Here is a 71,443-nt window from a genome sequence, read left to right as displayed (position 1 = left end):
AATGAAAAATGTCATGCATATCTCTTTCTACTACCTAAAATGAACTTGTTATTAGAAGTGAATGGTGAAAGACTGGAAAATTTCTCACGGTCAAGTAACTTGGGCCTTTCCTGAATGCTGAAATAACTAATGCTCTTAGAAAGTAGCTTACATGTAAGTGTAGACAGTTTTAAATTTATTTGTTTAAACAGGGAGTTGAGCACAGGAGCACTTTACCAGTGATCTACATCCTCAGTCCTTTTTTTTTTTATTTTTGAAACAGGGTATTACTAAGTTGCTTAGGGCCTCATTAAATTGTTGCAGCTGACCTTGACTTACAATCCTTGTGTCTCAGCCTCCTGGGTCCTTAGATTACCCATATGCACCACCACTCCTGGTGTCAATTTTTAGTTTAAAGAGGAGAAGAAGCCAGCACAGTGGTCCACACCTGTAATCCTGGTGGCTCAGAAGGCTGAGGCAGGAGGATTGTGAGTTCAAAACCAGCGTTAGAAACTTAGCAAGGCCCTAAGCAAGTTAGTTGTTTTAATAAAAATATTTTAAAAGTCATGATGTTGTGGCTCAGTTGTGAAGCATCCTGGGTTCAATCCCCAATACCAAAATAAAATAAAATAAAATAAATAAAAAATAAAAGGGACAGGGAGAAAGGACAAAGAACAAAAGCTTCTTCCTGAAAACATTTGCCAACTATTTATCTGACAGAGGGTTAATATACAGAAAATGTAAGGAACTGGGCTGAGGATGTGGCTCAAGCGGTAACGCGCTTGCCTGGCATGTGCGGGGTGCTGGGTTCGATCCTCAGCGCCACATAAAAATAAAAAAATAAAAGATGTTGTGTCCACCGAAAACTAAAAAATAAACATTAAAAAAATTCTCTCTCTTTAAAAAAAAAAGAAAGAAAATATAAGGAACTCAAAAATTTTAACAAGAAAGTCAATTTCAATTAAAAATGGGGAGATAATCTGAATAGATAACTTCTCAAAAGAAGAAATAGGGATGGTCGACAAATATATGAAAAAATGTTTAATATCATTAGGTTTCAGGAAAATGCAAATCAAAACTCCAATGAGGGCTTGGGATGTAACTTTGCAGTAGTGTGCTTGCCTAGCCTGTATGAGGCCCTCTGTTTAATCCCTAAAACCACAAAAACAAACAAACTACAATGACATATCATCTCACTTCAATGGCTATTATAAAAAAATGCCGGTGAGTATACGGAGGATAAGGGAACTCATACACTGCTGGCTGGAATGTAAATTACTACAGTCACTATGGAAGTTCTTAAAAAAATAAAATAGACTTACCTTATGACCTAGCTATCCCATTTCTGGATATAGATCCAAAGGAAATAAAATCAACATACCAAAGACATACCTGCATCCCCATGTTTATCACAGCACTGTTCACAATAGCTAAGATATACAATCAGCCTAGGTGCCCATTAACAGATAAAAGGATAAAGAAAATGTGATATAGATAGAGAATGGAATATCATTCAACCTTGAAGAATGAAATCTGGGCTGGGTGTACAGCCCAGTGTTAAAGTGTTTGCCTCACATGAGAAGAGGCCCTGGGTTTGATTCCCAGTGCCTGTCAAAAAATAGAGAATGAAATCCCATCATTTGTATCAAAATGGATGGAACTGGAGAATATTATGTTAAGTGAAATAAGCCAGACACAGAAAGACAAGTACCATGTGTTCCCTCTCATGTAGAAGCTTAAAAAAAAAGTTGAGGGATGGGGATGTAGCTTAGAGATACAGCACTTGCCTATTTGCCTGGCATGTTCAAGGCCCTGGGTTCATGCCACAGCACCACACACAAAAACAGACTTGAATATAAAATTACTGCTAACAGAGGTTGGGAAGTATATATGTGGTAGGATAGATAAGGAGAAGCTGGATATGATCAGTGTGCTCTTTATGCATATGTGGAAATATGACAATGAACCCAACATGTACAGTTAATTTGTGTTAATAAAAAGGAGGCAGGAGTGGGCTGGGGCTGGGGCTCAGTGGTAGCGCACTTGCCAGGCATGTATGGGGCATTGGGTTTGATTCAAAGGTCTACGAACAACTACAAAAAAAAAAAAAAAAAAAGAGCCAGGAGGACCAGGGTTGTGGCTCAGTGAGGAACTGGGTTTGATCCCCAGCACCACATAAAATTAGATAAATAAAAAACAAATAAAATAAAGGTATTGTGTCCATCTACAACTAAAAAAAAATTTTTTAAAAAAGAGAGTCAGTAGTGGTGTACATGCCTATAATCCCAGCCATGAGGGAGGCTTAGGAAGGAGGACTGCTAAGTCCAGGCCAGACTGGGCAACTTAGTGAGATCCTGTCTCAAACTAAAATTTAAAAAAAAAAAGGCTGTAGCTCAGTGGTAGAATATTTGCCTAGCATGTGCAAGGCACTGGGTTTAATCCCCAGTTAAAAAAAAAAAAGACAAATACATAAATAAATAAATGGAAAACCTCTACTCCCTATAGCCCAGCTTCAACAGTAAGAAAAACAAGATTTTAGGCCCAAGTCATTCATACCTTTGTTTAAAAGTTTCACAGTATAGGGCTGGGTTGTGGCTCAATGGTAGAGTGTTTGTCTGGCATGTGAGGGGCACTGGGTTCAATTCTCAGCACTGCATATAAATAAATGAATAAAATAAAGGTTCATCAACATCTAAAACATTTCTAAAAAGTTTCACAATATAAAATAAGGCATGAGGACTTAAGCCTTCATGCCTTATAAATGTCTCCTAAGTAGATAGTTTATATTTATAAGCTATTAGGAATCCTTTGAGAAAATGCAATGCTGTTATTAGTTTTGAAAGTTAAAAAAAAACTTGGGCTGGAGGTGTAGCTCAGTTGTAGTTCTAGGTTTGATCTGCAGCAGCACTACCAACAAAACCAAAGCAACCTTGAAAATATGTGGATCTTAAAGGGAATCACATCCTTTTTTAAAAAAACAGGGTCTCACTATGCTATGTTGTCCAAGCTGATGGTGATCTCCAGGGTTCAAGCGATCATTCCAGGTCCACATTGTCCTTTTAATGTCATAGCCTATGTTCCAGGGCCAGATTTTTAAAAAAATATTAAATTAAATTAATTAATTTATTTTTGGTACTGGAGATTGAACCCAGGGTCCTTTAACTACTGAGCCACATATCCAGCCTTTTTATATTTTATTTAGAGACAGGGTCTTGCTGAGTAGCTTTAAAGCCTCACTAAATTGCTAAGGCTGGCTTTGAACTCGAAATCATCCTGTCTCAGCCTCCCAAGCTGCTGGGATTACAGGTGTGCACCATTGTTCCTGGCTTAGGGCCAGATTTTTAAAAAAATCAATATATCATTTTGTCTGAGCCCAATGAGATGAAATTACAATTGAAATAAAAATTGAACAATATAACAAATTAAACAACTCGACCTTTACGCAACCAAAAAGTCAAAAAGGGAATCACAAGGAAAATCAGAAAATGAAAACAAAAGCATAAAACCCATACTTATGAAATGAAGGAAAAAGTAGTGCCAAGAAGGAAATTTATAGCTGTAAGCACATTCAAAAAAATTTTCCAATCAACCTAAGTCTATTAAGGAACTAAAAACAAAACCCAAAGCCATCAGAAGGAAAAACAATGATTAGAATAGAAATAAATAACATAGAGACCAAGAAAACGTTAGAGAAAAATCAATAAAACAAAAAATTATTTTTGTGGTTTTGGAAATCAAACTTAGAGTCTCTAGCATGCTAGGTAAGGGCTCTAGCACTGAGATATGCTCCCAACCTCAAAAGTTGGTCCTTTGAAAATAACAACAAAAGTTTAGGTAAATGATCTAAGTAAAAAAAGAGAAAGTAAAAAGGAGAAAAGAGAATTAACTAAACTGAGATAGTGAAAGTGTAGCCATTACTGTCAATTACACAGAAAATTAGAATGATTAGAAGAGACTATTGTGAGCTACTGTATGCCAGCAAGTCGGTTAATTAAGTCAATGTAATTTTTAGAAATAGAGAACTTAACAGAAGTGAATCACGACTAGAAACAGTTTGAACAAATTATACAATGGGTAAGGACAATGAATCAGCAATCTAAAAACTCCCCACAAGCCTAGTGCTGCGCACACCTGTAATTGCAGTTACTAGGAAGGATGAGGCAGCAGGCTCGCTGGAGCCCAGGAGTTTCAGAGCAGTTTGGGCAACAAAGTGAGGCGAGGCGGTGGTCTGAATAAACATACAAAAAGAAAAATTCTCAACAAACAAAATCCTTCCAGTTTATAGCTTTACTGATGAATAGTAGCAAACATTTAAAGAAAAATTAAAATCAATCCTCCTCACACTCTTAAAAAAAAAAAAAAAAAAAAAAAGGAAGGTGGAACATTTTGGATGAGATCGGGTGCATTCGGGTGGTAGAGCCATAAACGGAAGGTGGAACATTCCAAAAGCCATTCCATGAAGCGAGCAGTGACAGTGAAGCACTCCACAATAATTACAAACTCCTTCCTTAGCCAGTCACAGCGGCATGAGCCTGTGTCCTGGCTAATTTGGAGGGGCAGGGTGATTGATCGCTGGGGCCCAGGAGTTTAATGCCAGACTTGGTGAAATAGCGAAATCTCATTTCCAATAGAGAGGGGGGGGCGTCAAAGAAATATTTAAAAAGAAAGAAAAAAAAAGAGTAATTAAATAAACATCGAAGAGCAGGCGCAGTGGTGCACTCCTGTAATCCCAGCAGCATGGGAGGCTGAGGCAGGAGGATCACAAATTCAAAGCCTTAGCCTCAGCAATGGCGAGGCGCTAAGCAACTCAGTGAGACCCTGTCTCTAAATAAAATACAAAATAGGGCTGGGGATGTGGCTCACTGGTCTAGTGCCCATGAGTTCAATCCCTGGTATCTCCCTCCCCCCAAAAATAGAAAGAAAGAAAACCAGAGTGAATAACTGTCTTTATGAATACTGATGTAAAAATATGAAGAAAATATTAGCAAACTCCAGTGAGCATCTTTGTTCCGATTTTTTTTTTTTTTTTTTTTTTTTGTGCTGGGAATTGAACCCATGGCCTTGTGCATGCAAGGCAAGCAGTCTATTTTGCTCCGATTTTTAATTGCCAAGAATTTTCAGTTGGTTGGCAATACTAGGGATTGAACCAAGGGCCTCGTATATCTAGGTAAGCAGTTACGATAGAGCAACATTTCCAGCCGTTACCTCTTTTATCGCCACAATGGTTAGGGTCAGTAAACCAGCGCGACTGCCAACCCAAGAAGCCCAGCTACTGGGTAAAAATAGCTGACCCGATTTCGTTCCAGGGACACCATCTGTTATTGGGTTCCAGATTCTTCTCTACTAACCCGTGAGGCCCTAGGGCCTTCCAGAGTCCTGGCTGTGAGGCAGAGGCAGGGACCCAAGCCTTTGACCGGAGGGGAGCATAGTTTTATAAAGAGCCTACTAAGCAACCCACGGCTCCCTTCTCCTCAGAACCTCACTATCATAGTGGCCGACAAGCTACACGAGGCCGCGTTCGATGAGGGTGCCTTACCCAGAGCTCGAGGCGCAAGTGGCCCTGATGGAATGGATGCGCAGGCGGTTAGCCATATCCCGCAACACCTGCACTGTCTTCTCGTCGGGTCTGGCCTCCTGGGCCATCAAACTGCCAGTCTCAATATCAGATATAGCTGCGGTACTGTCCGTGCTCCGCCAAACAAATGTGGCCGTTGTGCTCTCACGTCTTCACATAACCTAGTGCCCGGCCTCGTGCGCGGGCCGCTCCCTCCGCGGTCTTATCCTTCCGCCCCCGTCGCTCCTTCCGCACACCCATGTGAATGAATATTAAATATTTGTCAGTACATATTCCATATTCTACAAAATAATTACATTTCTTTATATCTTTCCTTATGTTCTTAGTTCCAAAGGTGTTCCCCTTTGAGGACAGTATAGGATGGTCTTTTGGGGTGAATAAAAAGTTCTGGAACTAGATAGTGTTGGTGATTCTCCAGGTAGTGACTAGGCTAAGCCGCATTACATGCTTTAAAATAGTTACAATGTTAAAGCCAGCAGTGTGCGCATTTACCGGCAGTATTTAAAAATTAACGCTACAGAGCTGGGGCTGTGACTCGTCTAGCACGTGTGAGGCACTGGGTTTGATCCTCAGCACCACATAAAAACAAATAAAATAAAGGTATTGTGTCCACATACAACTAAAAAAATATTTTTTAAAAAACATTGACACTACAATTTCAAAGTTTGTGATTAGCCAATCCTCACCCACAGCAGCCCAGGCCTCAAGATGTTGACGCAGGCTCAATATCCTGATACAGCATCATTTCTGAGCCATTTTACTTTCTAGAACTTTCTCTGGCACAAGCCGCATTTGACTGCTGAGGTAGCTGTTAGCCCAGTGCTAGTCTGTAACTTGACTGAGTGGTCCCTCTTCAGTGAGCTCCTTTCACTCAGAATTTCACACTTTCTGTCTGACATACCACATCTCAGGCTAAGCTTCACACTAAACACCACTACGTGGATATCATACAGCTACTCCCTCCGACTTCCAGATGGTCTTCCCTAATTACCATGAATACGCAACTTTGGAATCCAGATACTGCAATTTAGGTAAAACATGCTAAATTCTTCCACAAAAGCTTCAAAGTGTCTAGACGCCCACATTCTTACTGTACTAAAGGGTATGTACATTGAAAAATTTAATAGATACTGCCTAAATTTGCAACAAAAAACTGACCCTATTTATCTGACTACATGCAATATATGACTACAGGTTTTCCCCATATCCTCATCAACAGTGGATGTTGTCACTGTTTTTGATTTTTGCAATTATAACTAATGACAAAGTAGTATTCTTCAATTTACAGATTATTGTTCAACTTTTTGTTGCACATTTTCAGAACAGAAATTGTCATTTATGATTTATCCTGTCTAGTTCGAACTCTCCCTGTTATCCTTTATTGTCTTTATATCTGATTTTTTAAAAATAACTTTATTTTGTTTATTTATTTTTATGTGGTGCTGAGGCTCGAACCCAGGGCCCTGCACATGCTAGGCAAGCACACTACGGCTGAGCCACAACCTCAGCCCCATATCTGATTGTTTTTTCATGGCTAATTTGTAATAATTCCTTACATAGTATGTTTCTGAGCCATTTTACTTTCTAGAACTTTCTCTGGCACAAGCCGCATTTGACTGCTGAGGTCTTTTATCTATTCCACATATTCCAAGTCTTTTTTTCCCTCAATAGATTCCTCTTTTTAATATTGAAGGACATATTTTACTGTATTTTATTTTATTTATTTACTGATTTGTACTACTAGGGATGGAACCCAGGGCCTCATGCATGCTAAGCAACGGCTCTACCACTCAGCTGCATCCCCAGCCCTTTTTATTTTCTTATTATTTTTTAAATTTGAGAAAGGGTGTCCTTAAATTGCCCACACTGGCCTCAAACTTGTAATCCTTTGATTTCAGCCTCCCTAGTAGACGGTATAACAGCTGTGTACTATCATGCACCTCAGATACCTTATTTTAAAGGCATACTCAAGTGTTTGAGCCTAAACCTAAATGTTCCTTCTTTTCAACTTTGGGTTTTTCTCCCTCTCTACACAGAAGGTTAGAAAATATTGTACATAATAAATATGTAAATCTTTTTCCCATGGTATTTTGGGTTGAGTCTTAGAAAGGTCATTTCCACCGAAACTATATAAAATACTTTATTGTGTCTTTTTAATGCTGTCAAAGTTTTTGAAATAAGTTTTTTATTCATAAGCCATTTATTTATTTATTTATACCAGGAATTCAACCCTGGGGAGCTTAACATCTGCAGCCCATTTATATTTTATTTTGAGGCAGGGTCTCGCTAAGTTGCTTAGAGCCTCACTAAGTTGCTGAGGCTGGCTTTGAAATTGCAGTCCTCCTGCCTCAGCCTCCTGAGCTTCTGAGGTTACAGAATTTTGCCACTGCACCTGGTTACTTTCATAGTTTTAAAATGTTTGGTTCTTTATTCTGTATGGATCTTATTATTGTGAAGAAGTAGTCCATTTACCCAAGACCTTATTTACTATTTTTTCAAAGATCACTTAGCTGCTCTTTTGCATTTTATCTTCCAAATAAAAATCAGCTATTTTGGAATCAGTTATTTTAAGATTCATAAGTCATTCTCCTTGAGTTTTTAATTATGGTTTTATGGACTGTATAGGTTACGTACAAGTTTTTTTTTTTTTTTTTTTGGTTGCCTCATTTACAATATTGAGTCATCTCCTCAAGAACATGGTATAGAGTTAAATCACATTTTATTGACATTCTATTTTATATTTACTCTGATATCTCTGATATCTTCTCTCCTCCTCCTCCTCCTCCTCCTCCTCTTCTTTTTGTACAGGGAATTGAACTCAGGGGCACTCGACCACTGAGCCACATCCCCAGCTCTATTTTGTATTTTATTTTGAGACCGGCTCTCACTGAGTTGCTTAGCACCTTGCTAAGTTGCTGAGACTGGCTTTGAATTTGTGATCCTCCTGCATCAGCCTCCCGAGACTCTGGTCTTATTTCTTTTTTTCTTTAGCTTTAATCAGTTATACATGACAGTAGAAAACTCTTCAGTTCATTGTACACAAACGGAGCAGAATTTTTCACTTCTCTGTTTGTAAATGAAGTAGAGTGACATCATTCATGCAATCATGCATGTACCTAGGGTAATGATGTCCATCTCATTCCACCATCTTTCCTACCCCCTTACCCCCTGCCCCCTGCACTTTGCCCCATCCAAAGTTCCTCCACTCATCTCATGTCCCTCCCCCCACATTATGGATCACCATCCACCTATCACAGAAAACATTTGGCCCCTGTTTTTTTGGATTGGCTTATTTTGCTTAATATTATGTTTTCCAATTCCACCCATCCACCTGCAAATGCCATCATTTTATTCTCTTTTAATGCTGAGTAATATTCCATTGTATATATATACCACAGTTTCTTTATCCATTTATCTATTGAAGGGCATCTAGGTTGCTTCAACAGTTTAGCTGTTGTGAATTGAGCTCCTATAAATATTAATGTGGCTGTGTCACTGTAGAATGCTGATTTTAAGTCCTTTGGCTATAAACCAAGGAGTGGATAGCTGATTCAAATGGTGGTTCCATTCCAAGTAGTCTAAGCAGTCTCCTTACTACTATCCAGAGTGGTTGCACCAATTTGCAATCCCACCATCAATGTATGAGTGTGCCTTTTCTCCCACATCCTTCCAACACTTACTGTTGCTTGTATTCAAAGTGAAACTAAACTACTGTCTCTCACCATGCACAAAACTCAACTCAAAGTGGATCAAGGACCTAAGAATTAGACCGGAGACCCTGCACCTAATAGAGGAAAAAGTAGGCCCAAATCTTTATCACGTCGGATTAGGCCCCAACTTCCTTAGCAAGACTCCTAAAGCATAAGAAATAAAATCAAGAATTAATAAATGGGATGGATTCAAACTAACAAGCTTATTCTCAGCAAAAGAAATAATCAATGAGGTGAAGAGAGAGCCTACATTTTGGTCTTATTTCTTTTTGTTACTTCTTTCCTTCCTTTTTTTTTTTTTTCCTGTTTGCTTGCTTTGTTGTTTTTGTTGATATGGTCTTGCCATGTTGTCCATGCTGGCCCCAAACTCCTGGGCTCAAGCAACCCTTCTGCCACAGAGTCTCAAGTAGTTGGGACTACAGGTGTGAGTCACCATGCCTGCTTCCCTCCTCTTCTTTTCATTAAACAAATTCCATTTCCATTTCACATGTTTGTTTGGATGTTTTGTATGTGGTTTCTGTTCTGTTGGTGTTTACCTTTAATTTTTTTCAATCAACATATTTTTTCTCTCAATTTCAACTTTTTTATTGTATCTATAAACTTACTCCCAGAACAAGTCATAAACAAATTTTTATTTTCCGTGATTGAAACTTGCTCTTTAAAAAATTATTTAGTTAACCGGGCTTTGTGGCACATGCCTATAATTCCGGAAACTCTAGAGGCTGAGGCAGGAGGATTGCAAATTCAAAGCAATCCTAAGCAACTTAACAAGGCAAGTGAGCAAGACCCTGTCCCTAAATAAAGTATAAAAAAGGGCTGGGAATGTGGCTTGGTGGTTAAGCATTCCTGGATTCAATTCCTGGTACCCTGCCCCAAGTTTAGTTCTTATATTTGTCAGTAGTGTACATGAATATAATTTAAAGCAGGTTAAGCAAAATTTTTCTGTAAAGAGCCTGTAATTAGGCCACATGGTCTCTGTAACTACTCAACTCTGCCCTTGTAGCAGCCATAGGCAATAAGGAAATGCAGGAGCATGGCTTGAATCTCATATAATCTTTACCTAGTTTGAGACATTTCAGGGCTGGGGTTGTGGTTCAGTGGAAGAGCGCTTGCCTAGCATGCATGAGGCACTGGGTTCGATCCTCAGCACCACATATAAATAAAACAAAGGTATTGTGTCCACCTACAACTAAAAAATAAATGTTAAAAAAATAAAGGAAGAACTGAAATTTAGAAAAAAATTTGATTTAACTCTTTAAAAACATTAAAAATCACTCTTAGTTTATAAGCCATACAAACATAGGCATAGTTTGGAGCCTAGTTTGCTGACCCCAAGTTCAGAGTTAGTTACTTCTACAAAATAGCAGTCCCAGGGGCTGAGATTGTTGCTCAGAGGTAGAGCGCTTGCCTAGCATGTGTGAGGCACTGGGTTCGATCCTCAGCACCACATAAAAATAAATAAAAGTATTGTGTTCATCTACAACTAAAAAAATGTATTTAAAAAATAGCAATTCATGTCTTCCAACCACTCCCCAGAATCAACCACTTTGCACACTTTTAGTACTTTCTTTTGTCATTTACCTTCTCTAAATAGTAGTGCTATTGCTTTCTCTTTTTATGTTTTAGGAATTATTGATTGACTTGACCTGCCTCTCCATCCCCAACCAACACATACTTCCTGTTCCTCCATCCTTTCAGCATAGTGCATAATAATTTCATTTAGGTCATCTCTTCATGTTACATTACCAAGTCCATGGAAGCTCTACTCATAATTATGTAATTACTGTGATTTCTTTTCCTTTCCCAACATTTTGTTTTTCTTGGAGTCAACATTTGTATCCCCATTCGTTTTTGCTTGTTTGTTCTTACTTATCAGTAGTTCAGCACTTCTCCCAACTCTCTGAATTTCCTATCCATTTGTTTAAAGATGTCTGGCATTTTCATAGTTCCTTTCCTAGGAGCTTTCTTGGGTCTTTTTTTTTTTTTTTTTTTTTTTTTGGTACTGGGGATTGAACCCAGCGGTGCTTAACTACTGAGCCACATCCTAGCCCTATTTTATATTTTATTAGAGACAGGGTCTCCCTGAGTTGCTTAGGGCCTCACTAAGTTGCTAAGCCTGGCTTTGAATGTGCAATCCTCCTGCCTCAGCCTCCCAAGTCACTGGGATTATAGGCATGTGCCATTGCACCCAGATTTTGGGGTATTTTTGACTTGCTCTCTGGGCCTTCTACCCAGTCATGAGCCTGGGGTCTCCTTCCATCATTCCAGAGATGGTGTTCAGTTCTTTGTTGGCTTGAGTCCCCTGTTTCCTAGTTACCACCTTTACTTCCCTGATTTTGGTGGTGCACTGTTTCTACAAAAAGGCCTCTAAAAGAAGAATAGAGAAGAAGTAAATTATTTGAGTTCTTTCATGTCCAAAAATGTCATTAGTCTAAACTCACAGTCAGAGCTGGGGGTGTAGCTCAGTGGTAGAGCTCAAGCTTACCATGTGCGAAGCCCTGAGTTTCATCCCCAGCACTGAATTTTTTTTTTTTTCTAAACTCACGGTTGACAGTTTGGGTATAGAATTATAGGTTGGACAATAACTTTCCCTTAAGAATATTGAAGGTATTCCTTCATTGTCTTCCAGTTTCCCATGCAATTGTAAATTACAAATTCTGATGCTTTGAATATGAACTAATTTTTTTTCTTTCCAAATGTTTTTGTCTCAGCATATTGAAGATTGTCAACCATCTTCTGGGTTTCATTGATGCTATTAAGAAGTCATCCTGTAGTTTAAAAGTCATGGTTTTAAAGGTAATCAGCTTTATTTCTTTGCCTTTAATATCTTGTGTCTAGGTACAAATCTGTTTCTGTTTTTCCTGCTTGGGATTTGTTGGGATTCTTAAATTTGTCTTCTATTAGTTCAGGAAAGTTTTTAGGAAGTATGTCTTCAAATGTTGTCACTGCTTTATTTTCTCTGACATAGTGATGAGATTTTTATTAGACCTTCTCACACTCTCTTCCATGTTTCTATTTTTCCATTTTTTTTGTACTGAGGATGGAATCCAGGGGCATTCAGCCACTGAGCCACATCCCCAACCCTTTTTATTTTTTATTTCATTTTGAGAGTGGGTCTTACTGAATTGTTGAGGCTGGCTTTAAATTCCCAATCCTTATGGGTGTGCACTACTGCACCCAGCTTTTTTCCAATTTTTATATTTCTTCATGCCTCTTAGCTGCATTCTGGATACTTTGTTTTGCTCTGTTCAATCCTTGGCACCACATAAAAATAAAAAAATAAAGGTATTGTGTCCAACTATGACTAAAACATAAATATCTAAAAAAATCAACATATATTTTAAGAAATAAGGATAAAGTGAACATATACTTAGCTACTACTCAGGCCAAGAAACCCAACCTCTGTGTGTTACCCCATTCACAGTTACCTTCTCCCATCCTAAGGAGAACCCCCATTCTGATGTTTATGTTATTCATACCCATTCCTTTCTTTTATAGTTTTGCCACCTACAATGTTACTTATTTTTGCTTGCTCTTCAAGTTTACACAAAAGAATAATATGTAGTATGAATTTTCTGCTTATTTTGTTCAACATTATGCTTGTGAGATTCATTCATGTTTCTCAAGACTGTAGTTCATTTCTTTTGTAATATAATAATATATTGGTGAATATGGGCAGGTGGGTGGTTTGTAGTAGTTGGTTACTGAGAACATTAGTGGACACAGGAGATATTGTCTACAAATTCAGTTTCTAGACCATTCAGTGCATCCTGGACTATGCCTTCTACTTTACACTACTACCACATGCTTTTCCAAAGGAGTTGTACCAGTTTACTTTCCCAGCAATAGTGATTGAGAGATCCTGATGCCCCATGTCCTTGCCAACATGTATTATTGTTAGTATGAATTTTTGCCAGTCTTCTGGGCATGCAGTGGTATACATTATGTTTTAATTGAGATATAACTTACATGCAATAAGATACACAGACTTAAGATGTCTAGTACAATATAGTCATTTCCTATTTGCCACCAGGAGGGCATTTTCAGATGACAAACTGTTGTGAAGGCGCTCACAGTTTCAAAGTAGAAACAGAACAGAAGCTCCACCTGATCCCTCTTCACCTCCCTCTGTCCTTACTATCTCCACTATCCTGTACCACAGGGTTCCAGCAGTGATGCTCTTGCCATCTTGATTTTACAGGTGAGAAAGTGGTTTCTTAACTTGCTCAAGATCTCAAAGTGATAGAGGCAGGATTTGAACAGAGCTCTATTTGAAAGGCAAAGTGATCACTCACCATGTGAGAAACTCATTCTTTGGTGTCATGATAGAATTTTCCACCCTGGACTGTAAGCTGTGTAAAAGCAAGAAACATGTCTGGCTTCTGTACCACATCATGGGCACTCAGAGAATAATGTGTAGAATGAATGACTGCAGGCACAACTGAACCTGTTACAATGCAAATCTCTCTGCCTAGCTCTCTGGGAGTAGCAATCCGGCAAGCAATATGAGTTAATAGGAATGAGTTTGTTCATACTTTCACAAGAACAGAGGGGCTTTTTTTGGTGCTGATGTTTTAATCCAGGGGTGTTTTACCACTGAGCTATATCCACAGTTCTTTTTATATTTTATTTGAGAGTGGATCTTATTAAGTTGTTAAGGGTCTGGCTAAATTGTTCAGGCTGGCCTCAAACTTGTGATCCTCTTGCCTTAGCCTCCTAAGTCACTGGAATTACATTCATGCACCACCATGACTGGCTACTAGAATAGTTTTTTACAAAAATGACTCACAATTTGTAATTCTTGGAAGAGAAAGTAGAAGAGGTACAAGAACAAGATATAGAGGGGAGATTCTACTGATCTGAGGATCATAGTAAGGTACACCTATAAAGGAAGGAGTCAAGTGCTGAACAGAGGGGAGCAGGGCCCATAAATTGAACTTGACCTCCCAGTCCATGTTGAGCACATCTTGAGTGCACAAATTTTGCACATTAGTATTCATACATATATATAAATATTTTTATGGAGTGAAGTCATAATGTGTCCAAGTCTCCATCTGTGGCTCACAGAGAACCTGATTTGTTATTTCCTGTTTCCCACTATAGGCAGAATACGTCAAGAGCCCAAGTGCAACACTTCCCTCCAGTATGCCTTCTTGCAGGTCTCTGTCATCCAGCGAGGATGATCCCAATGGGCATTCCAGCCTTTCAGAGGGAGAACTTTCCCGGAATTTACAGGAAAGTGTCAAGCACCGCATCCTCTACCTCTCAGAGCAGCTGAAAGTGGAGAAGGCTAGTCGGGATGAGAACACCGTGAGCTACCTCAGGCTAGTGTCCAAAGCTGACAGGCATCAAGCTCCACGTATCCGGCAGGCCTTTGAGAAGGTGAATCAGCGCACTTCTGCCACCATTGCCCAGATAGAGCGAAGGCTCCGTCAGTGTCATCAGCAGCTCCAGGAACTGGAGGAAGACTGTAGGTCCAAGGGCTCAGTACTTAAGGTGAAAAGCAGTCTGGACAACTGTGAGCAGCCCAGTGCAAAGGCCACGGTTTCCAAGTCCCCCAAGCTGGGTGGGGAAGATGGTCTATCCTCCAACTTGCCTGATGTCACCAGACCCTTCACTCTGGAGAGTCACTTCTCAGACTTGCAACAGGAGAATTTCTCAGAGACAAAGCACATGTCCCAGAAACGAAAGCTACAATTGCAGAAGGTGAAGGAAGAGCTGACAGAAGTTAATAAGTTCCACATTGACCTTCAAGTGTACTACCAGGACCTTGAGGGGAGGTATCTGATGGACCTTCAGATGTCACTGGAGTCCCTTCAGGAGGAAAAATGCAGGTGAGGTGAGCCCCTTCTTCCATCTTGGTTCTGGAGACCAGAAGCAAGCGAGGGACAATTGGGACCTGCCTGGTGGGGGCTGTCTGAGAAGGAGCCAGGGACAAGGGCTTGGAGAGTCAGGTGGGAAGAATTGATCTGCATTTCTCTTGGTGGCTAGGCCCTGCAGTGGAGCAGGCAGGGTCCTCTTTCTATTGCCCCATACCTATTTGTCCCTTCCTGGCTAAATAGGCTCCATCTCAGAGGTCCCTGCCAGGTCTCTATGGAGCACTGGATTGGGTGGTCTTGACTACAATGGCAGGAGGCAGCCAGGTGACATTAGTTAGTAAGGCATCATCCCCTAGGCCCTATCTGCTGGAAGGGTTGGTTAGGAGTGGTATTGTCTTGCTAGCCCCAATCTCTTCACCTGTGTGCCTACATGATTGAGCTGGGGCACAAAGTCAAGCACTGGACATTCCATCTGAGAATGAATGTCTTCTTCCACATGCTTTCTCCACAATGTGCAGTGGCTCAATTTTATTTTTCTCTAAGACAAAACTAAAGCCCACCAATTTAAAAAAAAGGGAGTGGTGACCTCAAAGGATCTAATCTACTCCTCTTGGGGCCCTTCTCTGGGTTCCCACTGGACCTCTGAGGCACCATGCTTCCTCCCCGTCACTGTCACTATAGTCTATTGCTAATTAACATTAATCCTTCTAACAGCCTGGAAAGGGAGGGAGAGATTCACTTAGGTGAGCCAAGATTCTCAGCAATTTCACAAAAATAAGAACTCTCAGTCCTTTTACTGCCTACACATATGTGGGAGAAGAAGCAAATGGGAATCATCATCTTTGGTTTTCCCAAGGAAATCTTACCAACATTTATATGGTCTAAGAATCCATGAAGGGAAATCAAAGTAAGAAGACCAGTCAGAATTACGGTTTTCTTTTGGAGATCATTTTTATAGGACATAGCAACCAAATCTAAAATCTTGGGAGTCTTAAAAATCCCTTCATTGAAATAACATCCCCAAGGTCAGATTTATATCAAGCAAGAATAGAGTTGGGTGGCACTTACAGACATCCTCATGTGTTTCTATATAACACGGGTCAGTGAGACTCATGCTTGGGTACACTCTTAACCTCTCATGCACTATATGTGACATACGTGTTCAGGTCCATTCAATGTCACCCAGCGACAATGCCTATGTGACCACCACCCAGGCCCCTGTGATAAGAAAATTTGTGGTGTGTCATGACCTGAGATTTCAACTCAAAAGTCCTGGGACATTTATCACAGTTAAATCTGTTTCCAAGAGAGGTATCATAATTTTTACTGTTGAGATTTTTTTTTCCTAATTTGATAGTGAGGAACTCTGTTGAGAATGGCCCTAAGCTGGGGCTGGGGATGTGGCTCAAGCGGTAGCGTGCTCGCCTGGCATGCGTGCGGCCTGGGTTCGATCCTCAGCACCACAAATAAACATGTTGTGTCTGCTGAAAGCTAAAAAATTCTCTCTCTCTCTCAAAAAAAAAAAAAAAAAAAAAAATAATGGCCCTAAGCCAAGATAGCTATTCTTGAAGAGAGTGGGGAAAGTTAAGTAGGGATGTGAGTGTCAGAGGATGACAAAAAGATGTGAAACAAAAATGTAGGAAGTGGAAAAAATGTATTACTCATGGGTCCCTGAGAGGTTAAGTCTGGGGGTAATAGGAGCTCAACCATCAGGTACAAGGGGGAACTTGTGGGCCTGAGCCTCTCAAGTCTATGGGTGTCAGCCCTTAGGCTTTCCCATAGGGGCTACTTTAACAAAAATATGCATAGAGAGAAGCATATTTACATGATTCTGGGCTCTATCATGGTCAGCAGCTGTGAGATTTGATTGAGTCAGTAAGATAAGAAATAAGTGAACTAATTTCAAACAACCACACATGGAACATAAATTTAATTTAAGGCAAAGGTGGCAGTGTGCAACTGGGTTTCACATTACTTACATCGGGCCTGATAGTGGATGCTGCCAAGGCAGCAACTATTTTAAACAAATTTATAGCAAAAGTGTACTTTAAAAAAAATTCACATGACATTAACCATATTGAAGTGTGCAATTCAGTGGCATTGAATATTTCTACAGTGTTGTACAACCACTATGTCAATCTAGTTGTAGAACATTTTCATCATCTCCAAAGGAGAATTTGCTGGGTACTTTGGTACACGCCTGTAATCCCAGTGGCTCAGGAGGCTGAGGCAGGAGGAACACAAACTCAAGGCCAGCCTCAGCAACTTAGTGAGGCCCTAAGCAACTCAGTGAGACCTGTCTCAAAATAATAAATAAAACGGGCTGGGGATGTGGCTCAGTGATTAAGAGCCCCTGGGTTCAATTCCTGGTACACACAAAAAAGGAGAATTTGTGCCCATTATGCAGTCAATCCCCATTCACCAGCTTCAGTTCCATGTACTTACAAATCTGTTTTCTGTCTCTGTTGATTTGCCTCTTCTGGACATTTAATATAAATGAGATTATGCACGATGTGGCCTATTGTGTTTGGAATGATTTTTTTTTCAAGGTTTGTTCATTTTGTGGTAGGCATCAGACCTTCATTTTTAATGGCTGAATAATATTCCAGTGTGTGGATAGACCACATTTTGTTTATCTGTCCATCAGTTCCTGGAGATTAGGGTTGTTTCTGCCTTCTGACTATAGTGAGAAACTCTGCTTATGAACACTTGTATGCATGCATTTGATGAAACAGCAGTTTTCAATTCTTTGGGATCTATATCCAGGAATGGAATTGCTGGGTTCCATGGTGACTCTAGGTGTAAAGTTTAGAGGAACTGCTAGACTGGTTTCCTCAGCAGTTGCACCATTTTACCTTCCCACCCGCCATGCATAGGCTTCCAATTTCTTTACATCCTTGCAGTGCTTGTTTATTGTCACTTTTTGTGTGTTTTGTTTTGTTTTATTTTGTAGTGCTGGGAGGGAACACAGGACCTTACATGCCAGGAAAATACTCTTCAGATGAGTTACGCCCCCAAATGAGTTTCCTTTTTTTTTAATGAAAGTGGGTGTGAAGTGGTATCTCATTGTAAGGACTTCCCTGCTTTTTAAATTTTTCCTTAGTCTTTTCATGGGCAAAAGGTTTTGTTTTGTTTTTTCTCTTTTTATGCATTTTTGTTGTGGTAAAAAATCATATAACAAAATTTAACATATAAACCATTGAAGACTTTCTCTTTGATTCTATAAAGTGCAGGGTCTCAATCACAGTGGCAGTAAGACTCAGGAAGTTCAGGGCTGGCCTAGTGGTCCTTGGGTCTCCTCCTTCAGGAGGCCTGAATTTGTGGGTCGTCTCAGGGGATATTCTTGGACCCTGTGACTGAAGGACCATGACTGCTTCTTCTGGAGCCGCTTGAGGTCCCTGAAACTCTACCCTCTGTGTGCTGAGGAAAAACCTAGCTTTGGACAAAGAATGGGGAAGGCATGTAGACTTTTTAAAAAATATTTTTTACTTGTAGTTGGACACAATACCTTTATTTATTTATTTATTTATTTAATGTGGTGCTGAAGATCGTACCCAGTGCCTCACACATGCTAGGTGAGCACTCTACTGCTGAGCTATAGCCACAGCCCCCAATAGGTAGACTTTTGAGTATGGAATGGTATCCACATGGGTGCTGTGGACTTGAGGATTCTTCATGGAAGGGTCTTGGCCAGGCTGCTGTTCTTTTCTTGTGGAAACAAGGAAACACTTCAGATCTCCAGGAACACTGCTCAGTGAGCAGTCTCCTGGGGAACCAGAGGCCCTGCTCCTCAGTATCTGTAAGGGTCAGGAAGGAAGATCTGAGGAATTCAGAAAATGTCCATTTACAGAAAAGGCAGAACCCAAGGAGGGAATGGGAAGTCTTCAAGTGAAGTTGTAACTGACCAGACCTCATCTGGGTGCCCCCTGTGGTAAATTACAGGAGATTCTCTAGAGCCTTTTAACAAGAGCCCCACTCTCTCTGTCCTGCAGGATGCCTGGCTGACTTCTGTTTCATGGTCAAAGGCAGTGGTCTCTGTTGCTGCTGAGGCAGCCAGGTGCCAGGCTGCTCCCCTAGACTGGACCTGGACAAAATCATCATCACTGCTGAGGACCACAACTAGGCCTTCCCTGCCCAGCTCCAGGGCATCTCTCACTTTGGGGTACTTAATTGTCCAATGTTGGCTTTCATGCAGGCAAGGCCTTCAACTTCCTACTTCACATTTGTAGCCCCAGTGGATGGTTCAATGCCTGGAGCCCAGTGCTCGCTGGAACATTCTCTCTCACTCTCTCTCTCTCCCTCCCTCCCTCCCTCCCTCTTTTTAAAGAAGTTTTATTGCTTTGCTAGCAAAGGAAAAACACAGGGGCCTCCTGTCCCAGAGGCTGTGACAGGAATGGAGCAGGAATGGAGACTGCTGGAACACCTTCATTGAAGGGATCCTAGGAGAAAATCTACCAGGAGGATGATGTTGTTTGGGGCCTGATTCCTATTTACCTAAATTTAACCTCAGACTTGGTGGGCAGGTGATGCCATGACATCAGCTCACTCAAGACTCTGCTAGATGACAACAAACTGGTCTTGTCGTCTTTATCTGACAGCTTTTGGCTCTTTTAACTTGCCTGACCTTTTGACAACTTCTCCAGCTCTTCATAGGGCAGTGTAATAGGTTGATCTGGTCCTGTCCCCTAAGGTCCCAGTATGCCCAGAAAGCACAGGCCAGCACAAGAGGAAGGGTGTGTTCCAAGACAGTCAATGTTACCCTAAATTCCACTTCACTGGGAATCCAAGCACAGGATCAAGAGCCCCAATCCCTTTTAGGAGCTGCCCAGGGCGAGACACTTTCCTTACAGTTCTCACTTACAATCCAAATCTCCACTGCCCATCTCCCTGCCCCCATAGTCCTCTTCATGTCCACAGGTGCCAGGGGGACACAAAATGCCTCTGTGGCCCGTGGGCTTAGCATCAAGCACGTCAGAGTCCTCCAGGTTCCTGGTTAGCCTGCTGCGTTATCTGTGCTGGACTTAGGGAAATGTGGTGCATAGGAAGGAGGGGTCAGAGTGCAGCGAGGCTCTGTCCCAGCCTGCCAGATTCACAGTGAGCACCGGAGCTGGCAGGTGTTAGGGAGAGCCCAGGGCATGGAGTTAGGCACCCTGGAGCAGAGATTCCCTGGCCACCACCAGCATGGTCACACATTGTGTCTTCCCTCTCTCAGTGTGTGTTTCCTTATCCGTGAAAGCCACAGATAACAACACCATGCACAGGGCTCCTGGGAAGATTTAAGGTTCTAGCATTTGGTTTACTTTGGGCAGTGTAATGAGTCAAATTTTGTCCCCCAAATTCATGTGTTGGAATCCTCACCCCCACTCCCTCCGAGTGTGACCTTATTTGGAGATTGGGTTGTTGCAGATACAACTGGTTAAATTAACAGGCAGTCCTACTGGAGTTGCCTCTCACCCAACAAGGCTGGTGTCCTTACCAGAAGGGGAGATTTGCACACAGACACATGCAGAGGGAGGACGTCATGTGAAGACAGGTCGGGGTGGTGCAGCAGAAGCAAAGGAACGCCTAGGATTTGCTGCAAACCAGAAGCTGGGAGGGGCCCATGCCAGATTCTCCCACACAGCCCCCAGAGGGAACCCATCCTGCCAGCACCTCAGCACCTTGATGTACACATCTTGGGAAGAGTTTATTTCTGGTGCTAAAACCACCCAATCTGGCTGGGTACAGTGGCGTACACCTGTGATCTCAGCAGCTTGGGAGGCTGAGCCAGGAGGATCGTGAATTCAAAGTCAGCCTCAGCAAAAGTGAGGTGCTAAGCAACTCAGTGAGACCCTGTCTTTAAATAAAATATAAAATAGGGCTGGGATGTGGCTCAGGGTTGAGTGCCCCTGAATTCAATCCCCAGTACCTGCCTCCCCGAAAAAAACACCTAGTCTGTGGTACTTTGTAGAACAGCCCTGGGACAGTCACACCATCACTTCATCCCTAGGCTCTTCAGAGGGTCTTTCCAGACTTCCATGTTCCATGGCCTCTCCATTTATTTATTTATTTATTTATGTAGTTTTTGCATTGAGGTAATTTTGGGGGGAGGTACCTGGGATTGTACTCAGGGGCATGTGACCACTAAGCCACATCCCCACCCCTGTTTTGTATTTAATTTAGAGACAGGTCTCACTGAGTTGCCTAGCACCTCACTTTGCTGAGGCTGGCTTTGAACTCTCAATCCTCCTGCCTCAGCCTCCTGAGCCGCTCGGATTATAGGCATGTGCCACCAAGCCTGGCTAATTGAGGTAATTTTATAGTGAAATTGCATTTAAGTTTAGGTGTACATTAATGAGTTTTGACAAATTAAGATCCCAATAAAGAATTTTTCATCACCCCAAAAGCCTCTCTCATGCCTCCTTCCAGTCAATGCCCATCTCTGATAGGCAACCAATATTTTGTTTTTTGTCACCCTAGGTTAGTTTTGCCAATTCTTGAACTTCATATAACTGGAATCAAATAGTAAGTAGTCTTTTGCTTCTTTCACTCAGTATGATTATTGCAAGATTCATCCAACTGTGTGTCCCAATGCAGGTGAATTTCCTGACACAGTTTACCTAATTGTGCCTTTAAAGTCCTGTTCATTCTTTCTACTTTACCAGAACTCTGTGGCCTATAGGCGGTATGTAAACTTCTATCTGATATTTAAACTCTTGGCCAATAATCAAATCACCTCTGCCATAAAAGTTGTCTGTAGTCTGAGCCAATAGTTATTGGAATGTCAAATCTAGGAATAATTTCCCAGAGAAGCATCCTGGCTACCTCTTGAACTTCTTCAGTGTGGGTTGGAAAGGCTTTCATCCAGAATAAGAGTACACCAAAATCAAAAGATATTTATATCCCCATGAACGTAGTAGCTCAGTAAAATTAACTTTCAGTTTCTCAAAAGGTATTAACTCCTGTAGTTTGGATTCCTGGTGGAAGCCTGAGCCCCTGGCATGGGTTGTTGTGGGCACAAGTTTTGCACTGTTCACAGAGCACCTGGGAAATGTTTGTGAGCCCAGGGACATAGACATGCTGACTCAGAACATTCTCAAATGCCATGTGGCCAATGTGTGCTCCCCTGTGGAACTATCTGATGAAGGCAGGCTAGAGTCTCACGGATGGCTATGCAGCCATCAGAAAATCCCCATCATCCTGTTCTGTCTGTTTTTTGTAAGCTGAAAATTTTGCTTCTCAGTCTGCTCTTCAGTTGCTCTGAGCAACCACAGTGTTCCCCTTTTGGTGGCCCTGACAATGCATAACTGAAACTTTTCTGAGAGCCCATACTGCATCTAGAAGATTAAGAATTTTCTGTCCATATTTCATGTCTTTTCCTCCTGAGTTAATTAGCCCCCTTTCCTCATATAACTTCTTGTGAACATGAAGGGTGGTGAAGGCATACTTTGAGTCTGTGTAGATATTGACACAGATTTCTGTTGCCTAAGCACACAGGAATTCTCAAGTCAGAGCGATAAGTCCTGCCTTTTGTGCTGATGTTCCTTGAGGCAGAGGTTTTGCCTCTATGATGGAGTCCAGAGTGATCACTGTATACCCAGCAAGAGGTATTCCATCTTCCCTGAAACTTTTTTTATTTGTGAAATACTCCAACTCAGGGTCCTTGAGGGGCTGGTCTCTCAGGTCAGGTATACTGGGGAACAGTTTATCTATGACCTCAGAGCTGTCTTGATGGGCAACAGAGTTACTGGGCTAAAAGTCTGGGCTTAAAGTCTTTAGGGTGGACATGTGGATTTTCACATAACATGCCCTGGTATCTGACCATCCTCACATTAGTCAGCCAATATTGTCCTTTGTACTTCCAACAGTGCCAGTACAGGGTTCCTGTCTGTTCCTGTCCCATAATCAACTTGTTAACCTCTGACACCAGAAGGGCCATGGTTGCAAGGGCCTATAGTAGGAGTCTAGCTGTTTAGAAAGATAGGCCACTGGACAGTGCCATGTCCCCAGCATTTGCATTAGGACTACTAAACAGCTATTCCAGATCATGCATGGACATACAGAGAGAAGGGCTTTGTGAAGTCAGGGAGCCCTAGTCCAGGTGCACTGGTGAGTGCTTGTTTAATGTCCTCAAAGGCCTTTTGCTGTGCTAGCCTGCACATCAGAGAATCCAGTTCTCTCCACTTTGTGGCTTCATAGAGGGGCTTGGCTATAACTGAAAAGTTAGGCATAGAACTCTCAGATCTGGCAGTGAGTAGAAGGGACCAGAATTGAGCAGACTTCCTCTTTCCTCTAGGGCCAAGTTGCTGTTATCTCTAAGTTAGATAAAAACTGAGGTACTTGACTTTTTCTTGTCATATGTGGGCTTTCTTTTTTTTTAATATTTATTTTTTAGTTTTCGGCAGACACAACATCTTTGTTTTTTGTATGTGGTGCTGAGGATCGAACCCGGGCCACATGCATGCCAGGCGAGCGCGCTACCACTTGAGCCACATCCCCAGCCCCCGTGTGTGAGCTTTCTTTTTTGAGACCTTGTAGCTAGTTTCACATAGGAGGACAAGAAGCAGCTGTGTCCCCTTCATCCAGTCTTTTCAGGTTGCTCCAGCCAACAACGGATCATCTACATATGGGGTCAACGTGCATGTACATCAGAGGCCAGCATCCAAGTCATTTTGCAGGAAAGGCTCTCAAATCAGAAGCCAGCACCATCCAGCAGATGGTTGGTGAGTTTTTGAAGCCCTGTGGCAGCCTGGTTCAGGTCAATTGGCCTTTAGTTGGGGTCATTCTTTCTTCCAGTGGCCCTCTAGATGGCAGTAGGCACATCAGCTTAGTCTCAGTCTTGTTCCCGGATAAGGGGGTCCTTCCATTCAGACCTTCCTTTGGCCCTGCATCTGGCCCGATTTTGATACTTGTTTTGGCTTTGTTCTGGTGGGACCGCCCTTTGAGTGACCTTTGGGTTTGCGGTGAGGGCAGCTGCAAGGAGTCCCATCTCCTTCTTCATCTTTTGGTGTGCCTCTCCTTGAGCCTCTTGGTCTCAGTTGATGAAAACTGTGGTGGCCACTTTAATCAGCTCACTGGCATTGTTTTCAGCAAAGTCCTCTGGTTTTTGGAGCTCTTGCAAATATGTCTCTGGGCTTGTTTACCTGCGGGTTATTTGGTGCCTCAGAATCAAAGGGAGGGAAGGGTTGGGACGCCTCGCCTAGTCATTCACAGAACTGGCTGGGGCTTTCCTCAGGCTGTTGGAGTACTTCTGATACCTTGCTCACGTTTAGGGCTCTCCTTCCCCCTTCTTTTAGGCTGCCTAGGGGGGGCCTCTTGATACCTCTTTATCTCTAGGAGGTCTCCCTCTTTGTGGGGGTCCCCCACGGGTCTGTGTTGGGGAACTGTGCCCGCGCACAGGCTTGGATGCTGCCTTGCGCATCCACAGTATGTTCTTCTAGCCACTTTAAAGCTGCTTGGGTCACTCGCCCATCAACCCAGGTGGGCTGGTCTGTCTGGATAATGGACTGCATCAGATCAATCGTGGCCCTCCACGTAGCTTCTCCATGTAGGACGGAGTATGACTTTTTTTCTAGTTTAAGAGATTAATGGTGGTAAAAGGCTAGCACACAAAAATGCATTGTTCCCCTCAGACATTTCCCTCCTGGTCAACAGAGGCAGGTCTTTAGTTTCTTGTAAGGGCATCTGCAGAGCTCTCATCTCGGTTATGCCTCTGTTCTTGGAACAATTTTCCCACCTTGGTCTCGGGGGATTAAGGAGTCATTGGCTCTGGGGAAGCCTCTGGCACTGAGGACAGTAAGGAGAAAGGAGTAGCCAGTGTCGAGGGGGCCACAGTCTGCTGCCTCTGGGGACAAGAGGCTGAGAGGACAGCTTGTTGCCTCGATGGTCTTGGCAATGTCAGGAACAGTGGCATGTAAGGTGATGGGTTCTCTTCTGGCTCAGGGGAAAAGCTGGTTTCCTCTCTGTCTTTTCTTTGTCAGGTTTTTCTGTTCAGTTCCCTTTTGTTGGGTCTTAGAGGCCACTATAGTTTGAGATAACATCAGCTTGGACTGTCCTTCTAGACAGGCTCTCAATCAAGGGGGCTGTTTCTGTGCTATCTCTTGCCAGCAGTCAATATAAGGGAATTGGACTGGGTGTCCAGGGGTTTTGACAAGTATTAAAAGGACCTCACCAATAACACTTTTGTCTAAAGATCTTTCTGGTGGCCGTTCCACATCAAAGGTTGGCCATTCTAATTTGCAGGGCGTACATAACTTTTGTGGATTGAGTTTCACTCCATAGTTGCCTTTAAAACCTTTCTTAAAGTTTTCTAACATACATTTCAAAGGACTCAGTTTACTGTGTGTGCCTCCCGTGTTGCACTGTGCATTGGTGTCACACAATTAGGACAAGACTCGCTTCATCCATCTGTGGCCATCCCCTCCTCGAGGACTTAGGCTCCTCTCAGCCTTGCAGGTGTGCACAAACCCCCAGCCTGGGGCTTTCACCTAGATGTTGATTGGTGGAAACCCGCCTCAGACTATATGAGGAACCACAGAAGCACGGATGGGGACTCCAAACTCGCTTCGGCCCTTGTCCATCTCATTCACACACCCAATTCCCAAAACTCCAAAGCCGAAGAACGAGTCCTGGTTTCCCTTCTTTTCTCTGACCCCAAACAATGACTACCCAGACAACTCCCCGGGTCCTTTTTGGCTCTGCTTCCTTTGGAAGTTACTGAGGACCCCCAGGGTTGATCAAGCGTCTCTTCCACCTGAAGAGGCCTCTATGGGGAGGCCAGGTGGGCAACCAGTAATGGATCTGGGTCCTACCTGTTCAGTTGGGGTGCTCAAGTTCCCTAGTTCTGGCGTTCCTGCTCCTGTTGGGTTCTGTTGTGCTCAGGGTGGCAGCTCAGGATGCCGGATGAGTCACCTCACTTACAGACAAAGAGTTGCCTGTGGTGGACCAAGGAGACGTGTTGTCTTCCCACATGCCTAGGAAGACAGACCCAGAGACAAGCGAGGCAGAAAAGCTGTCTTGACCTCCACTGTCCCACACGGGTTGCCAAATCATGTAGGACAGAAGAGGATGGACACCTGAGGAATTTTCAGGAAGCGGGTTTATTGGGTACAGGGTTCAGAGGGGTTATCACCTAAAAAATTCTCTGGACCTTGAGTATGGATATTCCTGGACTTTATACCCAGTGGGAGTTGGGGCTTGAAGGTTTACAGGACAAGTGCTTTTTGTCCCATTTTTTAATATTAGTCAGAGGTTTTACAAGTTTGACCACAAAAGCAGAAGTAACATCATCAAGTCTGGGGCCGAACTTAGCTTTGGCAAGGCAGAGCAACTTAGTCCTCACCAAAAATAGGAAGTCCTATCCCTCATTGAAGTTTTTTGCAGGAATTTTTGCTGATATTCTGTTAACAAGAACAATTATGTAAATAAACAAAATAAAGGTATTGTGTACAACTAAAAAATAAAATTTAAAAAAAGGCGACTGGGGTTGTGACTCAGCGGTAGAGTGCTCACCTAGCACATTCGAGGCCCTGGGTTCGATCCTCAGCACCACATAAAAATAAATAAACAAAATAAAGGTATTGTGTACAACTAAAAATAATTTTAAAAGAACATTTATGGTGAGGGTCTCTGGAGAAGCTTAATTAAGATTCTTTGGTGGAAGAGGGGCTCCATTACACTACATTATGGGAAAATCAGGGCAGGGTCAAGAAGGAAGGCTTATTCTGATTTAGGTCTGAGCCAGCCTCCTCTGTATCTTGTATTTACTGAATGGCTTGGACAAAGTGCTTGGAGTTTCCAATGCTCAGTTTACATATCTGTAAAATGAGGGTAATAATGATCCTTGGAACTGTTGTGAGAATTAGCTTAGTGTTTGTATTTAAGCCCCAAGTAGATGCTCATGAAACTAACTTAGCAACTCTTTTCTGCTTCATGTTTGCAAACTAAGTCCTTGAAATATTTAAAAGAAAAATCATTAACAGGTTTTGATGAAGTCATTATTGGAGCACACTGGGGTGAAGAGCTGAGGGATTCCATTAGGATCTTGATGCGACCTTGCCTTCCTCTTTTTTCCTTCAGGCAATGCCCCCTGGGTTCCTCATCCCTGCTGCCATCTCCTCTCCACCAGCATCACTCTGCCTCCATTGCCCCAATATCCTAGCTCTGAAAATGTCTAGTGAGTTCTCTAGGACCAATTCCACGTATCTGATGATCTTCTTCCTGCTCTTGTTTATAAATTGCTGGCAGTTATTCAGAGATAAGAAACTGATCATGTTAGAGAGCAGATTGGTGGTTGCCAGGGACTGGAAACATAAGGTAATGGGGAATGACTGCTTAATGGCTGCAAGGTTTTCTTTTGGGGGTGATGAAAATATCTTGGGATGCTGCAGCCCAGCTGGCTGGGCAAAATAACCGGGGGGTGACAAGCAACTTGTGTAGATTGATACAGCAGGAGTGGGAGCCGTTTATTGTAGGACAGGAGTGGTATATATACATTCCACACAGCTTTTCTTAATTAACATAAACTAGATACAGCAGTCAACCAATAAGGAATCTCCACACTTAATGGCTCGCTGGCGTTACTGCACAAACCACTCCCCCTGGCAAAATGCCAGGCACCATCTTGACTTGTTTACAGACCCTAACATTGGGACTAGGTGATAATGGTGTTTGCACTGAATTTTTCACTTTAAAACCATTAATTTTTTTATGAATTCAATCTTAACAAAAAAGTAAAATAAAGCCAGGAGTGGTGGCACACATCTGTAGTCCCAACTACTCAGAGGCTGTGGTAGTACGATGACTCGAGCACAGAAGCTTTTTTTCTTTTCTTTTTTTTTTTTTTTTGTACCAGGGATTGAACTCAGGGGCACTAGACCACTGAGCCACATCCTCAGCCCTATTTTGTATTTTATTTAGAGACAGGGTCTCACTGAGTTGCTTAGGGCCTTGCTTTTGCTGAGGCTGGCTTTAAACTCACGATCCTCCTGCCTCAGCCTCCTGAGCTGCTGGGATTTCAGGCATGTGCCATCACTTCTGGCTGAGCCTAAAAGTTTTGAGAACAGCTTGGGCAATATAGTGAGGGTCTCTGAACTAAAAAAATAAATAAAAAAGAAACTACTTTAGTACTGAATGGACAAGAATGTCATTTTGTTTTGCATTTCTAGGTGTATTCATAGATGATGGCACTTACGATTTTTCTCATAGTCCATTATATTGAAAATGCCCTGAAGTGCATATGCCAGGTCTCTGTGCTTCTCTTTCCCTTCTGGATATCAGGTCTCTGGGGGCATCCAAATCCTAGGTCTTCTGTCCCAGGAATGTTCTGGTATCATTCACTTTGAGGCATTCTTCAGGGATAAAAGACTATGGTTAGCAGAGGTTTCATGAAAGGTCTGAGAGTGCTCAGTCTAAGGAGTCCAGGCTTGGGCTGATTTTTCTCAAAGTATCTGTTTAAACCTCTCTTCTGGGCTTAGATTGTGTTGGTCAGAAGCCATAAGAACTTTCACTTCTCTTAGACTTTACTTCTTTTGGGTGGGAGCTTCCTGCATCTTTGGATCTCTCAGAGGCCTCACCCAGGTCTGAGCAACTCTCGGAACTGGTTCCTCACTTCCCTATTGTGTTGAAGTAAAGTTCAGACACTTCATCAGTTGATATGTAAATATTTCCATGTGTGCCTGAAATATGGAGCTTTCTGTTAGAAATACATAACCTAAATATCACACCTAATATTTTGAAACAATTCTATAATATTAATTACCCAGCCAGAATGACCTTGTTGCCTACTACTTGTCATACATCCATTTTATTTCTGAAGCCTATTTTTGCTAGGCATAGAATTCTAGGTTGGTAGTTATTTCTTTAAAATAATAAGCATTTTGAAAAAAATCTGCTTCTGACTTCCATGGTTTCTTCTTTTGTTAAAAAAGGCTGCTGTCATTCTAATTGTTCCTCCTTTGAAAATAATTAGTCTTATTTTCTTCTGACTTCTTTTAGGATCCTTTCTTGCTCTTTGTGTGTGTGTGTAGTGGTGTGTTTTGTTTTGTTTTGGTATCAGGGATTGAACCCAGTTATGCTTAACCACTGAGCAACATTTCCAGCTCTTTTTATATTTTATTTAGAGATAGGGTCTCACTGAGTTGCGTAGGGACTAACTAAGTTGCTGAGGCTGGCTTTGAACTCAAGATCCTCCTGCCTCAGCCTCCCTAGCCCCTGGGATGTTTAGTGGCTTTGCTATGATGATATTGGGTATGATTTTGTTCAGGGTTTACATTGCTCCTTCAGTTTGTAACTTGATGTCTTTTATCAGTTTTGGAACTTCTTGGTTATTATCTTTTCAAATATAATTTCTGCCCTATTCTCTTCTTCCTCCCCTGTTATATGTTAGATCTTTTCACCATATTCCTGCACCTCCTAGAGTTCTGCCTATGTTTTTACATCTTTTATCACTGTTCTTCATTCTGAATATTTTCTTCTGAACTATTGGCCACTAAAACTCTACTTACCTGGATCTATTCTGTTCTTAAATGTACCCACTGACTGCTAATTCAAATCAATGTATTTTTCAACCATCCATTTGTTTATTTTTAGATTTCCCAGTTTTCTGCCAAATTAGTGTGTGTGAGTGTATGTGTGTGTGTGTGTGTGTGTGTGTGTGTGTGTGTCCACATGTACACATGCATGTTGGAGGATTGAGGAATCAAATGTAGGGTCTTTGGTTTGATATTGAAATTATCAGTGTCTATCCTGGAGAAAGAGAGAAAGCAGGGAGGGAGGGAGGGAGAAAGAAAGGGAAAAGAAACACGAAAACCATCCCTGGACCCTACATGTACCTCCAGCCACTACCTTCTACTCCCTACCCGATCCTTGGTCCCTGTGTTGTGGCTGAGGTCTTGGAAGACTGCCATGTTAGAAGGACACTGCACAATTTTCAGTAATGTTCTTATTTGACAGGCAGATCTTTCTGCACAAAAATTCCTTCTTTTTACAAAAGCACTACTCTTCCTTAGCTTCTCTGATACCACAATCCCCTGGCTTTATTCTCAGTTTCTGTTGGTTTCTTCTCCCCTATCTGACCTTTACAGGGGGACTTGCCTCAGTCTGCCAGGTTTTTCTTCTGATTCTGCCTCAAAATAACTCAACAGGTTTGGGGGTTTTGGTCTATGGGATTCCTGATCTCATAAGGGAAGTCTGTATGCATTGTTTGGTGATGAGATCCTCTGAAACTGTCATTAGGGAAGAGGGAAAACTCAGGATTTTGAATAGCTGAACTTATCTGCTGCCAGGCCATATGGAACCTCTTTATGGGGTAAGTGGGGGCAGCATGATCTGGTTGAGAGATACTGTCTAAAGGGACAAGTACCCCATCTAACACCTTGGATTCTCATATTCAATAGCCTTGACCTCCACTCCACTTTAGTCAACTGCTCTGTAATTACAGCACAGAGTTTGCCAGCCTTCCATGGTGTTCCTTATCTCTGTCATCTTCAAGCCCACCCTCTTTTTTTCCAGCCAGGGTCCTTGTCTACGCTTCTGCTGTCTCTCCTGTCTTATCCGCCCTTCAGTCTTCAACCCATTTCAATCTTTGACCCTGCCACTTGATAAACACAACAACAACCATTTAGTAAGCATTTCTGTTTGCCAGGTAGCCTACTAGTGCTTAACGTGTACTATCTCATTTATTTTACCTAACCCAAAGCTAGGAAGTCAATGGTATTCTTTATTATTGTTATTTTCAACCCCTATGAAGTGCAAATAGGTTCAACAGCTTGTTCAAGCAATTTCCAGAGAGGAGTCTTAAACAGGGTGACATGACCCCAGAACCAGTCCTCTGAACCACTTTCTCTCAATTTACCAGTTTCCTCTTGGCCTCATGTTCTCTTCTGGACCCTGTGGCTCTTTCCTTCAGTCTCTTTTTATTTTTATATATTTTGGTACCAGGGATTGAGTCCAGTGGGTTTAGCCACTAAACCACATCTCCAGCCTCTTTTATTATTATTGATGAGACAGGGTCTCACTAAGTTGCTCAGGTCCTTGCTAAGTTGGTGATGCTGGCTTTGCACTTGCAATACCTTCAGTCTCTCTAGTTCATGGGTAAAATAGGGTTCAGCAGTTTTCCATTGGCCTTCACTGTCTGTCCTCAGAATATTTCTGTCTCCTTAGGTCACAGCAGTGGTTCCCAGCCCAGCTCTGTGCTTTCCATCCCTGTTGGTCTCCTCCAGGACTTTGGGTGTCTAGTCTCTCTTTCATGTGTCTGCCGTCCCAAATGCTTTATTAAATTATCTCCTTCAGCAAATAAACATGGTCCCCTCTTACTAGGTGAGACTTCTGAAGCATTGATCCCATCCCATCCACTGTCCATATTCTGTAGCCTCCTGCTTCCCCCTTGACCCACAGCATCTGGCCTCTGCCCTGCCAACCCACTGGAATGCCTTGCCCCACATTTCTGAATGATCTCTGCAATAGTTAACACTGCCTTCCTTACCTTATTTCATCATATTTGATACTGTTCACCAATCTACCTTCTTTGGACACCTTATAACCTGGGCTCCCAGGGGATTTCATTGTTCTGGGGATTGAACCCAGGGGACTTAGCCACTGAGGCATATCCCCAGCTCTCCCCAGGCCCTCATTTTGCACATGTACTCAGGGTGATGTGATAACTAACTATCTGTGCTACTCCATCCCTCCTGTATCCAGCTCTCCACCAAGACTTCACGACCAAGTTGCAGGCCATTAGCCTCATGTTCTAGCTCACCTTGCCAAAAGCCAATTCTCAGAGATGATCAAAACTATACTCTTGAAGGAAACTATTTTTATTGGAGTGGGTAGTCTTAACAGCTTTGTAATATTTGAGGGGTGCTTTGGTTGTCTGGTCATCATTTTATCTTCCTAAGATCATTTTCCTGAGTGTTCCATTTGCCTTTGTGACAGTAGGAGCTGGACAGAGGGGAAGACACAGGGAGGAGTCAGTGCATTAGGGCCAGGATACTGCTGCCAGAGGAGAAGGAGACTGGGGAGCAGAGAAGGGGAGACTGAGAGAATATCTTTATGAAAATATTGTTAATTATAATCTTATTCAGGAATCTGTTCATATATTTTTATAAATATATTGATGAAGAACCTATTCATTGACTTCATATTCATGAATATATCCATGAATATATGCTTGACCAGAGTTAACACTTTGAATGTTCTTCCAGCCAGATCATTCTTATAAATGGAAAGACAGTAGTGAGGAATCTGTTTTCAGAGTAGACACCCTGGTGACTCCCCCTTCTGTGAGCTGCTTTCAACCAACTGCTTTCAACAGGGACCTGGAGCAGGGACAAATAGAATAATCCTTGGAATGCCGTTAGCAACGGGCTGTGTCAGTCAGCTTCCCATTGCTGTGACAAAATACCTATTATAAATCAACTCAAGGGAGGAAAGGTTTATTCTGGTTCATGGTTTCAAAGGCTTCAGTCTATGATTGGCTGAAATTTCAAAAAAGTTTTTCAGTTATAAAATATTTCAGGCCAGGGAAAATATAGAGAAAAGCATAATCAACGGCCCCCACTTTCTTGAACTTTAACATTTGCCACATTTACTTTGAATCTTATTTTTTAAGAAATAAAACTTAAAAATGTTCAGTTAGAGCTCTCTCATTACCCCTTCCCTCCATTCCCCTTCTATTGGCCTCACAACTCTCATTTGTGTGCCTATCTTTTCTGGCAAGTTTTCATACTTTTAGTACTTGTATGTTTATATACATAACAATTTTACTAGTTGTTTGTTTACATAATAGGTAATGGTATTTTGCTTGTGTTTTCTAATATCTATTGTGATATAGTTTGCAAATCACAAAAGGTGCCATTTTAACTACATCTCAGTGGTTTTATTAAGTTAACTGAGTTGTGTAACCATTAACACAATCAAATATCTTGTTTTTGTTTAAACAACAGCTTTATTGAGATATAATTCACATCCCATAAATTTTACCCATTTAAAGTGTACAATTCATTGGTTTTTAGTATATTTACAGAGTTGTGTAACCATCACCATATACAATTATTCAACATTTTCATTGACCCCCCCAAAAAAAACTCTATACCATTATCAGTCAGTCCCTGTCCTCCCCACCCCAAGTCTCTGGCAACCACTCATCTGTCTCTGTAGGTGGACCTATTCTGGACATTGCATAGAGCACTATAATAAAGATGGCTTTAAGGAGTAACTACTGAACGCTAAACACTGGTCCTGGGATCTTTGTGGAATTTAGTATAATACACAGGTAGTTTAGATTTTCATTTCTATAACTTGTAGTCTATGGCAGTTTTTGTAAAGCTGTTACTAGAGAGTAACTATATACAAGATATATCTAAATATCAGTGTACATGTGACTGATGTGCATTTGGGGCATTCCCAGGCAGACCTGGAGGAGTAGGTTGTCCTCAATTGGAGCCCAGGGTGAGGCAGAAGGAACCCAAGTCTAGTCTAGGTGCAGGGTGCTCCCTGCTGGCATGAGCATTGAGTGTGGTACTGAGGGAGTGTTACTTTTTCTCTTGTTCCCAAGACAAGCAGTGATTGAAGAACAGGTGAATGATCACTTTCAGGGGCATCTGGACGCAATTTACCATCTCAAGCAGAATCTGGCCTGCACTGAAGAGAAAATGTCCTATCTGTCCTATGAGAGAGCCAAGGAAATATGGGTGAGAACCTTGGCTGCTGGGGTGGGGGTGGCTTTTGAGAAAGGGCTAGTAAGAAGGATGTAGGGAAGAGTGAATCCATTCTGATGCCCCCATACCAGGGCATGAACTGGATTTTCCAGCTATCTCCCTCCTGAGTGTGCAGTGGCAACCCACACCTTTGCTTTAAAGCTAGTGATGTCCACCCTTCATGTTTACATGAGCTTCACTTCCCACCATCCAGACTAGCTGCTTTGGGAGCTTTGGCAATGTAGTTTTCATTCTAGGAGCAGTCGCTGGCCCTGACCTGGAGCCTGTGACTTGCAGATCCAGGGTGGGACTTGACAAGTTCCAGAAGATGCTGGTACATGGAGAGCTTCTGAGAACCTCTCCTTTGGACCTGGCTTCCCACCCCTTACTCTATTCCATACCCATAGCTCTTACTGCTGTCCTTGGTTGACCCTGTCCCAAGCAGGTCCTCAGCCTCAGGAGACAGTGGACGGGGAGCATGACCAAGTCAGTACGGCCCTCCATAGCAGCTCTCTGTCTCTATTGTACATGTCCTGGATATTCTCCAGGTCCTTCCCAAAAGATCCAACTCAACAATACATGTTGCACACCCCCAGCAACTCAATTAAATGACCACAGTTTCATTCTGATTTCTGGTGAGTGTGCATGTGTTTGTTGCTTGCAGGAGGTCATGGAGACTTTCAAGAGTCGAATATGCAAGCTAGAAACTCTACAACAAGTCACCCAAGTGGAGATGATGGCAAACCTTAGAAGCCGTCCCCAGGAGTATTTGTTCAGATTCGTGAGCCTGCTCCTCACACTGGCCACAGCCCTCTTGGTCTTTGTCTCCGCTCTGTGCTCCTGCCCCTTGCCTCTGATCCACTCACGCTTACGCACATTCACTGTACTCATGCTGCTCTTGCTTGGGGCCCTTGCCTGGCAGAAGTGGCACACCATCGCCACTGTAGACTGGCAGGCATGGGTCCCTTCAAAGTGGAGACTGGACTCTAAGAACTCCAAGCCTCCATCGGATAGATCTTAAGGGGCTGGGAGGACCATCACCTGAGTTTGCTAGTGTCCTCCCTGTTTGGGGGTGTTTAGGGTGCCAGTAAGCCCTCCCTAGACAGCTACTTCACAGCTCTTTAATTCCATAACCACCAACCTGGTGAGATGTATGCAGATGCCTACCTGCCTCGCACTTCCATTTTGCTATGATGCTTCCATGCCATCTGTAGACATGGGACTTGGAAAAGATTAAAGTCCATGATGTACTGCTGCTCTCTTCTTCATCTTCCTTGCACCCTCTCAAGACCCATTGCTCAGGTGGCCCCAAACTGCAGTAGCAGCCTCTGTGACTTTGTTGGTTTTGGCAAAGAGAAATTATATTTATTTCACAGGGATGGAGAAGAAGGGGAGACATGGCCAAAGCCACAGTGGGTGGGACAGGTAGGAAGCTGACTTCATGCAGGAGACACTGAAGAGACAGATGAAGCCTCTGTTCTGGAGGCGCTGGAGAGTTCAGAGGTATCATCAACCTTCTTTCCAAAAAGCTGCAAGATACAGTTTCTAAACTGGAAGGACAGAAAGCATTATTCAGCAAAGCAGAAGGGGCCAGTGTGCAGTTCTAAAGGGCATTCATTGTCATCTCGATGGTTTCACATCTTCCTGTTTCCCACTCAGAATCCTATCAGAGGGTTGGAGGAAGGCTTAGGTCATTTCTTGTACATGGGAGTTGTTTTAATCACTTGACCAAAATACCTGACAAGAACAACTTATAGGAGGAAAAATTTATTTTAGGTTGACAGTTTTAGAGGTTCAGTCCATGGCCAGCTGAATTCATTAGTCTTGCCCTGAGTTGAGGCAGAACATCATGGCAGAAGGGCCTGGCAGAGAAGGCTGCTCAGCTCATGGCAGCCAGGAAGAAGAAACAAAAGGAGAAGCTGACTACAAAGACACAATCCCCAAGGGCATGCTCCCAGTGTGCCCATGTGCATACTGTTACCAGCTAGTAGTACATTTATATTATTGACACATCAAATAGATTAATCCATTGATGAGGATATAGCTCTCATAATCTAATCATTTCACCGCTGAACGTTCCTAACACATGAGCTTGGTTGGAGAATCCCTCATAGCCAAGTCATAACATTTGATGGACATCTGATTTATCTAATTTAGCAGTTGATGGTGACTTGTGTGAGTTAAATGGCATTTCTCAAAGATATGTTCAGGTCCCAACACTGAAACCTGTGAATGTGTCCTTATTTGGAAACAGGATCTTTGAACATGTAATTAAGATGTATGTGAAGATGGGGGTTATACTGGTTAGGGTGGACCCTAATCCCATGGCTGATGTTCTTATAAGAAGGGGAAAATTTGGGCATAGTGACACAGACACAGAGGGAAGAAGGCCATATAAATGTGAAGGTAGATTGGAGTAATGCATCTTTGAGTTAAGAAACACCAAGGATTGCAAGCAAACACCACAAACTAGGAGAGAGGTACAGGGCTCATTCTCCTTCAGTGCCTTCAAAAGGAACCAACCCTACCAACACTTTGATTGCAGACTTCTGGCCTCCAGATCTGAGAGAGATTTAATTCTTATTGTTATAATTCATTAAGTTTGTGGTAGTTTGTTATGGAAGCCCCAAGATACCCATGCAGTGACCAAATACAATGCTAGTTAAGGAGACCATGCACACAATGACTGGTTTCTAAAGTGTCTGGCAAGAGGCTTATAGGCATTTTAGTAAATATGAATGTGATTGTGACCTTATTTGTAGCCCATCAATTTTAGGATTAGGTAAGGACTAGGTCAACAACAGTCCAGCCACCTCCCTCATCTCTTTACCAAGAAAGTCTTCTGGTAACAGTAGGGTACTTCTGTTTGCTAGTTGATTCCTGAAGAAATCTGGGTCATGATAATTTCTCAATTACATCTCATATCATTACTCAACTACCCATGATGCTTTGAGAAATTCGATCAAAATTACTCCCTAAATATTTCAGCCCTATTCTTGATTACCTCCAGCTCCCTCTGTCATCAAAATTCTAAAAATAAAAAAGATGATTATTGAAATTAATAAGAAACAGGTTGATCAGCAGAATGGACTCAGCTAAAGAGCTGGCAGAGAAGGCTAAGGAATTCAGTCAACAAATGCATTTGACATCTACTTACTGAGTGCCTACTATGTGCCAGACTCTGTGTTCTGGGGGGCAGATATAGCAGTGAAAATAAGAAAAAAAAAAACCCTATGTCCTCACAGAACTTCATTCCAGAAAGTTCTCTCAGAATGCAGCAGGACAGGATCACAATATGGAAAGGGTGAAAGCAAAGTTCAGAAGTCTGGCAAGATTCAGAAGTATAGACATCTGTCTAGAAGGGGGAGCTCTAGAAGGCAGAATGAAAAGAATCAGGTAGAGAGAGTACTTGGCAAGATAGTTTAGGATTCCAAAAACTGAAACCAGATCTAAAAAGAGATCCTCCTGAAAGAGAGGAAGTGAACCAGAGATCAAATTGTATTTTCTGGGCATGGACATGCCAACAAGACAGTTCTCAGGAATCAATTACAGAAACAGTCCTACTTACTATTAAGAAGTTACCAGGAAGAATGGGTGCTTAATGAATGTCTGGCTTAATACAGTCAGGGACAAGCTGAAGGGGATGGAGTCATGGGGCAGCTGTTAAGATGGAAGAGCAGATCTGGGGGTGTAGCTCAGTGATGCAGCACTAGCCTAGTGATGCAGCACTTGCCTAGGCAACTTCAGTCCCCAGAACTGCAAAAGAAAAAGAGGACAAAAGATGAAAGTGGAAAGAACAGTGGATTGGAAGTCAGACATTGAGTCTGGTGAAATGGGAAGACCCTGCAGAATTTTCTGGTTACTATCAAGTAACAGCTGCACCTTAATGAAATATAAATGATGGATTCAAGGAAGAGTAAGGTGAGCTGCACTTAGAAGATGATGAGGTCACCTGTAACCTACCAAGAGAATCTAGGAGTCATGTGCAACTTGCTACCAAAGCCATATAGGAATGGTTTCCATTAGGCAAGACCATTGCAAGACCAAAGTGTGTTTCCCCCAAAGTAACCCATGAACACTCTTAAATTATTGGTCAGTACAACAAAGAAGAACTTGTTTTTGTTCTTACAGGAAGACAAATTCAAGAAGTTACAGTTTGAAAGTGGAAAAATAAAGAGAAGAATGGAGTCTGTAAAACCAAGAATGGTATCCTTAGGGTCAGTGTAGAGGAGTTCACTGAATCCTAGAGCATTTGAATTCCAGGAAAGCCCCTGAAGCTTGATGACCCTAGTGATAATACCTAGAAGAGGGAAGAGCTTATAGCACACAAGCATGTTGGGAAGTATCTCCCTCTGGCTGAGATGAGAAATGGATTCCAGAGTATGTGCCTAAGACTTTTGCTAATGGCCAGATGAATGACTGGCTGTAGTTGGGTCACATGTTTAGCCTTTTCCTACTCATTATCCTAGAGGGTCATTAGCAGGCTTCTCAAATCCTCTGTGGGTTTTTTGTTGAAGACATGACTCCAGGTAGGAACCCTCACTGGGTTCTTGTGGGGTATGTTCTTGTGGAGTTTGATGTGTTTATGGCATTTCTTACCTGCCTGTTCATAAAGACGTAGATAACAGGATTGTAGATAGTGGCACTTTTGGCAAAGTAGGCTGGTACGGCGGCCACCAGAGGGTGGAAGGCATAGCCAGGGTTGGCAGTAGCAAAGCATGCAAAGGAGGCGTAGGGCCCCCAGCAGAGACAGTATGCAAGGACCATCACCACCACCATGCGTGTCACTTCCTTCTCAGCCTTCTGGGTGGACTCGGATTCTTTCTGCTGCTTCGCCACCTTGGGGAGAGAGGAACAGTGAGTGGGGGAGTCACCTGGGGTTCTGTATTTGTTATTGCTTGGGCAATAGGGAGGCAGCAAGAGGAGGGTGACCTAGGGCTAGGGAGATGAGGGTAGGAAGAGATGGTCACCTGCTACCCCAACCCTGCTGGAGGTGGCCAGCTTTCACCTGAGTCCTGCCTGGGGCAGACACCAAGGCTTGGGCTTTGAGATAGTGAGCAGCTGTCCTGGCCAAGGATGACTCTTTGAAGGTCTTTGGATTTATCCTGGCAGGAGCTTTGGAAAGGAGAATTAGAGACTAATCTCCTTAGCCTCATCTAATCACTTATCAGAAGTCCCCTCCTGTGCTCAGGTCTGAGTGGGGGCCTAAACAGATCACCAGAGGGTCAAGAATGAAGGAGTGAGGGCTGAGGATGTAACTCAGTAGGCAAGCACTTGTCTAGCATGTGTGAGGCCCTGGGTTTAATCCCCAGCACTAAAGAATGAAAGGGCTAACATGGTAGGAAATGGCGGGGGAGGCAAAAGCAGCCGAGGTTGCTCTAGCTAAACTAGAGGTTGGCAGGGTGCCCAATGGTAATACCAGAGTCACACATGCAATTTTCTCAGGCTTTCTAGAACAGGATTGCCCAGACTGCAGACAAAGGTTGTGCAGCCACCACCTCTACTTCCAGAACATTTTCACCACCCCAAAAGACAACTGCCCTGGATTCTTTGTCTTCATCCATACCTGATGGCAGGTAGCTAACTGAGTTGGGATGAAAGAAAATCTATGAGGGCTGGGATTGTGAGGTCTGGGACAGCAGGGCTGGGCCCCACAGACCCAGAGCTAATACTGCCCAAGCCATGGTTGGATACCTGTAGGAGCCAACTAAGTTGGTTCTGATATGTGAGCGCCAACCCAGGGGACCAAATTGCAGCCTCCAGCCCAAGGCATTGAGGTGATGGAGCTTATCACAAGTCCATGGCTTCCTCTAGGCAGAGCTTGTAAGCATCTGCTGATCCGATTTTGGACATAAGCAGCTTCACAAAGGAAAGGCACCACCCTGGAGGGCTTTCTGCTACCTGTGTCAGGCAAGGTCGCCTCAGTTAACAGATGATATGTGGAGATGGAGCTAATGATAGGGGAGTTGGTAGACAAAGGGACAACTTTATGGTGTGGGTAAGACCACAAGGGGAACACAGAGCTCTCAGTATCCCAGGACCCAATCTTAATCTTCTCCTTTGCTCTTATTTCCTGAAGGGGCTCCCTAGTGATAATCCAGCTGCCATGGGGGTAACATTGGGGGGGGTGGCTATGTATGGGATCAGCTTTCCAGGGTAGAGGGCCAGACACAGGAAGTTGGAGAGTAGGTCTAGGGGACAAATGACACTCTCAAGTGTACTCCTTGGTCCACCCCAACAGCCCTGTGAAAGGGATAAGGATGCTCTGGTGGCTTCACTCCATGAGAGAACTGTCCTGGGTCAAGGGAAAGACTCAGCTCTGCTCCCTAATTGGAAGCAGGAGGGCAGGGCAGTCTCTTCCCATCCTGCATGGATGAAGACAAGGGATCCAGGGCCAAAATGGAACCCTGGGTGTGCACCCAAAGGAACTGCCTGATTCACATCACCAGGTCTTAACATTTTCTTATAGGGGTGGAATCCACTTATCTGAGGATTTAAAAACAATAGTTTAAGATTCTCAGTGGACTGGTTTGAGAGCAGAGCAGCTTGGAGGCAGGAGAGTACACCAGGTAAGCCTCTGTCTTCACCCAGACACCCTGCCAGCCAGGGGTGAGGTCAGGAGGGAGGGGGACTTACTGCTCGGATGGCCAGCCACACTTGGAGGTAGCAGAGAATGATGATGCTGAGTGGGATGATGCAGCAGGTGACCATGAGGACCATCATGTAAGACTGCACCCCAGGGTATGAGTTGCCACTGAACACGTCTGGGCCACAGGATGTCTTCAGGCCATAGGGCCAGTACCTGAAGAGAAGGGCCAGTGGCCCATCCTGATGCAGGCTGGGGCAACCTGGGACCCCCAGCCCAGGTACACTCCTAACTTGCAGTTTTTAAATTGAGGTGAAATTCACATTACAGGAAATGAACCATTTTGAAGTGAACAGTTCAGTGGCATTTAATATTCACAAGGTTGTGCAGCCACCAACTCTACTTCCAGAACATTTTCACCACCCCAAAAGACAAGCCTTGGGTAGGATTTTGAAACTTTTGCTTATTCCAAGGACTTACACCTTCTCTCTTTTTATCTGGTTCCAGAAGATTTTCATCACCCTATTACACCTCTTTTTTTCAAAGGGAAGGCAAGAGTTCCTCTTGTTCTGATTTAAGAACTGCTGTGACTACCTGAATTTTTATTTCTCAGGTCAACTAGGCCATGACTGTAAAAAGGGACTTGCTCACCAACTGGCTATGCCCCAGAATGATGGAAGCTTCCCAAAGAAAGAGGCTTCCCTCTCTAAACATGACAAGATTTTATTCTTAAGATTGTCATGTAAGATGGCAAATGTGTCATCTGTGTCCTGTCCCTCCTGATCAAATATCTGTCATTTACTCATAAATTAGGGTCTTCTCCCAAAGAATCAGCCTGGCCAGGATACAGATGACCTACAGGCCCAGGTGTACCTACATCCTAAGAAGCCTCTGAAAGTGGGAAAGAGGCAGAAAGTATGAGAAAGGTCTAGCACAGAGCTAGCAAGAGGGCCCTGGAATCCAAACTTGCCCAGCATCAGGGACCATTTCTATATTGCAGCCAATCAAATTCATGTGTATTGCACACTTGAAGGAGTCTGGGGAGAATCTTGTGCTTCCCTTCACTTTATGCACAGGAAATGATTTGCCCCCAAGGTTACAAAGTCTGATCCTTCCCACTTGGCCCTAAAGGAGCCAGCCACATTTCTGGCTCCTTGCACCCTTACCTGCTCCAACCAAAGATGGGTGGGGCTGTCCACACAGCAGACCAGATCCAGGAAAAGGCAATGCCCACAATAGCCAGCTTGGCATCAAATCTCACATTGCCAAAGGGCTTGCAGACCACCAGCCACCTCTCCCAGGAAATGATGGCCAGGGACCAGAGGCCTGTGATCCCTACATGGGAGAGCAGACAGAGGGGGACTTTGAGACAAAGCAAAGGACAAACAGCCTCCAGCATCACTGTTTCCTTGTCAGAGTAGCAGACAGCTTTCAAAATCAAGCATTTCCCCTCCAAATTGCCAACTTAATTCTCCAAAAAAAGTGTTTTCAGGTCCTGGGTGCAAAGGGCTTCTTTCCCCACCTTGCCTCCTCACCAGCTCTAGCAGCTTAATTCCATCCCTGCTCCACCTTGTTACTCTCCTCTCCTCTCCCCTTTTCTTTCTTTTTTCTCTTTCATTCCTTTCTTCCATCCTTTCTTTCTTTCTTCCTTTCCTTTTCTTTTAATGTCAACTGCTTTTCCTCTGCAGCAGGCGCTCAGAGCTCTCAGTTTGGCTATTTAAGTTTCATGCCAGCCAGTCATGTGATCCTGAGGCTGGCAGCTTAGAACTTCTGGAGCTCACTCAACCTCCGCATCCCATCACCAAAGAGGAGACAAGAAAGAACCATAGCAGCTGATAGGCCTGTACTTTTTCACCCTTGGGGGCCCTGTTGGTACTTCTTGTCCTCTTTGTCACTAGTCCTTCCTTCCTCTGATACCATCAGTGGAAACTTTGATGGCCATATCCATACCAGCATGACTCTGAGATGCTGTTGTTCCAACTAAGAGCAAGGAAGTGGGCTGTGTCTAGTAACCTGTGCCCCTCCTGCCAATTCCAGTTCCTTTAGGCATTTGGGAACTGCTGAGATCCCCCGCAACCAACCAGAGTTGGGCAGGTGAGACAGCCTTCCATCTCCTGCCTTTGTCCCAGAGGTTGGCACACAGAATTCCGGGCTCCATGACCTGAGGTGGAAAAGCAGCATCTTTCATTCCATTAATAGACACTTGTCATTTCCTTCTATTGTGAATGTGGCAGTATTAGCAATACCCAGAGAAGTCATAGTTGTTTTCCTATTACTCTACAGAGGTGGTGGACTTTTTTCAAAACATCACCCACATTTTTTACTACACTGGAATTTTAGTCGTTGTCAGGGAAGATTCTGTTATTTGATACTTTAGTACAGAACAGTGTCACTAATTCTTTCTTTCTTTCTTTTTTTTTTTTTTGGTAGTGCTGGGGATCGAACCTAGGGGCTTCATGCATGCTAGGCAAGCACTCTATCACTGAGCCACATCCCCAGTCCTCACTAAGACTTTTAATAAATACTTTTAATACTTGTATTTTAGTGGAAGACTGTCACTAATTAATATTTAATACTTTGAAAATTATTTTTCAATATAATGAGCTGATTTTATAGTCCTATAGATATCATTTCATGCATTTACAAGTCTTCCCAGAGGGCTAAGGGTGTCCTCGGCACTAAAACTTATGCCAAAGTGCACCCATATGACCCAAGAACACGCTGTGAGGAGCCAGGTGTGGTGGCGTGTGCCTGTAGTCCTAGGTATTCAGGAGGCTGAGGTGTGAGGATCACTCGACTCCAGGAGTTTGAGACCAGCCTTTTGGCAACATAGAAAGGAGACCTCATTTCAAACAAAACAATACAACAACTACAGAAACACCATGAGAAAGGCAAGTAGGAAGACCTGGCACAAGCAGAGATAGATGATGCAAGGGGCACCTTGGGAAGGGAGATGTAGCCAACAAAGCACACACCTGCCACAGAAAGCAATGGACTCAAGGGATGGAGTTTCTCTCTGTGACTTTACTCAGTCACTTCACTTCTATACCATTGGGAGAGTGCTGGCATGTGGGTCAGCACCTCCTTGGTCTGAGCCATCATTTGCTAGTGTGAGGCAAGAGGCAGGGAGTAGGCTAAGAAGAATGGCCAGGAGGCAAGAGCAGGAGCCGCTTCTGGTGGATGTTGGGTGCCTGGTTAGGCAACTGGGGTTTTAGTGAGGCCCATTGGTGGGTCCCCCATCTCCAGGCTCCTCGTCCTGAAATAAAGTCTCTACTCCTGAGTATAACATTCATGGATTCCAAGACTTAGACCTTCCCACTTCGCGTCTGCTCAAAAGAACCACAGCGCTGTTACTCTGCTCCCTGGACTGTCAACCTTCCATGCCCGCTCCTTACCATTTTCTCCTCTGAGAAGACTAAGAGGATATCATGTGCTCACTATGTTGGAACAGTCCCCCTCCCCAGCAAAGAGCCTGGCATACTGGTACTTCTTGGCCACTGTTTATGAACCTGAGCCATTTGTGGCCCACAAGGATATTAGTGATGGAAATGAAGAAAAGGATCTGTGATCTAGTCTTGATATCCCCAAAGCTGTAATGAGAATCTTGTCTTTCCTTAGGGGAAGCATACACTGTGTAGGCAACCAAGAGGCAAAGGAGTCTGGCTTGAGAGATGGGATGAAACGGCACACATCTCTGATTCAGGTGGGACTTCTGTCCAGGGTGTCAAAAACCCTCCCCTCCTATACTGTTCTGAGATTATCTGGCCAGCCACACAGCCCCAAAGTGGTTGTCCCCCAGCAGAGGCTGTCTCAAGAGTAGGAACTCATGGTGTCTTGGACTCAAGCAAAGAGTATGAAGTGGGTGCTCAAATGGCAGCCTCCACAACCCTGGAAGCCTGTCTTCCCACTCCTGTGATGGCCTTGACCCAGCTTCCCTTGTGGGTCTGCCTCCCTTCATATTTGCACCACACACTCACACACACTATGGATGCACCTCAAGGTTTGTCATGTGGGGGTTTTCTTTACACACACCAGGTGGGGTCTCCCTGGCTTACCACACACGGAGACAGTGTAGCCCTCCACAACACACAGAGGGTGGCCCAGTACGAAGTAGCCGAAGAACTGGTTCACAACACTGATGGTGCTGGCAATGACGGTTTCTGCTAGGTCAGCGATTGCCAAGTTCACCAGGATCCAGTTCAGAGGGTGGCGCAGCTTCTTGAACTTCATGGTGGCCACCAGCACAAGCCCATTAGTGAAGACGGATGCGATAACCACAATGATCATCCAGGTGCTGGTAATGTGGTACACCCATCTGGGAGCAATGTGGTAATTGGGGCCTTCAAAGGGGCCTGGAGGCAGGAGGTAGAATAGAGAGAGGAGTTGGGCAGCAGCATCGCCCACCTGCACTGGTGCCCCAATTCCACCTTTCCCTCCCCTGTCAGAGCCTCTCCCACTGAGCCTCCACCCACTTCCTGCCCATCATCCTCGCCTTTGCTTATTCTCAAACTAGCTCCCCTTCTTCCTGTTTCTCAAGTTAGAGGCCATTGCATGATGGTTACCTACACTGGCAACCTGAAACAAAGAACAGAACTCCTCATGGTCTCTGCCAGTTGCTGATCTGCAGCTCCCAGTAGTTGAGTCACCACTTGGAGTGACAGTTGCATACCATTGCTTCTCTGCTTCCCTATCCCTTCTCCCCATCCCACCTCTTATGTTGCTTCCAGTGCATGCTCCATGTCCTTTGGTTTTTATACCTTTGCTCCCAGAGTCCTCTGTAAACCCAGCTCGGATGCATTTGCCTTCCAGAAGCTTTTCCAGATTCCCTAGCTAATGTCACTTCAAAGGCCCACTTGGGAAGCCAACCAACCACTCCTTGTATCATGTTCTAGCACATATTGGGGGTGACCAGTTGTCGTCATCTGAATTGTGTGTTGCCACAAATTCATGCTTAGATCTTAACCCCCAGGGTAATCTTAGGAGGAGAGGCCTTTGGGAGATAATTAGGTCATATAATGAGGACACAGCAAGAAGGCAGCAGTTTGTAACTGGAAAGAGGGCCCTCACCAGAATCCAACCAGGCTGGTTCCTTGATTTATAGCCTCTATAACTGTGAGAAATAAGTTTTTATTGTTTAAAAGTCACACAGTCTTTGGTAATTTCTTATAGCAGCCCATACTAAGACACCAGTGTACAAGTCTTATCTTCCTCACCAAAGACTATGATTCAATCATCTTACATATAGTGTCCAACGTAACATAGGTGCTCAGAGAATGAATAAGTGAATGTGTTATGAATTGAATTGTTTCCCCCTCAAATTCATGTGTTGGAGTTCTAACTTCCAGCACCTTAGAATGTGACCTTATTTGGAGATGGAGTCTTTATAGAAGTGATCATGTTGAAATGAGGTCCTAATCCAATAGGACTGGTGATCTTATATAAAGGGGGAAATTTGGACGCACAGAGAGAAGGCCATGTGAAGATGAAGACAGAGATTCCATAAGCCAAGGAATGCCACAGATTGCCAGCAACCACCAGAAACGAGGGGAGAGGCATGCCTTGATTTCAGATTTCTGGTCTCCAAAACTGAGAGACAATACATTTCTGTTGTTTAAGCCACTCAGATGGCGGCACTCTGTCATAGAAGCCCTAACAAACTCAGAATAAAAAGGAGAGTAGTTCACTTTATTATACTACAGAGGTTCTATACTTTTTTATTTAAATAAACTTTTTTGCCACCATGACTTTGGGCAGAATACTTTGAGGGATTTCAAACCTCAGTCTCTGCTGCCATATAATAAGGCCTCACGGCATCTAGGAAAACATCCATGGAGAGCCACCTGTACTTATCAGGATGCTTCAGTTGTGTGTTGCAAAAACCCAACCCAAAATAGTTTAAGGAAAACAGAGCTGTCCTAGCTATGGCTAGGAGAGACAGGGAAATCTCACCCCCAGCACAACTGGGCCCCATGATGCCACTGTTTCCCTCTGTGCAAGCATTCCATTGGTTTCTCATACAAGGACCTCCTAGAAACCTTGCACAGGAATTCCCAAAACCCCCTATACAAACTGTGCAGAAAGACCATTGACAACAGAAGAACCCCATGGTCTCAGTCTCTATACAAAAGGAGCAAAGCAAAGCAATGAGCCTTCCAATAGACCCAAGAACAGAAAACCCCAAAATAGCCAACACATCTTACCCAGAAAGTAGAGCAGATTAATTGGAGAAAAGCAGCTGAAACTGGAAAGTGTTTTGAAAACTCCAGTGTGTAGACAAGTGAAAGGACTGGAACAGTCTAGGTGCTAAAGTCTCTCAAAACAAGGCAGCCAGGGACCTTCCCAAATAACTGATAGAGTCTAAACTGAACAGAGCAGGTACAAGTGGGGCAAAGAAGGACCAGGTCTGAGCATCAGTGGGGAAAGGGGAGGGAACAGGAGCTTCTAGCTGTGCTACCAGAGTGAGTGTCTTGGCCTGCTCCTCTCTTCTGAAAGTTCTGGAACTGGTTTCATGAAGAATTGAGCAATAGAAGAGTATCAAAAGTCAACTTCCAAGCAAATTAATTCTAAGAAATGTAGGAAGGCCTAGGGATATGGCTCAGTGGCTAGTGCTTGCAGAGCATTCCCTGGGTTCTATCCTCAGTACTGCAAAACAAACAAACAAAAACAAAGAAAAGAAAGAGAAATAAAAACGTACAAAGAGGAAGAGAATCTGGTGTGGATGCGACAGGGAATATGGATCTCTTCAAATCCACCTTGTATTCTAGATTTTTCTTTGTAAACTTATAACTACTTTATTACATAATATAAAACAAAATTAAAATTAAAAAGCAACCCCTGATTATCAAAAACAAAATAAATGAAACTAATGAAATAAATGAAACTGCCTATCCAGTCAGTAATATAATCCCATAGAGAGGGACTGTTCTAACAAGACAGAAATCACACCAGTGTGACTACATGACCTAGTAGCAAATACCCTAAGGATCAAAAGACCTGTACAAATGCTAGGTTTTTGGTAATCATGTTATTGGTAGTAATGTTGGTATCCTTATTTTGAGATGTGTGTGTGTGTGTGTGTGTGTGTGTTATGAAATAGAGCAAATGAGTAATCACATGATGCTCCACTCCAATTCCTGAACAACTGGATTCTTAGTGGAAGATAAAGGAGACACAGATGTAAAACACACTGGCCTCCACTGGTGAGCCAAGTCATTATTTTGGGAATGGAGAAATAAAAGGAAAGAATCCAGTATTTATCCTCTCTGTTATATTCCCTGTGCCCCTAAGGAACCCAAGAGTAGAAATAGGGCCTTTATCAATGTAGTCCAGCTAGTCAGTGAAGATTAGGAGTCAGTATGTTTGACATCTCCAATGCTTTGCTGGGTCTGAGAACTGAGTTCCAGCAACCACTCACACCCCCAGAACAAGTGGCCCTCCTAATAAAGTCAGCTTGCCAAAACACATCAACACACCAACCTGCCTCTAGCCAGACCTTCAGATCAGCTACCAAGGCACAGGAAAATGATAATGAGTTCAGTGGGATATTGCTGACTCAAGACAGAGGTGAGATTTTGAGGATGGACCTGGAGATGGGTGCCAGGGGATAATGGTGTCACTAGCCTCCTCAGTGCTTGGAAGGGCCCACATACAAAGCTTTTTGCCTGGGCAACTTCCAGGGGCAGAGCTTGGGCTGCCCTGATGAGACTTTTCACCTTTTGATTGGGCTGTGCCTCTGTGTACTAGGACTGTTCAAAATGGAAAGCCTGCCCCAGGCACCAGTCACTTCTCCCCAGAAGTGAGCACTCAAAGGCTGTGTGCCCTACACACAGAATTGGGACAAGATGGCTGCGAGAGTCTCTTTCAACCTTAAGGTTCTCGAAGTTACTCGCTTTCTGCAGTTGCCTCCCCCAGCTTCCCCATTGGTTGGTGGGTTGGTGTATTGCTCCAGGCCAGTCCTCCAGCCTCCTTGAAGCTTTAGGAGGTGTAAAACCAGTTCCTTCCCCAGGTAGGGGCAGCCGCCAGAGAGTTTTATGTAATGAAAGCCCACCAGCAGTGTAGACAATGACTACAGACCATAAAGAAAGAGTTTCTGAATCCTTCAGTGGACATGGATTCTTATCAGCTTAGGGAAGCCTATGTGGTGTTTGAAAATGCATCTTTCATAGTATGGTGTCATTTTATATCGGGAAAACACCCCCCCATTCATGTCATCATGAAAGCTAAGGGAGATGGTGGGATGTATAGAAGAGAGATTCCCTGGAGTCAGGAGGGTGGCTGGAGGCCCCCAGTGCAACCACCCTTGCCTGACGGTCAAGCCTGCATAGCACCTCTCGCTCACCTCTGGTGGCGTTGCTGTTGGTATAGGTGAAGATGCTCGACTGGGTGCTGTCCTCATGGCTGTCTTGCGGCTGCCCACCTGCAAGCCTTTGGGGGTCCCACCGCTGGGCCATGGCTGTGGAAAGCCCTGTCACTGATGCCTGCCAGCCCTGCATACTGCCTGGGGGTCATGGCGCTTTATACCAGCCTATGGGATCAGCCCAGGCCTCCTCACCTTAAAAGCTCCCAAACTCTTCACCATCTGATCTCTTAATTGGGCCGAGGACTTAGACCTCCTCCTCCCACCCCTCTTCCCTGCTCCTAAGGCCAGCCTGCAAGGGCAGCTCAGAGGGATTTGTTGGCAACTAAACTCAGACCCCCCACCCCCCGTGGGCTTGCAGAGGTGCCTATGGGGCCCTTGATCACGTTTATGTGTCTTCTCTTCTCTTGTATTGTGCAATACCAACTGTTAGGTCAGGTGGACCCAAGGGTAGGATTTTCAAATTAGGATGTGGATAAGGAAGTAGTCCAAAGCCCAAACCTTCCTTTCTCATCTGGCTCTCCCTGGGAGACCTTTCAGAACTGGGGTCTGGAACTGAATCTCCTTGAAGGACAGGCCATCTCAGCGGGCCCAATGGGTACAATGTGTCCAGTGGGGCTCCTCCCCCAGGTTGGGGCCCAGTTTCTAACTTTGTGGCCCTGGGGGACAGCTCCGCTGTGCATTGCTTTAACTTCTGCCCTTGCCCTTACTCCCCATGAGCTGCAGCCCTTTTGGTCACCAAGGTGCCTGTGCAGGCCCTCCTCCATGCACCAGCCTTGCTGCAGCACCTCAGGGTTCCCACAGGGTGCTCTGCTTTTGCCAGTTCTAGTTTACAATCTTTCCTTGGGTTGCCCTTGGTCACAGCCTCCTTCTTGACAGAGTGTTTCAGACAGACTACCTCTGCCATCCCTCTTCACCCACAGCAGTCTGATTGATGCTGGCTCCACACTTGGCAGGGGCCACTTGTTGTCCAATTCTGTAGCTTTATCTCGGTTGCCAACTATAGACCCCTGTTTCTCCTCCACAGTTCCCAATTAGGGAGCACATCCTTTCTCATGGCTTCCACCAGCTCTCCTCAACTCAGTCCTGAAATTCAGCTGTCTTAAGTCACCTCCTTAAGTTGGCCCCTTAAACTCAGTAAGCCACATTGGCTGGTGGCCTTCATGTCTCCATTCTTAGTGCTATGATTCTTCAGCACTCTTGGCCCCATGCTTATGGCTCCTGCCAAAACAGCTTCTCCTGCTGGCATAGGGGAGGCCCGGGTTAAACAGTGGAACCAGGTGGAGCCTCAGCTTGGCTGTGTATATCAGGAATGGCTCTTAGAGTTAGTCAGTGTCTGCCACATGCCAGGTGCTAGGATAGAGGTTCTATGTGGAATAGAAGTAAAGTGTCCTGGCCATAGCCTTGTGGGGGCTCATCTTCAGCCTGGAAAATATATGTCCTCACAATAACTTGTATACGAATATTCATAGCAGCACTATTCATAGAGGCCAAAAGGTAGAAACAACCTCAAAAGTCATCAATAAATGAATGAATAAGCACAGTGTGATCTATCTATGCAAAGGAATATTATTCAGCTATAACAAGGAGTGAAGTACTAACGTGTGCTACAATGCAGCTGACTCTTGAAACATCGCACTAAATGAAAGAAGCCAAACACAAAAGGCCATGTATTGAATTATTATGTCATACAAGACACCCAGAATAAGCAAATCAATTGAGGCAGAGGGAAAATTAGTCATTGTCAGGACACTGGAAGAGAGGAATTGGGGAATGAATCCTTAATAGGTGCAGGGATTCTTTAATGATAAAAAATATTCTAAAATTAGATTGTGATGATCAGCTACCGTGGAAAAGTTTGTCAGCTCCTCAAAAAATCAAACATGGAATTACAATGTGATCCACAAAGAAATACAGTCATGTTCACAGCAGCATTAGTTACCACAGCCAAGAGAGGGGCATAATGCAAGTGTCCATTGAGGGATGGATACATATTTCATATGATGAAATATTATCCAGTCTTAAAAAGGAAGGCAATTCTGACATATGCTACAACATGGATGTCCCTTGAGGACATGATACTCAGTGAAAGAAGCCAGGTACAAAAGGACAATACTGTATGATCCTGCTTCTAGGAGATCCCAAGAGTAAACGGATTGATAACAAGGAAAATGATGATTGCCAGAGGCTGGGAGCAGTTAGTGTTTAACGGGTGCAGAGTTTCAGTTTTGCAAGATGTAAAAGTTCTGGAAGTGGATGATGGGGATGGTTCCACAACAACGTGAATGTGCTCAATGGCACTGGACTGTGCCCTTGGAAATGGTTATGTATTTTATCACAATTTTGCAAATGTCAAAGGCAAATGGCCAAAAGGTTCCTTATCCTATAGCTGTTAATGACAAAGCTCCTAGCCTGCTGGACAGAGCTAGAGCTGAATGAAGGTGACAAGCAGCCCCTAGAACTCCTAATAAGCTCTCTCTCTCAAGGAGTCACTAAGGAGTATTTGGATTAGAAACTAATGGTGGTAATGACAGTGCAACTCAGGGAATGTTTTTCTCATTTGATCTTTCAACTATGTGGTCTTTCAGGCACAGCCACATTCCCCCCACAGGAAGACCTTCCTGAAAGTCCCGACCTCACAGCCCCTGCTCTGCAGCTGCCTCTCTGGACCATGGTTTTGTAGACTTTGGCTGTGCTGTATCTGGGATCTCTCAGATTGACTTTCCATTCTAACCATGAACATCCGGGACTTCCATGTTGTTTGGAAATGCTTTGTGAAGATGAAGTGCCACCTGACTAGGAGTCTAGCACAGGAGGTGTGGGGTAGCTGGGGAAAGCTTCTAGCCCCACTTGAGCCCTAGAGCTGGCCTTCCACTTGCCCTGCCTGCCCTTGTCCTGTATTATGCTAATGAATGAGCTCAGCACAGTCCCGCTGATGGACTTGGGCAGATATGCATCTGCCTCAAGACCTGGGGAGGTGAGCAGAGATGGGCAGAAGCAGTGAGTTCTGGACCTTCCCTGGCCCTGCACAGTGGGGTGCTAATCGATGATTAGGGCTAACAGAAGATCAAATCCTGATTTAGCCTAAAGCAGATTATTGTCCTAAAATGTCCCCTGGCATCTGTGAGGGCATGTGCACTCTCCAGCCCCAGTGAAAGCTCACTGGGTGTCCTATGCTCTTGCAAAAGTGTGGATAAATGAAGAGAGGGCACTGGAGAGGGAGATGAAGAGCAAAGGGTGGGTGAAGCAGAGCAAGACAGCACCGTCAGCTTGGCTCCAGTCCAGCAGCTCCCACTCTTGCTGCCAGCTGGGGCCCTGGCTGGGCTGGAAGATTAGATGATAGACTCGTCTCTAATCTGAGTACTCCCAAGTGACTCTATGAGAGAGAGCTGATTACGAGTTTTGGGGGCTTCCTGTCACCTTCATTCAGCTCTCAGCTCCATCCAGTAGGTCATGGGCTTTATCATTAACAGCCAGTGACTGATAGAGCTAGAGGACAAGGAATCAGTTGACCATTTGCCTTATTATTTTAAAAATTGTGATAAAACATAAAATTTACTGTTTCTGCCATTTCTAAGCATACAGTTCATGTTGTCATGCAACCATCACCACCATCCACTCTAGAACTGTTTCATCATGAAAAACTGAACTCTGCATGAATTCATTCCTTCTCACCTCAGCACCTGGCAACCACCACTCTAAGGAACTTCTATAAGTGGAATCCTGCAGCATTTGTCCTTTGGTGCCTGGTTTCTTTTACTGAGTACCATGTCTTTGAGGGTCATTCATTGCCTTTGTCTGTGCATTTGGAATAAGCTTGCATCCGTTGAGTTTTAATTTTATGTGGTTAAGTATGACTATGCTTCCCATTTGTTTTCTGGCTTCTCTACTTTGTTGGAAAAGCTCTGTCTGCCCTAAGTTCCTTAGAGATATATAAACATGCACCATGAGTAAATTCAAAAGGCCAGGGTCAAACTCTTTTATCATTTCTGTGAATGTTTCATTGTGTCCTGAATTGCTCACCTCAGAAACTGACAACAGTTGGATTACCCTTACCACTACAGCTGTTGGGTTCCCCAAACTTGCTGATGTTCCCTCCTCGCATAACAGTGATCATTCTATTCCACTTCTGACTATACCAAAGTTTAAATGGATTTAGAGCTGGGTGTGTCATTGTTGTATCATCTTCTCCAGTTCTCAGACCCTTTGGGCTCATTCACAGAAGTACTTTTTCCCACATGAATGAATAAGCAGTAGCTAGGAAGTCTGGGTACAAATCACCAAAATGTGAATTGGTGAAAATTCTTTTTGCTGTGGCAGCCACATTATCACCATGGAGAAGACACACAAAATATTATTAGTTTACAATATTACGAAAAAAACCTGTGTCAGGCTTTTGTTGTTTTGTCTTCCTTGTTTCTTTTTCCTTGTATTTTTAAGCTGATTTCTTTTGAGATGGGGTCTTGTTATGGTTCCCAGGCTGGCCTCAGCATCCCAAGTAGCTGGGATGACAGGTGTGTGCTACTGCACTGGGTTTTTTCCCCCCTATGGTACTGGGGATTGAACCCTGGGGTACTCTAGCACTGAACTACATCCCCAGCCTTTTTATTTATTTATTTATTTTCTGAGAAAGAGTCTTGCTAAGTTGCCCAGACTGGCCTTGAACTTGCAATCCTCCCAGGAAAAGGAAGCATCCAGCTTTTAAATTGATTTTTTTTCACTTGAAAAAAATATTTTATTCCAAATACGATCCATATTTTACAACCTAATTCCAAGTCAAACCTTAGATTGTACAGAATTTTCATTGTTTTTGAGCTAGTTAAGTGTTTAATTTACAAAAAGCCTTCAAAAAGATATATTTTCCAAAGCAAATCATAAAAGGACAAATACTGTAGGATTCCATTTAATATGAGGCCCCTAGAATAGTCAAATTCATAGAGACACAAAGAAGGGTGGATGCCAGGGGCTGGGGGGAAGGAGAAAATAATATGGAGTAGTATTTCATGGGTACAGAGTTTCAATTTGATATGATGAAGATGTTCTGGAGATGGATGATGATAATAGTTTGCACAAAAATGTGAATATATATTGTGTGTATTTTAAATTTTTTTGTAGTTGTCAATGAACAGCATGCCTTCCTTTATTTATTTATTTTTACGTGGTGCTGAGGATTGAACCCAGTGCCTCACACATGCTACGCAAGTACTCTACTGCTGAGCTAAAACCCCAGCCCTGTTGTGTGTATTTTGTGCCACAATTAAATGTTTAAGATGTATTCTCAGTTCCACTGTCTATTGCATCCCTGCCCATGGTTAATTTGTACTCCTGTACAGTGAAATTAAAATGAAAAAACTGCTTTGGGAAACGGTCAAGCAGGAAAGGCTCTGTTAATCCCCACATCTGAAAGAACCTAAGGAATAAGAATTTTTCACATTGTTGGCACCACGGTGTCTGATGGGGGAAACTATGGGCTTATAACAGTGGCACTGCCACTTTCCAAGGCCAGCTGTCCTCGTTGTCACCGTTGGATGAATGTAAAGTCAAAAACTGTGGGCTATGTTTTTGCAAACTCCAAACAGCCACACCACATACTGTATTTGGATTTGAACTTAAAGCTGGGTTGGGCCTGGACCAATCACATCTTCTAAACTATGTGGAGTTGGGAGCACCTTTTTCCAGAAGACCCAGATAGGGTCTTAGCTTGGAGCAGGTAGGTGGGTTGACTTAACCTGTACCTCCAACTCTGAGCCTACTGTTTTGGTCTGTGCTGCCACATCTCTGATCTATCTTTTCTTTTTTTCTTTATTTCTTCCACTCCCCCATCCCATGGTACTGGGGATTGAACCAAGAGGCTTTCTACCAGTCAGCTACATCCCTAGCCCGTTTTATATTTTATTTTGGGACAGGGCACTAAGTTGCCTCAAATCGGTGTCAGCCTCTGGAGCACTACCCGATCTATCTATCCCAGGCTTCTCTTTTTACGATGTTGTTACATTGAAACTGGGTTTTTATTGTAGGACAAAGAAAAATATGAAGTTAGCTTTATAGTCCCTGATCTCCAGTGTAAGAAGAAGGAACTGTAATAGGTCATGTTAATTGGAAAGTTCAATCACACTTACTTTTTAAAATATGCTTTTAGGGGGCTGGGGCTATTGCTCAGCAGTAGAATGCTGTCTGGCATTTGAGGGGCACTGGGTTCGATCCTCAGCACCACATAAAAGCACCATATAAAATGAATAAATAAAATAAAGGTATTGTGTCCAAGTACAACTAAAAAATATTTTTAAAAATAAAATATGCTTTTATAGATTGCTTTATTAGATGCATATTTCCTAGAACGGTCTGTCAAAAGAAGTACAAGGTGTGTAGTGAGCATTTCTGTTGTGCCAGAAACTGGTGGGCAAATGGCCAAAGGACAATGGAATCAGCGTGAAGGGATTCTCACTGGCCAACCTGGTGACAAACAGAACATCAAAAAGAATTCACGACAGGAATGGATTCAAACACACAGTCTTTGAAAATGTCTCACTCAAAACCTTGTAAAACATTTAAAAGCATTCCTGGTGAGCTTCTGCTGCTGCTGAGACCTGTTGCTTTGTGTGTGTCTATTTCTTTGTACAAATGCAGCACTTGACTTTTGTTTGCTTTTGTTTTTACTGTTTGAACGCATTTGGTTTCTTAGCTGCCAGCCATTAGTACAGGAACCTTTGGGGTTCCGGGAAGGGAGCCGGTTGTTTGCCGCTTCTTTGGCTCTTGGGCACCCTCTTCTGGCGATGCGGCGCGGCTCTCGCTTCCAGAACCCATTACGCAGCAGCCCCGGCCGCTTTCGCTTTTTGCGCCTTTTCTCTCCCTACCGTATCGCCGCCGGTTGCAGTGCTGGTCTTTCTGGGATCTGCCCTCAGATATTTCTACGCAGGGTCAGGCAGTGTCCTGTAGGGCCAGATCCTGTCGGGTGCGTCCCGGGTACTGCTGAGATCCTTTGGACTTTCCCCGCTGCCTTCCCACACCCTGGTGGCTTGCGATCAGTCTTCTGCTTTCCTGTCTGCCCCTCACCCCCTGGCTTTGAGTTTGTCAGTTGTCTGTGGTCCCTTGTTTCGTGAAGGTTGTAGATTTGTTCTTGTATTTTTTTCATGTCTTTAAACCAGGTTTTTGTTACCTTCCTTTCCTGTCTGAATCCGAAAAACCTTTTTTTTTCTTAAAGAGAGAGAGAGAGAGAGAGAGAGAGAGAGAGAGAGAGAGAGAGAGAGAGAGAGAGAATTTTTTAATATTTATTTTTCAGTTTTTGGTGGACACAACATCTTTATTTTATTTTTATGTGGCGCTGGGAATCGAACCTAGCGCCCCGCGCATTACAGGCTAACGCGTTACCGCTTGAGCCACATCCCCAGCCCCCGAAAAACCTTTTTTAAAAAATATTTTTTTAAAAAATATTTTTAGTTGTCAATGAACTTTATTTATTTATATGCAGTTCTGAGAATGGAACCCAGTATCTCACACATGCTAGGCAAGGGCTCTACCACTGAGCCACAACCACAGCCCCGAAAATTATTTTTTACATCTTAAAAAAAGTTGAAAAATATGCATAACGAACGTAAAATATGGCATTTTGGAGGCTGGGGTTGTGGTTCAGTGGTAGAGTGCTCGCCTAACGCGTGCAAGGCCCTGGGTTCGATTCTCAGGACCACATTTAAAAAAAAGGTATTGACAATTACAACTAAAAAATAAATAAATATTTAAAAATTCAAATTATTAAATATGGCATCTTAACTGTTTTCAAGATACAATTCACTTGCAGTAGTACATTCACATTATCTTTGTTATCAAGTTTTTGTTGTTGTTTGTTTGCTTTTGTTTTTTGAGATGGGGTCTTGTTATACTGCCAAGGTTGGCCCTGAACTCCTGGGCTCAGATGGTCCTCAGCCTCAAATAGCAGTGACTACAGGAACGGGGCACCAGGCCAGTCTCATCATTTTTGTATTAAGATCATCAATTCAATTTGTGGGCCAATTAATTTTTTAAAATATTTAGCTTTCACAGACAGTGAAGATCAAGCAAAAGCTTCATTTATGCCATATATGCAATTAAAATTATCAACAAGATTTATAAATACAATAAATTATTCCCTTTAATTGTTTTTCACTGTTAGAAATTCTTAGCAGAAACCAAGGCAGACTTATCTGAACCATAGCAATTTCCAGTAGTTCTGTCTGACACCAGAGTGTTTTTGTTGTATTTCCTGTATCTATTATTGTGTATATTTCCTTATCTGTTATTTTATTTCCTATATCTGTCACACCTTTTGTACATAGTGCAACAAGAGATTTCTTTGTTATTTCCATTGTTTTGGAAATGTTTTTACTGATTTTGGTTCTGGGAGACAGACACCTCCCTCAAGTTTAGTCTTTCTCTGTAAGTCTGGGTGTCTCAAACCTGATCATTTCAGCTCTACCTGAATGGCCTTTCTAGTGACATTTTAATCACAAAATTTGATATATCCAATTGTAGTTTGGGGAGGCGTGAGGATGGCCTGCGATTGACTGATGCAAATAACTCTTTTGCTGCAAAGCCAAGCGGCACACACTTGGTCATGAGCTGAGCCAACTCCCATTGGCCAAGTTCCCCACAGACTTGTACTAAAACTCCACCTGACATTACTAATCAATGTAGTAGAATTTGAATGAATAAAAGTCAAGATTAATATGTTGTCAGTTTAGATTCCTCTACTAAAAGACAACTGCAAGACTAGGATTCTAGCTCAGTGGTAGAGTGCTCATGTGAGCCATTGGGTTCCATCCTCAGCACCACATAAAAATAAGTAAATAAAGAATAAAAGTATTGTGTTCATCTAAAATTAAAAACTTTTAAAAAAAGATAACTGCAGTTTTCAGAAGCTGAACCCGTTCATTCTACAAGTGCCTTCAGATTTTCTTGAGCATTTTCTATATAATGGTAGAAGCACCCCTTGACATATGGCATCTTGGAAATCTAATATGGTCTTAGATGTCAGTGAGCTGTCTCGTCCAGTCTGCACAGTTCTAACCTGTTAAATAGAAAAGCAAAGATCAAGGAGAGGTTTTTACTGTGCGACTATTAGAAATAGAACACTTAGAACAATGCCAAAAATATCCCAGGACAGGTAATAACAGATGACTTTCCCTCATCAGTTTCACTTGTTCCCTGGAAGTCCTCTGTAATTATGTCTTATTCCACTGGTCTTGGGCCAGCATTCAACTGCAGGAAGTCCTCCACTTCTGGAAAATTTTTGTCATAGGAATCTGAGCTTTAGGTCCTTCACAAGTTGAGTCTGCCAGGTTTTGAAAGCCCTTCTCAGGACTTTACCATATACTCAGGATCTCAAGTGGTAGTGCTGCATAAAAAGTCACCAGCTGCCAAAACCTTTTTGGTTGTGCTGGGGATTGAACCCAGGTACTTGTGTGTGCAGGGCAAGCACTCTATCAACTGAGCTATATCCCCAGCCCTACTCCCCAAACCTAATGGCTTAAAATAACAATTTATTTTTCTCATGGGTTAATGTGTTGACTGTTAGCTGGTCTGTAATTTCTTCCATGTGATGTCTCATCCTCCATAGCTTCCTGCTCCATGTGGTCTCTCAAGCTTTCTATGGCATGATCCTGAAAGTCACTCACTAACACTTTTGCCACATTCTGTTACTCTTTTTTTTTAAACTTTTTTCTTTTTTTAATTTTTTATTGTGGGTTGTACAAAACATTACAAATTTCTTGACATATCATATTCCACACTTTGATTCAAGTGGGTTATGAACTCCCACCTTCACCCCATACACAGATTGCAGAATCACATCAGTTACACATCCATTGATTTACAAATTGCCATACTAGTGTCTGTTGTGCTCCGCTGCCTTTCCCGTCCTCCACCCTCCCCCCTCCCCACCTCTCCCCTCCCCTCCCCTCCTCTCTCTCTACCTCCTCCACTGTATAACCCTGAGGGTCTCCTTCCATTACCATGCAATTTCCCTTCTCTCTCCCTTTCCCTCCCACCTCTCATCCCTGTTAAATGTTAATCTTCTTCTCCTGCTCTTCATCCCTACTCTGTTCTTAGTTACTCTCCTTATATCACAGAAGACATTTGGCATTTGTTTTTTAGGGATTGGCTAGCTTCACTTAGCATAATCTGCTCTAATGCCATCCATTTCCCTGTAAATTCTATGATTTTGTCATTTTTTAATGCAGAGTAATACTCCAATGTGTATAAATGCCACATTTTTTTTATCCATTCGTCTATTGAAGGGCATCTAGGTTGGTTCCACAGTCTTGCTATTGTGAACTGTGCTGCTATGAACATCGATGTAGCAGTGTCCCTGTAGCATGCCCTTTTTAGGTCTTTAGGGAATAGACCAAGAAGGGGAATAGATGGGTCAAATGGTGGCTCCATTCCCAACTTTCCAAGAAATCTCCATACTGCTTTCCAAATTGGCTGCACCGATTTGCAGTCCCACCAGCAATGTACAAGTGTACCCTTTTCCCCACATCCTCGCCAGCACTTGTTGTTGTTTGACTTCTTAATGGCTGCCAATCTTACTGGAGTGAGATGGTATCTTAGGGTGGTTTTGATTTGCATTTCTCTGACAGCTAGAGATGTTGAGCATTTTTTCATGTACTTGTTGATTGACTGTATGTCCTCCTCTGAGAAGTGTCTGTTCAGGTCCTTGGCCCATTTGTTGATTGGGTTGTTTGTTCTCTTATTGTCTAATTTTTTGAGTTCTTTGTATACTCTGGATATTAGGGCTCTATCTGAAGTGTGAGGAGTAAAGATTTGTTCCCAGGGTGTAGGCTCCCTATTTACCTCTCTTATTGTTTCTTTTGCTGAGAAAAAACTTTTTAGTTTGATTAAGTCCCATTTGTTGATTCTAGTTATTAACTTTTGTGCTATGGGTGTCCTATTGAGGAATTTGGAGCCTGACCCCACCGACTGTAGATCGTAGCCAACTTTTTCTTCTATCAGACGCCGTGTCTCTGATTTGATATCAAGCTCCTTGATCCATTTTGAATTAACTTTTGTGCATGGCGAGAGAAAGGGATTCAGTTTCATTTTGTTGCATATGGATTTCCAGTTTTCCCAGCACCATTTGTTGAAGATGCTATCCTTCCTCCATTGCATGTTTTTAGCCCCTTTATCAAATATAAGATAGTTGTAGTTTTGTGGATTGGTTTCTGTGTCCTCTATTCTGTACCATTGGTCCACCCGCCTGTTTTGGTACCAGTACCATGCTGTTTTTGTTACTATTGCTCTGTAGTATAGTTTGAGGTCTGGTATTGCTATACCGCCTGATTCACACTTCCTGCTTAGCATTGTTTTTGCTATTCTGGGTCTTTTATTTTTCCATATGAATTTCATGATTGCTTTCTCTATTTCTACAAGAAATGCCGTTGGGATTTTGATTGGCATTGCATTAAACCTATAGAGAACTTTTGGTAATATCGCCATTTTGATGATGTTAGTTCTGCCTATCCATGAACAGGGTATATTTTTCCATCTTCTAAGATCTTCTTCTATTTCTCTCTTTAGGGTTCTGTAGTTTTCATTGTATAAGTCTTTCACCTCTTTTGTTAGGTTGATTCCCAAGTATTTTATTTTTTTTTTGAAGATATTTTGAATGGAGTGGTTGTCCTCATTTCCATTTCAGAGGATTTGTCGCTGATATACAGGAATGCCTTTGATTTATGCGTGTTGATTTTATATCCTGCCACTTTGCTGAATTCATTTATTAGCTCTAATAGTTTCTTTGTAGAGCCTTTTGGGTCTGCTAGGTATAGAATCATATCATCTGCAAATAGTGATAATTTAAGTTCTTCTTTTCCTATTTTTATGCCTTTAATTTCTTTCGTCTGTCTAATTGCTCTGGCCAATGTTTCGAGAACTATGTTGAACAGAAGTGGAGAGAGAGGGCATCCCTGTCTTGTTCCAGATTTTAGAGGGAATGCCTTCAGTTTTTCTCCATTCAGAATGATGCTAGCCTGAGGCTTAGCATAGATTGCTTTTACAATATTGAGGTATGTTCCTGTTATCCCTAGTTTTTCTAGAGCTTTGAACATAAAGGGATGCTGTACTTTGTCGAATGCTTTTTCCGCATCTATCGAGATGATCATATGGTTCTTATTTTTAAGTCTATTGATGTGGTGAATAACATTTATTGATTTCCGTATATTGAACCAGCCTTGCATCCCAGGGATGAATCCTACTTGATCATGGTGTACAATTTTTTTGATATGTTTTTGTATCCGATTCGCCAGAATTTTATTGAGGATTTTTGCATCTAGGTTCATTAGAGATATTGGTCTGTAGTTTTCTTTCTTTGAAGTGTCTTTGTCTGGTTTAGGTATCAGGGTGATGTTGGCCTCATAGAATGAATTTGGAAGTTCTCCCTCCTTTTCTATTTCCTGAAGTAGCTTGAAAAGTATTGGTATTAGTTCTTCTTTAAAGGTTTTGTAAAATTCTGCTGTATACCCATCCGGACCTGGGCTTTTCTTAGTTGGTAGTCTTTTTATGGTTTCTTCTATTTCCTCAATTGATATTGGTCTGTTTAGGTTTTCTATATCCTCCTGACTCAATCTGGGCAGATCATATGACTTAAGAAATTTATCTATGCCTTCACTATCTTCTAATTTATTGGAGTATAAGGATTCAAAATAGTTTTTGATTATCTTCTGTATTTCTGAAGTGTCTGTTGTGATATTACTCTTTATATCAAAAATTTTAAAACATTTATTGAGGACTGTAGCTCAGTGGTAGAGTGCTTGCCTAGCACATGGGAGGCACTGGATTTGATCCTCAGTACCACATAAAAATAAACTTTGCTCTGTTCCTACTATCCCTAGTTTTTCTAGTGTTTGAACAGCTGCTTGGGAGCACCAACATCTTCTCCTTCATTCACCTGGCTTGGGCAACTCACTGGATGGTGCACATGAATAAAAGGGGGATGTATTGATGTAAATATATACTTACATATAGTCACATTAAAAGATGTTTGGATGGAACTAAACTGTGCTGATGGTTACACAATATTATAAATATACTAAATGCCACAGAATTGTATACTTTAAGATGGCTAATTTTGTGTCTATGAATTTACCCTTTTTGGATACTTCATAGGAAAGAAATCATACAATATTGATTTTTTGTGTCCGGGCTCTTTCACAAAAAAGTCATGCATTACTGAAACATATTGTAGCTGGAAGCAAATGGTCCAATAAGACAAGGTCATGACACATAGCCTGGCCACTGCATCCATACCATGGTTTATCAAGTGGCATGAACATGAACACCTACACGTGAGAAGTGGCAGTGCCACTATCATATACCCACACTTTTCTTCTATCAGAGACCCAGTGCCAAGATTTAAATCTCCTTGTCTGCTAATGGACACAATACCTTTATTTATTTTATTGATTTGTTTTTATGTGGTGTTGAGGATTGAACCCAGTGTCTCACACATGCAAGGCAAGCACTCTACCATGGAGCCACAACCCCAGAACAGATTATTTGTTCTATTTTAGTTATACGTGACAGTAGAGTGTATTTTGACATATTATACATACATGGTGTATAACTTCCCATTCTTGTGGTTGTACGTGATGTGGAGTTACACTGGTCATGTACTCATATATGAGCATAGGAAAGTGTTGTCCAATTCATTCTATGCTGACTCACAATAGGTGAGGGTGGGGTTGGGGGTTCACCAAAGGACAGTAGGATTTTCTGGATTTTAAATGAGGGTTATAAGGATCCATTTGTGTATGCATAGATAAGAATACATAAGGGAAAAGAAGTAACTATATTTCGCATCTTCTGGCTCTAAGGATTTTCATTCTTTTAGGGATTAACCAGGTAAATAGTTCTCACTAATTACCTCAATTTATTATTCAAATTATAGTAGGTTGACACTGAAGAACAATTGGATCACAGTTGATGGATCAAGATTTGACAGAGAAATATGATACTCTAAAATTTTCCTCGCTTAACAAAGGGGAGTAACTTTGTAGGGCTACAGAAATCACTGCTATTGTTGGAAGTTGAAGAGGTTGGACTTCTCAAATAAAGACATTAATTATTATAACTCGATCTAGTTCAACTCATGATCTTAACTATTTAGTATAAGAAAAGGTAATATACATGAACCATCAGTATCCTGTTTAGGATGTTCCATTTAAAAAAAAGTTTCTTGTAAGAAATTAATAATGTATCTTAAATCTTGCAAAAACCAAAATGTATTCTTTGCATTATATGTAGTACTGTGATTTATAATTGGGGAGAAGTCACAGAATTATCTTTTACATGAGATGTAACAAAACAGGGGGCCTGGGGTTGTGGCTCAGTGATAGATCACTTACTTGCCTGGCATGCATAGGTCCTGGGTTCTATAGCCAGCATCACACCCAAAATACTAATGAAGGAACTTGGAGTTTTAGATTATTTTCTTGGCTTTATTTTACCAAGTGAAGTACAACCAGTGCTGCAACTTGATAATTGGGGCCCAAAAATTTGGATCACAAAAAGTAAGGGATGTGTCATTCAGACATGAATACAGTGAGCAACCCAAAGCCGCCCATTTCACAGCTTAACGTGACTCATGGGATATCATGGAATCTCCCCAACTGTTCACATCCACCTATTGGCCCAGTGAGGTGGAAGGGGCCGGATGATGCTAGGGGATTTCCTCCTTGCTTTCCCATTCCCATCAGGGTTTGCATGCCACTTCCACATTTGTCTCTGATGTGTTGTTAAAACCCTTTAAATATTTGTAAGCAGTTTGTCACAGTAGCGATTACTGAAGCTTCTTTATAACTGTTCAATTTTGGCCTGATAACAACATATGTTTTCTTGTTTCTTATCCTGTGAATTAGCAAGCACGACATTTTTGGCAATAGAAGAAAAAAAATCCAATGTTTCCATTTGTTTAGAGAAAGGATATATTTAGAAAAAAAAGGACCACCATTTAGACTTTTATTAATAGCCTAGTTGGCTTTAGTGGTTTATAAATATTTTACTTTTATTTATTAGATTGTGATACCCAAAATTCTGATTTGATTGAATTTTTTTATTTTCCCTTTTAAGCATTTAGATACTTTTGTGCACTGAAAAAGACATGATAGTTTCAAAGCAACACCCCTGATGAACATTGGTGCAAAAATTCTCAGTAAAATACTAGCAAAAATGCATAAAAACATATCAAAAAGATAGTACACCATGATCAAGTGGGATTAATCCCAGGGATGCAAGTTTGGTTCAACATATGGAAATCAATAAACATAATACATCACATCAAAAGGCTTAAAGACAAGAATCACACTTGTCTATTATTTCAATAGATGAAGAAAAAACACTTGACAAAATTCAGCATCCACTCATGCTCAAAACACTAGAAAAACTAAGGATAGTAGGAACATACCTCAACATTGTAAAAGTTATTTATGCTAAGCCCAAGGCCAACATCATTTTAAATGGAGAAAAATTAAAAACATTCCCTCTAAAAAGTGGAACAAAACAGAGATGCCCTCTTTCACAACTTCTATTCAACATAGTCCTTGAAACTCTAGTCAGAGCAATTAGACAAAAGAAAGAAATTAAGGGATAGAAAAGAACTCAAACTATCACTATTTGCTGATAACACGATTCTATATTTAGAAGGCCCCAAAACTCTACTTGAAAGCTTCTAGAACTCATAAACAAATTCAGGAAAGTAGCAGAGTATAAAATCAACACCAATAAATCAATTGCATTTCTATGTACCAATGATGTATCAGCTGAAAGAGAAATCAGGAAAACTATTCCCTTTACAATAGTCTCAAAAAAATAAAATATTTGGTAATCAATCTAACAAAAGAGATGAAAGACCTCTATAATGAAAAATACAGAACACTAAAGAAAGAAATTGGAGAAGACCTTAGAAGATGGAAAGATCTCCCATGCTCTTGGATAGACAGAATTAATATTGTCAAAATGGCCATATACCCAAAGCACTACACAGATTTAATGCAGTTCCTATTAAGATTCCAATTATGTTCTCCATAGAAACAGAAAAAGCAATCATGAAATTCATTTGGAAAAATTAGAGGCCTAGAATAGACAAAGCAATCCATAGTGAGAAGAGTGGAGCAGGTGACATCACAATATCAGACCTTAAATTATACTACAGAGCTATAGTAACAAAAATAGCATGGTATTGGCACCAAAACAGGCATGAAGACAAATGGAACTGAATAGAAGTCACATAAACAAACCCACATAAGTACAGTTATCTCATACTAGACAAAGGTACCATAAACATTGGAGAAAAGAGACTCTTCAACAAATGGTGCTGGGAAAACTGGAAATCTATATGTAGCAGAATGAAATTGAAGCCCTGTCTCTCACCCTGCACAAAACTCAACTCAGAGTGCATCAAATACTTAGGCATCAGAGACCCTGCACCTAATAGAAGAAAAAATAGACCAACTGTTCATCAGTCAGCTTATGACCTGACTTCCTCAATAAGACTCCTTAAAATCAAGAATCAATAAATGGGCAAAGGAACTGAACAGGCACTTCACAGAAGAATAAAAATGAACGCTCAACAAATATATGAAAAAATGTTCAACATCTTTATCAATTAGAGAAATGCAAATTAAAACTACACTGCGATTCCATCTCACTCCAGTCAGAATGGCAATTATGAAGAACACATGTAACAATAAATGTTGGTGAGGATATGGGGAGAAAGGTACTCTCATACATTGTTGGTGGAACTGCAAATTGGTGCAACCAATCTGGAAAGCAGTATGGTTGATTCCTTAGAAAACTTGGAATGCAACCACCTTTGACCCAGATATCCCACTCCTCTTATACCCAAAGGACTTAAAAACAGCATACTACAGGGACACAGCCACATCAATGTTTATAGCAGCACAATTCATAATAGCTAAACTGTGGAACAAACCCAGATACCCTTCAACAGATGGTGGTGTATATACACAATGGAATATTACTCAGCATTAAAAGAGAATAAAATTATGGCATTTGAAGGAAAATGGATGGAACTGGAGAATATCATGTTGAGCGAAATAAGCCAATTCCCCAAACCCAAGGATTAAATGTTCTCTTTATTATATGGATGCTAAGCTAAAAAAAGAGAAGGTAGGGAAGAGAAGAATAGAATCCATTGGATTAGACAATGGGTAATGAAGGGAAGGGAGGGGAGAGGGGAATAGGGAGGACAATAGAATGAATTGGACATAACTTTCCTAGACTTGTATTTGAATACATGACCAGAGTAACTCTGCATCATGTACAACCACAAGAATAGCATGCTAAATAGGATGTTATACTGTATGTCTGTATAATTGGCCAAAATACATTCCACTGTCATGTATTACTAAAAAGAACAAATAAAAAGTTTAAACAAAGAAAAAACATACTGGTTTTGTACCCACAAAATCAATTTCTTAAGCTTATTTAAAATATTTAAGTAGGCTACCATGAGGGCAGATTGACATTGTATGGGGATCAGTCTACACAGTTAGGGGTCAATCTTTAAGAAAAAAAGTACGAAATTAATTACAACTTTTTTATTCCCTGAGAAAAAGAAAAGAAATAACAAACTGCAGGTGTTAAAAAAATCAACAAATGGTGCAAAAATAACAAAAGACAACAAAATACTATGATTGTTGTTATTATTATTCTCTTTTCTACTTGACCTACATGTATTGTCTTTTTCACTATACTTTGGCTGTGTACTCTTAGATCACATATTCCTATGACAGTGATTTGTAACATAATTCTCTCTGGAGGGAATAGAAAGATAAGGAAAACTTTTTTCCACCCTGGTTGATTGAAATTTTTATTGTTGGTGGTTTAGCACAATCTCCTTCCCGTTTCATGAGTCTTGTCAGTAAAGCTGCCTCAGGAACTTCCTCTGCAGTTTCTCACTCACAGAGCTCCTGCCACAGGACCAGGTCTTTGGGTGTGACCTGTGGTGTGGCTGATCCATTTGCCCAGGACTCTGCCTGAATCCCTCTGGGAGCTGCTGGCACACTGTCCATGCAGCATCTGGCATGCCCTAGGCAAGCCCTCGCTGACCCTGGTTCTGACTATCCTAGGCCCTCCTAATGACATCAAATGACCTGCTTGCAGCCTCCCCTGCCCCACCACCTACAACCATCTCGTGTGATTCCCATTCCTAGAGGTCAAGGAGGAATCAGCCTACTTGATGAAGTCCACTAGCCCTGGGATGATCACCCACCAGAGTGTGCAGGTGACCTGGGCCTCTGGTGCCTGGCTGGGATAGCCACCTGCTGCCAATACAGGAGTGAGAGCTTCACTGGGGAAACCTGCCTGGGCTTCCTACCCAACTGTGACTTCTTTTTCCTAAAGTTGAGAATGTCTCATTAGGAGCCAGTACTTTTATAGCATCAAAGGTTTGGGCTTACATTTTAAAATGTTTTCTTCCTGGAAACCAATTAAAGTAGGAGTTCAGTTGGCTCTGAGAGCTGTGGTTTCCTCATTTGATCGTTTCCCCAGAAGTGGGCAACAGTATCTACTCTAATATTGTTAGCCTCACACCAACATGTGTGCCAAGAAAAAAAGCCTCACCCTCCCCGGAAGAAGACTTTTACCAAATGCTTTGGCTTGGTGGAAGTTGTAGAGATGGCTTCCCCTGAGGACATAAATCTCTTCCCTGTGACTGTGCCAGACTGGGGGTCCTCAATGGGTGTTCATTGGTGGGATTTGATCAGCATGGGAACCCCTGAGTGGGGACCGACAGGTGGAGGGATGCTCCCCAGTGTGTGTGGTACTACCCTGAACCCACAGCTTTTCCTGCCATCCTGAGGGCTTAGTCCAATTTCTGTATTTCCCTGGGATTCCCCCTTCTTCCAAGAGGAGAAGGAAAGACAAAGTAGTTAGGACTAGGGCTCCTGGACACTCTAAATAGGATGAGCTGGCCATGACTCACCTGCTTCTCTCCTAGGACAGGACTCATTCCCTACAGCTATTCTCCAAATGTAGCAGGTGCCCCCAGACTCCCCCAGGAGCCCAACTCTTCTCCAGGAGTTTGTCCTCTGGGGTTGGTTCTCTTGTGATCCTATTCCATTTCCCCCAAATAATTGCATGGATCTTTCCTATAGGACACAGACATCAACAAAACCCTGTGCCCTGTGTGTCTCCATAACATGCACAGCAGAGCCAGTTCTCCAGCTGCAGCCAAGAGGTCCACAAGGAAGGACTACTCAGCAGGCCAGGCAGAAGGCTCTGGCCTGTGGGTATATTACTCTGGCCTCAGGCTGGCAGCACAGAGAAGAAAAGCAGTAGTGTCACAATCAGGTTTTCTAAGACTTCAATCTGGGAGACAGGGCACCTTTAGCAGTCTTCCTGTTTTTGAAGTGGAAGAAAATGTCCTAAGGAATCTTGTCAGTTTTGCATATTGGAATACAGCCACGATTCCCAGAAATAGGACTTTCAATCTCTGACCTTGAAAGACAAGAGGAACTAACCCAAACAGAGCAAAGAACCAGAAACCATGTGACTGCCAGACTTTGACAGATGAGAACTAAGAGACCAGCTCTATAGCTGTGACCAATGTCCAACTTCTTCCATTAGTAGAAGCCTTTCTGGGAAGGAAGGTGGAGGACTTGACCCTTATAGAGCACTTTTGGGACTTCCCAGACCAGCGCTCCCTCTGACAGCAAACAACCAGAAGCCAGTGACCTTGGGGGAAACCACTAACGTGTAAAAGTTGGAGTCTCAGTCAAGGAGAGCACATGCCCAAAGACAGCGAGGCAGCCAACGAAGGACAGAACTGCCTGAAGGTGAAGTTTTCAGGGACAGGTTTTAAATTTTTTTTAATATTTTATTTTTTTAGTTTTTGGCGGACACAACATCTTTGTTTTTGCATGGTACTGAGGATTGAACTCGGGCCGCACGCATGCCACAGGAGCGCGCTACCGCTTGAGCCACATCCCCAGCCCCAGGGACAGGTTTTAAAGAAAGAAGAGTAAGTAGACCTTTTTCTCTATTTATTTATTTATTTTGGTACTGGAGATTGAACTCAGGGGATCTTTACCACTGAGCTACATCCCCAGTCCTTTTTAGGCTCTTTTTTGAGGAATGGTTTGCTAAGTTTCTAAGGCTGGCCTCAAAATTGTGATCCTCCTGTTTCAGTCTCCTGAGTCACTGTGTCCAGTTTGTAGATGGTTTCTTTAATAGGTATAAAGCACATTAGTTTCCCAAGGGCTAAAAGTTTACTGTGTCTTTGAGCTGAGTGGGTTAAACCTGGGTCATGTTGACCCAGATAGAAAAGGAAACACCAGATATGGGAATCTTAATTAGAAATAATGAGCAACATGGTTGTGAGCTTCAATAAGAATCACAGTTCAAGAAAGTCCAATCTTTTTCTCATGACAAAGCTCTGCTTACAATAAAAGGGAATGAATGTGCTTTTTTTTCAGTTTGGAATGAAGTTTGCCCATTTGTGGACAGGGTCTTTGTGTCATTCTTACTTCAAACTATACTGTTGCCAGAAAAATGGTGAGATGATTGATGAGAAAAGGAAAAACTTCATGCAGATGGCTGCAGCAGGGGACAAAGCCATGCTGCTGGTCAAACTAAGGAGTTTTCCTGGAAAGACTAATGACATTTACAAACTTCATCAAGCGAAATGAGAAAAGGTGCAGGTAAACCATAGTATGAATGGAAAATGCACTGAATCACAGAGGCTGAGAAGATTTTAAAAATAATGGATATTGTGAATAACTGTATGTCAATACATTTAAAAATGCACTGGAAATGAACAAATTCCTACAAAAAGAAATCACCTGTATTGACTCAAGAAAAAGCAGAGACCCTAAATAGTCATAAAATCATAAAATATTTATTATCAGTAATCAGATAAGTTCCCCCAAAGCAAACTCCATACCTAGATGACTTCATCAGCAAGATCTACCAAATCTTCAAAAATAAATACTTCCAATTTTATGCACACTCTTTAAGAGAATTAAAAAACAGGTGTTGTATGAAAGAAGAGAAGGTTATTCTGTTTTGTCAAGGATGGAAGAAACCCTTAGGCCTAACCACACGCATATTGTTAAGACATCACATAGCATCTAACCATTGCCTTTTTTGGTGAGGGATGAGGGTATAGCTCAGTGGTAGAGCCCTTGCTTAGCATGTAAAAGGACTTGGGTTCAATCTATATTACCACATGCACATACACAAAAAGGATACACTTTTAAAAATTTCTTTATTTTTTATTTATTTTTATGTGGTGCTGAGGTTTGCCTCACATGTGCAAGACAAGCACTCTGCCACTGAGTCACAGCCCCAGCCCCACAAAAGGATACACTCTCGATAGAAGGCAAATGTAACCTGCAATTAACACCTATCAAAGACATCATGAGAAAGAAAATTAGAGGCCAAGCTTACTCCTGAATATAGATGCAGAAATTCCAAGCAGAATATTAACAATATATTAAAATGATAATATATAATAATATATAATAATGGTGATAAAACTATATATATAAATATATATAACATACATATGTGTCTAAAATTGGTTTAACAATAGAAAATCATTTCTTGTAATTAACCACATTAATAGATTAAAGAAGAAAAATATATGACCACCATAATAGGTGCACAAAAATCATCGGCTACAACTCATGATCGTGAAAAGGTTGACCACTATCATCACCTCTTTTACTTAACATCGTGCTGTTGGTCTTGGCTAGTGCCGTTGGGGGATGGGGGGAGAAAGAAATTTTTAAAAAGGAAAGAAAAAAAAAAGCAATTTTTTTTTATTTTTTATTGTTGGTTGTTCAAAACATTACATAGTTCTTGATATATCATATTTCACACTTTGATTCAAGTGGGTTATGAACTCCAATTTTTACCCCATATACAAATTGCAGAATCACATCAGTTACACATCCATTGATTTACATATTGCCATACTAGTGTCTGTTGTATTCTGCTGCCTTTCCTATCCTCTACTATCCCCCCTCCCCTCCCCTCCCCTCTTCTCTCTCTACCCCCTCTACTGTCATTCATTTCTCCCCCTTATATTATTTTCCCCTTTCCCCTCACTTCCTCTTGTATGAAATTTTGTATAACCCTGAGGGTCTCCTTCCATTTCCATGCAATTTCCCTTCTCTCTCCCACCTCTCATCCCAGTTTAATGTTAATCTTGTTCTCATGCTCTTCGTCCCTACTCTGTTCTTAGTTACACTCCTTATATAAAAGAAGACATTTGGCATTTGTTTTTTAGGGATTGGCTAGCTTCACTTAGCATAATCTGCTCTAATGCCATCCATTTCCCTGCAAATTCTATGATTTTGTCATTTTTTAATGCAGAGTAATACTCCATTGTGTATAAATGCCACATTTTTTTTATCCATTCATCTATTGAAGGGCATCTAGGTTGGTTCCACAGTCTTGCTATTGTGAATTGTGCTGCTATGAACATCGATGTAGCAGTGTCCCTGTAGCATGCTCTTTTTAGGTCTTTAGGGAATAGACCTAGAAGGGGAATAGATGGGTCAAATGGTGGCTCCATTCCTAGCTTTCCAAGAAATCTCCATACTGCTTTCCAAATTGGCTGCACCAATTTGCAGTCCCACCAGCAATGTACAAGTGTACCCTTTTCCCCACATCCTCGCCAGCACTTGTTGTTTGACTTCATAATGGCTGCCAATCTTACTGGAGTGAGATGGTATCTTAGGGTGATTTTGATTTG

The 71,443-nt window shown here is 42.5% G+C and overlaps 2 protein-coding genes and 1 pseudogene across 2 annotated transcripts; 2 read left to right on the top strand and 1 right to left on the bottom strand.

The window, feature by feature from the left end:
- The first annotated feature begins 12,048 nt into the window (after nucleotides 1-12,048).
- Nucleotides 12,049-34,917, top strand: Tex28 (testis expressed 28). The gene is made up of 4 exons (XM_027921762.1): nucleotides 12,049-12,060; nucleotides 14,368-15,098; nucleotides 33,616-33,751; nucleotides 34,422-34,917. Exons 1-4 carry the CDS (start codon nucleotides 12,049-12,051, stop codon nucleotides 34,776-34,778), a joined length of 1,236 nt encoding a protein of 411 aa, XP_027777563.1. The 3' UTR covers nucleotides 34,779-34,917.
- A 279-nt stretch (nucleotides 34,918-35,196) lies between these two features.
- Nucleotides 35,197-48,793, bottom strand: LOC114080170 (medium-wave-sensitive opsin 1). Its single transcript, XM_027921758.3, has 6 exons — nucleotides 48,682-48,793; nucleotides 44,399-44,695; nucleotides 41,510-41,678; nucleotides 40,394-40,559; nucleotides 38,357-38,596; nucleotides 35,197-35,307 (listed from the first exon to the last, which is right to left on the bottom strand). Exons 1-6 carry the CDS (start codon nucleotides 48,791-48,793, stop codon nucleotides 35,197-35,199), a joined length of 1,095 nt encoding a protein of 364 aa, XP_027777559.2.
- A 20,921-nt stretch (nucleotides 48,794-69,714) lies between these two features.
- LOC114080179 (U6atac minor spliceosomal RNA) lies at nucleotides 69,715-69,828 on the top strand (annotated as a pseudogene).
- Nucleotides 69,829-71,443: the final 1,615 nt, after the last annotated feature.

Source organism: Marmota flaviventris, chromosome X (assembly GCF_047511675.1).
Source record: "Marmota flaviventris isolate mMarFla1 chromosome X, mMarFla1.hap1, whole genome shotgun sequence".
In the NCBI taxonomy this organism is placed as follows: Eukaryota; Metazoa; Chordata; class Mammalia; order Rodentia; family Sciuridae; genus Marmota; species Marmota flaviventris.
The sequence above is the reverse complement of the archived record's forward strand: the minus strand, read 5'-3'. Positions and strand labels throughout refer to the sequence as shown.

Excerpts from the sequence above, each read along its gene's own strand:
- Tex28 (XM_027921762.1), top strand. Across the intron at positions 15,099-33,615 it reads CTTCAGGAGGAAAAATGCAG|ACAAGCAGTGATTGAAGAAC; the intron begins GTGAGGTGAGCC and ends CTTGTTCCCAAG. Across the intron at positions 33,752-34,421 it reads AGAGAGCCAAGGAAATATGG|GAGGTCATGGAGACTTTCAA; the intron begins GTGAGAACCTTG and ends TGTTGCTTGCAG.
- LOC114080170 (XM_027921758.3), bottom strand. The coding sequence starts at position 48,793 with ATGGCCCAGCGGTGGGACCCCCAAAGGCTTGCAGGTGGGCAGCCGCAA. Across the intron at positions 41,679-44,398 it reads CTACACTGTCTCCGTGTGTG|GGATCACAGGCCTCTGGTCC; the intron begins GTAAGCCAGGGA and ends TCTCCCATGTAG. Across the intron at positions 40,560-41,509 it reads CCCATCTTTGGTTGGAGCAG|GTACTGGCCCTATGGCCTGA; the intron begins GTAAGGGTGCAA and ends CCTTCTCTTCAG.